At 42.0% G+C, this 72,089-nt stretch overlaps 1 protein-coding gene across 1 annotated transcript; it reads left to right on the top strand.

Moving 5' to 3' along the window:
• Nucleotides 1-25,307: 25,307 nt before the first annotated feature.
• On the top strand, nt 25,308-71,756 carry BVES (blood vessel epicardial substance). The gene is made up of 9 exons (XM_056125222.1): nt 25,308-25,580; nt 30,072-30,310; nt 34,240-34,364; nt 38,873-39,060; nt 39,780-39,888; nt 51,202-51,369; nt 52,360-52,501; nt 68,428-68,601; nt 71,166-71,756. Exons 2-9 carry the CDS (start codon nt 30,085-30,087, stop codon nt 71,288-71,290), a joined length of 1,257 nt encoding a protein of 418 aa, XP_055981197.1. The 5' UTR covers nt 25,308-25,580; nt 30,072-30,084; the 3' UTR covers nt 71,291-71,756.
• The last annotated feature ends 333 nt before the right edge of the window (nt 71,757-72,089 follow it).

The raw sequence follows: 72,089 nt of genomic DNA, 5'->3' as shown, positions 1-72,089 counted from the left end.
GCCGAGATTGAATGAAATGACATTATTAAAGAAACTTCTTTAATTATGTTCTTAAAGTTGAATTTCTAAGAACCTATAAGTCATGTTAGATGAGTATTTATAAATAAATGAAAGGTAGAGAATAATAAAATTCATAATAGTGACAGAAACTAATTTATCTGGAGAATCATATTTCTGTAATATTACTTTTTTTTAGATTTTTATTAGTGAAACACCATGAGGTACAGTTGTAGATTTACAAATTTTTGTGCTTGGGTTTCAGTTATACAATGATTGAATACCCATCCCTCCACCAGTGCCTATTCTCCACCACCACCGTTCCCAATATCCCTCCCACCCCCCAACCCCCATCCCACCCTGCCTCTGTGGCAGGGTATTCCCTTTTGTGCTCTCTCTCCTTTTGGGTGCTGTGGTTTGAAAAAGAGGAATTGAGTGGCAATCATGTTTGGTCTAAAGTCTACTCTCAGCACGCATCTCCCATCCTGGGAGGATCCTCCCAACACCCTTTATTTGGTCCTCCCTTCTCTATCTGAGCTGCCTTTTCCCTAGCATGTGCAGCTGGCCTCCAAGCCATGGAGTAAACCTCCTGGTACTTATCTCTGCTATTCTTGGGTGTTAGTCTCCTATTTTGTTACTTTATGTTCCCCAGATGAATGCAATCTTTCTATGTCTGTCCCTCTCTTTCTGACTCATTTCGCTTAACATGATACTTTCCATGTAGTACCACTTGTATATAAATTTCATGACTTCACCTTTTCTAACAGCTACATAGTACTCCACTGTGTAGATGCACCAAAGTTTCTTTAACTAGTCATCTGTTCTTGGGCATTCAGGTTTTTTCCATATTCTGGCTATTGTAAATAGTGCTGCAATGAACAAACAAGTGCAGACGTCACTTCGATTTTACTTTTTTGCCTCTCTGGGATATATTCCCAGGAGTGGGAATATATATTGCTGGGTCAAATGGGAGCTCAATTTCTAATTTTTTGAGAATAGTCCATACTGTTTTCCAAAAGAGCTGAACTAGTCGGCATTCCCAGCAGCAATGAAACAGGGTCCCTTTCTTGCCACATCCGGGCCAACACAGGTTGCTTTTGTCCTTTTGGATATGGGCCAGTCTCTGTGGTGTGAAATGATATCTCATTGTTGTTTTGATATGCATACTTCCCAAAGCATTGTACAAATTCAATGCAATCCCCATAACAATACCCATGACATTCTTCAAAGAAATGGAGCAAACACTCCTGAAATTCATATGGAAAAATAAGCACCCACAAGTAGCTAAAGCAATTCTTGGGGAAAAGAAAATGGGAGGAATCAACCTCCCTAACTTCAAACTCTACTACAAAGCAGTAATAATTAAAACAGCGTGGTACTGGAACAAAGGCAGAGGTGCAGACCAATGGAATAGGGTTGAATATACTGAAATCTCCCCCTAAGCATATGATCATCTAATTTTTGAAAAGGGAGCAAGAAATGTGAAGTGGATCAAGGAAAGCCTCTTCAACAAATTGTGCTGGCAAAACTGGACAGCTACATGCAAAAAACTGGGCTCAGATCCCTACCTAACACCATGTACAAAAGTAAGATCAAAATGGATTAGAGACCTCAACCTCAGACCGGAATTCATAAGGCACATTGAAGACAAAGTGGGCAAAACCCTCCAGGACATTGAAGCTAATGGTATCTTCAAAGATGTCACACCACTGGCCAAGCAAGTGAAACAGAGATAGACAAATGGGACTATCTTAAACTAAGAAGCTTCTGTGCCTCAAAAGAAACAGTGACCAAAATACAAAGACAGTCTACAGAATGAGAAAGGATATTCGCCCAATACACATCTGACAAGGGGTTGATATCAAGGACATACAAAGTACTGGTTGAACTCAACAAGAAGAAAACATCCAACCCCATCAAAAAATGGGACAATGAAATGAACAGAAACTTTCTCAAAGAAGAAATCCGAATGGCTAAAAGGCACATGAGAAAATGCTCTACATCACTAATCATCAGGGAGATGCAGATCAAAACAACAACGAGATATCATTTCACACCACAGATACTGGCCCACATCCAAAAGAACAAAAGCAACTGGTGTTGGAGCAGATGTGGCGAGAAAGGGACTCTCCTTCATTGTAATATTACTTTTATGTACACATGTATGTATATATGTTCAAGGCAAGTGCTCTATCACTGAGTTACATTCATCAGCCCTTGTAATATCACTTTATTTAAGGTAACATGAAAACCACATGCTAACTTGGTAAGTCTCTAATAATGTAAATACTGGACTGGGAAAATAGCTCCAATTTAAATGAACATTTCTAGGAAGTTGAAAGTTTTCAGTTTGATCCCAGGCACTGCACAGTCCCCCTTAAGCATTGCCCAATATAACCTCAGTTGCCCATGAGTGGCCCTGGACCTCCTGAGCACTGTAAAGATTGACCCTATATGAAACCAAGTACATACTAAATATCAAAACATTTTAATGATCTTATCACATGGTATCTTATAATAAACACTGATAATAATATTTTCTAGTGGACTTTCCCCATACTTGACAATTTTATAGGTTGTAGGGCTTTGTGTGTTCATTAATCATATCAAATCATCTACAATATTTTCTGAATCAGGTTGAAAAGCTGTGTTGCTTATTTATGCTATTTTTGAATTTCATACATCTATATATTCATCACACTTTTATTTAGATCATTTAAAGTGGTAAACTTGAGATAAAACATTAAGAAACATCTAAACCATAATAAGCAGGGTCATGAATAAAAATAGCTTTGTACTCGGGGCTGGAGCGATAGCACAGCGGGTAGGGCATTTGCCTTGCACGCAGCCAACATGGCCGACCCGGGTTTGATTCCCAGCATCCCATATGGTCCCCTGAGCACCGCCAGGAGTAATTCCTGGGTGCATGAGCCAGGAGTAACCCCTGAGCATCGTCGGGTGTGACCCAAAAAGTAAAAAAAAAATAGGTTTGTACATTGTATGCAGACCAAAATGGTGGTCTGCCAAAATTTTCCCTATGCCGAAGAGACTCAATCCCTGTCTTTTTAAAGTTCAATCTGTATTTCTCCTAAGAAAATATATAAGATGTATAAATAGTACTGGGGTTATGGAGCTTGACTTGCATGTGGTCCCCTCAGTTCAGTTCCCATCCTTGATGCCATACATGGTTCCTCAAGCATAGCCAGGAATTATCTCTAAGCACAGAGGTAGAAGTAAGCCCTGCGCTTGTCAGATGTAGAAGAAAGGGGGCAAAAGAGGAAAAACAAGGAAGGAATAGAATGAGGGAGGGAGGGAGGGAGGGAGGGAGGGAGGGAGGGAGGGAGGGAGGGAGGGAGGAAAGAAGAGAGAATGATGAAGGAAGGGAGGGAAGGAACAAAGAATCTTTAGATTTCAAAACAAATATTCTTGTAATCATTTTGCATGGTTCTGATCTATACCAATAATGTTTGATCATGGACTAAAGAAATGTTTCATGTTATTTTCCAGCTTTTATGCCAAGTGATAAAACTGCTGATATGTGGCTCATAAATATTTTATTAGATTTTTATGTGCATTAAGCTAGAGAGATGTCTTATTTTCATGAATTTATTATAATAATTTAAATAGTCATAAAAATAAAAATTTGCATTTAAATAATTCTTTTCTCTTGGGATCTCAATTGTTTTTGCACTTCAATTAATGATGGATGGCAGGTTATTATTCTCAGCTTCATTTTTTTTATTCCATCTTTATAATCCCTGCTTTGTTTTTTTGTTTGTTTTTAGCCCTCTGTCAGTTACCAGACAGACTATTTCAGGACTTCATATTTGCCTCAAGAACAAGCCATTTTTGAGAATAAGTTGAATAATAAAATGATATTGTTCAGTAGAAACTCTATGGTTGAAGTCCAGCTTACACCAAATAAAGATTATATCATTCCAAGGCTTCACTTCCTTCAAAATCTTATCTACATAATCTTATCTACAAAATCTTATCTACATGTGGGCTGGAGAGATAGCACAGCGGTAGGGCGTTCGCCTTACAAGCGGCCAACAAGGCCGACCCAGGTTCGATTCCTCCGCCCCTCTCGGAGAGCCCGGCAAGCTACCGAGAGTATTCGATATGCCAGACACAGTAACAACCAAGTCTCCAATGGAGACGTTACTGGGCCCGCTCGAGCAAATCGACGATCAACGGGAGGGCCTTTACTTTACTTTACATAAAGATATTAATAACAGCCAAAGATTTACCATCATGAACAAGTCTTCCTTTCTAGTAGCAAACTACCTCCCATAAATAAGTTATACACAAATAATACCTAAAATTGTCATTCTCAGTGATTCAAGCATACTATATTTCTTTTGGGGGGTGGCAGTGGTCAGGACTCACTCCTGGCTATTCATTCAGGGATCACTCCTGTAAGTGCTCACGGACTCATATGAGGTGCCAAGGAAACCAGAGGGGCAGTGTGCAAGACAAGCACCCTACCCACTGTACTATCTCTCTAGCCATAAAGATACTGCATTCTTTTCTCTAAAAGCAGAAGTGTGTCCCTATCCAGGTACAGGCCTGGTGGGGGTGGTGTCCGGAGCCACGCAGCTGGGCACAGGCAGAGCCTATTTTCAGGCTCAGATCTCTGAGGGACGGGAACCCAGGCAGGTTGGACCACTAGCAGGCAACTTTCAAGGACTCTCTTAATCTCCCCCTACCGAGGTACAGGCCTGGTGGGGGTGGCTTCAAGAGCTGTGGCCGCACTAGTGGCCATGAGTTATTCTCTCCCTCCATATCCCATAAGAACCATAAATTATCCTCTTAGGTGGAACTTTCACTGGGGCAGCCTGATCACCAAAAACACATTAGGCCAATAATTCATTAGCCCCACCTCAATTAATATTACACCGAAAAAACACAACAGTAACAGTGAGCATGAAAGTTTAAACTGCACAGGTCACAATGTAAAGCAATGTAGAAGTCCACCAAGCTTAGTTAGTGAAGAAGCTAGCCCAGACCACCCAACCAGTAATGAAGTGCCAGTCAACCTCTCTGACAAGGAATTTAGAAGGGAGCTACTGCATAGGGAGCTAAAAGAAACAATGGAACCACTGCCAATAAAATATAAGAGAATTTGAGAGCAGAAATGTGTAAAATGCAAAGAAAATTACAAATAGAGATGACAGTTCTGAAAAACCTGGTAGGTGAATAGAAAAACTCAGTGGAAGGCTTCAGCAACAGAATAATAGCTGCTGAGGACAGAATCAGTGAGCTCAAAGATGAAGTGCAGAGAATCTCCAAACAACAGCAGAAAATGGAAAAGAGCCTCAAAATGAACCAACAAATGTCAAGAGAAAATTGGCATGAAGCCAAGAGGAATAACATAACAATCACTGGAGTCCCAGAGGGACAAGAAGAAAATCCTGACGAAGAAAAAATTATCAGACATCAGCTCTAAGACATTCCCAGAGCTGAGAAGCACATGCGACCAGATTCAGGAGGTTTGAAGGGTATCAGCTAAAATAAACCTAAATAAAAATACTCCAAGACACATCCTGATCAGAATGACAAAAACTATAGAAAAAGACAAAATTCTGAAAGGAGCAAGATCAAAGAAAGAAATTGCCTATAAAGGCGCATCTTTAAGATTTACAGTCGACTTATCTGATGAAACCCTCAGAGCACAAAGACAGTGGTGGGATATAGTGAAAAAACTCGATGAAATAAATGCCTCACCAAAAATATCCAGCTAGACTCTCATTCATATCAGAAGGAACAACACACAATTTCACAGAGAAACAATAACTCATGAACGTCAAAGACTCAAAACCATGGTTACAAGAACAACTAAACAGGCTACTTTAAGACTAGATAAGCCCCTCAAATACACCAAATTTCGGCAGAAAGATGTGACAAAATCCCATAACAATATTCTCTCTCAACATCAGTGGGCTAAACACACCAATTAAAAGACACAGAGTGGCAGGATGGATCAGAAAATTGAACCCAACATTCTGCTGCCTGCAAGAAACACATCTGAACAGTCGAACAAACAGATTCAAAGTCAAATTCTAGAAAACAATTCTACAGGCAAACAGTTTCCTCAAAAAAACTGGGGTGGCCATTCTGGTATCAGACCACATTTGTTTCAGACTGAAGAAGGTCAAAAAAGACAGCGAAGGTCATTTCTTATTGATCAAGGGATCTGTACATCAGGAAGAACTTACACTCCTAAATGTGCATGTACCTAATGAGAGACCAGCAAAATATTTTAAAAAACTACTCATAGACTTGAAGAAAGACATCAATAGCAACACAATACTAGTGGGAGTTTCAACACCACTTTATCACCTCTCGATAGATCAACCAGACTCAAACTTAGCAAGGGCATACTTTATCTGAGTGAAGAAATGGAAGAAAGGGGCTTAGCAGATATATACAGGATACTTCATCCTCAAAAAGTTGAATACACATTCTTCTAAAGTGTGCATGGAACATTCTCCAAGATAGCCCACATGATGGGCCACAAAACATAGCTCCTTAAAATTGTGGCGAATGGGCACTGGTGGAGGGATGGGTATGCAATCATTGTATAACTGAAACCCAAGCAGAAAAATTTGTAAATCTACAACTGTACCTCATGGTGTTTCACTACTACAAATTTTTTTAAAAAGTGGACTGATAAGTGCTCAAGCAAAAAATAAATTAAGAAGATAGAGATTGTATCAACTATCTTCTCAGACCATGTTGCACTGAAAATAGAAGTGAATCACACACAAACAGAAAATCAAATCAAACACCTGGAAATTAAACAGTTCACTAATGAACAGTGAGTGGCTTAGAAAGGAAATCAAAGAGAAAATCAAAAGATTCCCTGAAACAAATGAAAATGAAGACGGAGTTACCAGAACTTATGGAACATGGCAAAAGCCATGTTAAGAGGAAAGTATATAGCTCTACAAGCATTCCTCAGGAAGGAAGAGCAAGCCCACATAAGCAACCTAACCTCACAGCTTAAGAGCTTGGAGAATGAACAACAAAAGGAGCCCGGCTTGTGCAGGAGGAAGGAAATTATAAAATTTAGAGCAGAAATTAACAAGATGGAAGCCCAATAATTGATCCAAAAGATCAATGATACCAAGAGCTGTTTCTTTGAGAAAATAAACAATAAACAATAAAGGATCGCTAAACCTCTAGCAAGACTCACAAAGAAAGGGAGAGAGAAAAACCCTAATAAACTAAATTGGAAATGAAGAGGGAGACATCACAACAAAAACTACAAAAGTTCAAAGGATCCTCAGAGATTACTTTGAGAATCTTTATGCAACAAAACAAGAAAACCTCGAAGAAGTGGATAAATTCCTGGATTCCTACAGCCTCCTGAGGCTGAACCAAGAAGACTTAGAGTATCTGAACAGACCTATCACCATCAAGGAAATTGAAACGGTAATAAAAAGTCTCCCTTTTCAGATGGATTCACCAGTGAATTCTTCCAAATCTTTAAAGGGACTTAATAAAAATTTTAATTACTTAAAAGTAATCCTTTTTTACTTTTCCAGGAACTGGAGAATCAGAAACACTTACAAACAGTTTCTATGAAGGAAATATCACCTTTATACCAAAAGCAGACAAAGATACCACGAAGAAAGAAAATTACAGGCTGATATCCCTGATGAATACAGATGCAAAGATCCTCAACAAAATCCTAGCAAATAGAATCCAATAACTCATCAAAAAGATTGTACACCATGACTAGATGCAGAGAAGCATTTGACAAGATCCAGCACCCATTTATGATAAAAAAACTCTCAGCAAAATGGGCACTGAAGAAACTTTCCTCAATATAGTCAAAGTCATCTACCACAAGCCCACAGCAAGCATCATTCTCAATGGGAAGAAACTAAAAGCCTTTCCTCTAGGATCAGGCACAAAACACTCCTATTCAATATATTACTGGAAAATCTGGTCATAGCAGTTAGGCAAGAAAAAGATATCAAGAACATACAGATAGGAAAGGAAGAGGTCAAGCTATCACTATTTGCAGACAATATGATACTATACTTACAAAATCCTAAAGACTGTACAAAAAAGCTCCTAGAAACAATAGGTTTGTATATAAAGTGGCAGGCTACAAAATCAAAAACCAAAAGTCCATGGTTTTCCTATATACAAACAATGAAAGAGAAGAAAGAGATATTTTAAAAACAATCTCATTCACAATAGTATCTCATAAAATCAAGTACTTAGGAATCAGCTTAATTAAAGAGGTGAAGGACCTATACAAGAAAAATCACAAAACACTACTCCAAGAAATAAAAGAGGACACTAGGAAATGGAGACACATTCCCTGCTCATGTAAAGGGAGAATTAGCATTATCAAAATGGCAATTCTCTCCAAAGCACTATACATATTTAATGCAGTCCCTATCAGGACACCCATGACATTTTCAAAGAAATAGACAAAACACTTCTGAAATTTATATGGAACAATAAGTCCCCACGAATAAATAAAGCAATCCTTGGGAAAAAGAAGATGGGTGATATCAGCTTCCCAACTTCAAACTGTACTACAAAGCAGTAGTAATTAAAACAGCATGGGATTGGACTAAAAGCAGACCCACAGACAATGGAACAGAATATTCCATCACAGACTCTCAAATATATGATCACTTAATCTTTGATAAAGGAGCAAGAATTGTGAAGTGGAGCAAGGAAACCTTTTTCAATAAGTGGTGCTGGGAAAACTGAACAGCTACCTGCAAAAAAATGAACTCTGACCTCTGTATAATGCCAGACACAAAAGTCAGATCAAAATGGAATAAAGACCTCAATATCATACCTGAATCTGTAACATACATGGAGGAAAATGTAGGTAGAACGCTCTATGACACTGAAGTTAAAAGAATCTCTAAGGATGAAACGCACTGCCTAAGCAAGCGGAAACATACATAAACAAATGGGTCTGCTTTAAACTAAGAAGCTTTTGCACCTCAAAAGAAACAGTAACCCCAAAATACAAAGACAGTCTACAGAATGGGAAAGGATATTCGCCAAATACACATCCAATAAGGGGTTGATATCAAGGATATACAAAGTACTGGTTGAACTCCACAAAAAGAAAACATCCAACCCTATCAAAAAATGGGGAGATGAAATGAATAGAAACTTTCACAAAGAAGAAATCCGAATGGATAAAAGGCACATGAGAAAATGCTCCACATCATTAATCATCAGGGAGATGAAGATCAAAACCACAATGAGATATCATTTCACAACACAGAGACTGGCCCATATCCACAAGAACAAAAGCAACCGCAACCGGTGCTGGTGCAAATGTGGAGAGAAAGGGACACTACTTCACTCTTGGTGGGAATGCCAACTGGTTCAGCCCTTTTGGAAAACAGTATGGACTATTCTCAAAAAATTAGAAATTGGGCTCCCATTTGACCCAGCAAGACCACTCCTGGGAATATATCCCAGAGAGGCAAAAAAGTATAGTCAAAGTGACATCTGCAATTGTTTGTTCATTGCAGCACTGTTTACAATAGCCAGAATCTGGAAAAAAACTGAGTGCCCAAGAACAGATGACTGGTTAAAGAAACTTTGGTACATCTACACAATGGAGTACTATGTAGCTGTTAGAAAAGATGAAGTCATGAAATTTACATACAAGTGGTACTACATGGAAAGTATCATGTTAAGTGAAATGAGTCAGAAAGAGAGGGACAGACATAGAAAGATTGCATTCATCTGGGGAACATAAAGCAACAAAATGGGAGATTAACACCCAGGAGTGGCTGAGATTAGTACCAGGAATTTTGCTCCATGACTTGGAGGTCAGCCACACGTGCTAGGGGAAAAGGAAGCTCAGATAGAGAAGAGAGCACCAAATAAAGGGTGTTGTGAGGACCCTCCCAGGGTGGGAGAAGCATGCTAAAAGTAGTCTATAGACCAAACATGATTGCCACTCAATGCCTCTCTTGCAAAACACAGTACCCAAAAGAAGAGAGAGAGAACAAGGGGGAATGCCCTGCCACAGAGGCAGGGTAGGATGGGGGGGATGGGGGGTGGGAGGGATGCTGGGACCTGTGGTGGTGGAGGATGGGCGCTGGTGGAGGGATGGGTACTTGATCATTGTATAACTGAAACCCAAGCACAAAAATTTGTAAGTCTATAACTGTACCTCATGGTGTTTCACTAATAAAAAAAATAAAGAAATAAACTTTGGTACATTTACACAATGGAGTACTTTGTAGCTGCTAGAAAAGATGAAGTCATGAAATTTACATACAAGTGGTACTACATGGAAAGTATCATGTTAAGCGAAATGACTCAGAAAGAAAGGGATAGACATAGAAAGATTGCATTCATCTGGGGAACATAAAGTAACAAAATAGGAGATTAACACCCAAGAATGGCCAAGATTAGTACCAGGAATTTTGCTCCATGGCTTGGAGGCCAGCCACACATGCTAGGGGAAAAGGGAGCTCAGATAGAGAAGGGAGCACCAAATAAAGGTGTTGGGAGGATCCTCCCAGGATGGGAGAAGCATGCTGAAAGTAGACTATAGACCAAACATGATTGTCACCCATTGCCTCTTTTGCAAACCACAACACCCAATAAGAGAGAGAGAACAAAAGGGAATGCCCTGCCACGGAGGCAGAGTGGGATGGGAGGTATGGGGAGTGGGAGGGATACTGGGATCAATGGTGGTGGGAAATGGGCACTGGTGGAGGGATGGGTATTTGATACACCCTCTTACTTCTGGAAGGCTCCAATCTGTTTTCTGTTTCTGTGAACTACAATTTTTAGATTATACGCATAAGTAACATCACATTTTATTTGCCTTTTTGTGGGGAAAGGGGAGAGTGTCTGATTTATTTCACTTAGTATAATGCTCATATTGTTGCAATTAGCAGGATTTTCCTTTTATGACTGAATAATTCTAAAGCATTGAATGCAATATTTTATGTATAAATTAAATTAAATTAAAATTTTAAATTCACTTGATCACTTGACATCCCGTTTCTCATCAATTTGCTCGAGCAAGCGTCAGTAACGTCTCCATTTGTCCCTGTTGCATGCTAGAGTAGCCCAGAGGTATTGGCTCACTCCAGAAATATGAAGAACCTCAAACCGTTCATTCAGGGTCTTGACAAAGAAGTCTGACCATCTCGTAAGTGGGCAGCCATGTAATCTTTTGACATCCCGTGGAATCCAGTCAGTAATGGATAGTCTAATCCAACGGTTGTCCTCAAATCCCATCTGATTTTCGATGCCCTGGCAAATGAGACAGCGTCCCTGATTCTTGATCGTCAATGGAGGTCGGAACTCCGGATTCCTTCTCTCACTTGAGTGAAGCGTGATGCTCCAAGCATAGCTCTTTTGATTCCTCTTTAGGAGACCCGAATAGCTTTTTCATCCTGTTTTCGTAGGGCCTGGGTCTTTGTCCTCTTACCATTTCTTTGACACTCTTGAAGGCATTCCACACTGCGCTCTTCCTCCTGCACAGCTAAGGTGCCAGGTCATTCATCATGTTGAGTTCTTGACCTAGGTACATATAACTACCGCATACGAAGATGTTCGTTCCGTTGAGAGCAAATGGAATGTCAGGGACTAGTCTGTTTTTCATTAACATTGTCTTGGTGAGATTCAGCTGCAGTCCGACCTTTCCACACTTGCGGTTGAAGTCGGCCAGCATTTGTGCCACTTGGCTAATGTTTGCTGTTATTAGAATGAGGTCATCAGTGAAGCAGAAGTGGTATAGTTGCCTACCATCTATCTTCACTCCCATGACATTCTTGAGGGTGGCACTGAAGAGTCAGTGAAATGGTATCGCCCTGTCGAACCCCTCTCTTTACATCGATGATCACTTCCTTGTAGAATGGTGAGATTTTGGTAGTGAATCCGTAATACAGCTCATGGAGGATCCTGATGTATTGAGTTTGAACACCCTGTTTGGCTAGGGCTTCGATGACTGCTTCAGTTTCAACAGAATCAAAGGCTTTCTTTAATTCAATAAACGTTAGACAGAGTGGCATCTTGAACTCCCAAGAAACCTCAATGAGCTTGGTTTTACCATGTGGATATGGTCGATTGTGCTGAGTCCTTTTCGGAACCTGGCTTGCTCGCATGGTTGTCCTTCATCTAGTGTTCTGCCAATCCTATTTAGGATTACTTGAGTGAACAGCTTGTAGACGACGGACAACAAGCAGATCGGGCGATAGTTGCCAATGTCGTGGATGTCTCCTTTCTTGTACAGTAGAATGGTTCTACTGGTTTTCCACTGGGAAGGAAACTTGCATTTAGACAGGTAGCGTGTGAAGAGCTGAGCCAGTGTATTGATGAGTACTGACAGCAGATTCTTCAGGTATTCAGGTCTAACCTTGCCTGGGCCAGGTGTTGTTCACTTCTTTACTGGATGACATGTCGGATTTCGGAAGGGAGAAGTTGAGAACGACATATCCATCCTGCAAAATTTGGTATGTGTGCTGGTGGACATGGCTATCGAAGAGATCTGAGTAGAAGTCATGGATAATCTTCTCCATTGCCCTTCTGGAAGATGTGATAGATTCATCAGGATGTTGGAGAGCAGTCATCTTGGTCTTGTAGTTAGCGAAGTACAGGTGGGCATTGAAAACGTTTTTCCCAGCTTCTGCCATATCTGCCAGCACTGCTGCTTTTCTCTCCTTGAGGTCTTCTTTTATTGTTTCTCTGCACTGCACTGCTTTGCAAGCTTGGACATTGGCTTGCGGTTGCCTGAGGTTTGCGCCAAGCCACATTGGTGAATGAGCTAAGAGTTTTTGAAGACAGACATCTTTTTGTGGCTTTCTCTCTCTCGGCATTTCTCGCACAATCATGATGGTGCTGAACCAGTGGATCGTATTCTTCGTCGATGTCATCAATGACAGCACCTTCCCATGTTGCCGCAATAGTGCCAAAGAGCTCCCAGTTAGTGGTCATTCTGGGAGTTCTCTTCCTAAACTCTGCAACCCTTTCTCCCTGCTTCATGTAGTAGAGTTTTGCACGAAGGAGATGGTGGTCTGATCCCATTTGGAATTTTGGGACAACAGCGACATGGGGCAGACAAAACCAGTGATTGAATATGATGTGGTCAGTTTCATTGTGGAACTGTCCACCGGGAGACTCCCATATCCAACGTTTAGATTCGGCCTTCTGGAACTGTGAGTTACCATGGATGGTCTTGGTCGACATGATGAACTCAGACAATCTCTCACCCTGTTCATTCCATTCTAGGCCATGGGTCCCAATGTGGAGTTCTTCGGCCAATCTTCTCAGTCCTATCTTGGCATTAAAACCACAGACAATGGTCTTGTAGAAGGTGTGGTCTTCTTTATAGAACTTCTTCAGCTCCATGTAGAACTTCTCAATTTTTTCTTCATCATATTTGGATGTTGGTGCATAGACAACAAAGATAGAAACTGCCGGCAGTGAGCAATTACACTATTCAAGTGTAATCATCCAATTAAGGTTGTTAGGCATTTGAATGAATCAATGCTCCTGGCCAAGTTCATGTTGACAAGGACACCGACACCTTGGATGTCTCTTTTGTCGTATGTTCCGAAAACAGTTCTTCTCCAGTGTTGAAAATGACGTGATATGATCGATGCCTTTTTGTCTCCATTAGACAAATGTCATACTTGGTCTTCCGCACTTGCACCATCAGGTCCTCGATGAATGCTTCCAATGCCAGCATACATACGTTGAAAGTACAGACAGTCATTTTAGTCCTTCTTCGTTTTGGCAGTTTAGTTTGGCCCTGAGATTTTATCAGCCTCTCTTTGCTTATATTTCTTAACGCTGCCGTATTTGTGGCTCTTTCAGGGTTAGGGGAATAAGACCCATTGTTTTTACTGTTTTTGGCATATCAAATACGCCACGGATAGCTTGCCAGGCTCTCCTGTGCAGGTGGGATACTCTTGGTAGCTTGCCAGGCTCTCTGAGAGGGATAGAGGCTTATAGGGCGGCCTCTAACCGCCCTTGCAGGTGTTCCCATGGTTCATACCATATTTGAACCCCATCGAACATGTCTCACATGTCTTACCACCTGTCCTAGTCCCAGAGCCTTCGAATTTTTTAATTAAATTAAATTTTTAAAATTAATTTTAAAAAATTAAATTTAAATTAAATTAAAATTTTAAATTAAAAATTTAAATTAAAAATGTGTTTGTATTATAATAGGTTACTTATAATATCTTTGAAATAATTTCCTGAAAGATTAGATAATCCTATTCCAGACATCATTGGTACATTTTGCTTGGGCTGGAGCGGTAGCATAGCAGATAGGGCATTTGCCTTGCAAGCAGCCAACATGGCCGACCCGAGTTTGATTTCTCCGCCCCTCTTGGAGAGCCTGGCAAGCTATCGAGACTATCTCACCCGTACGGCAAAGCCTGGCAAGCTACCTGTGATGTATTCGATATGCCAAACATAGTACCAAGTGTTACAATGGAGACGTTACTGGGCCCGCTCGAGCAAATCGATGAACAACGGGAGGACAGTGACAGTGTCAGTGTTAACAACTGAAATAATTCAAAAACGCAATGTCTCTTTTAAGAAGAAAAGCTCTGTGAGAAAAATTAGAGAAATATCAAAGCTCCAGTTTTTCGGTCTTGTTTTGGAGGCCACCAGCAGTGCTCACCTTGGTGAAGCTTGGACAGCAATGCAGAGCCTGAAGTTTCAATTCTCTGTCTGCCATGCAGCACTGCTCTGTCTGGACTGCTCAGGCACCTCCAGGGCTGCTTTGCTGGAACTCAGGAGGACTCTAACTTTTAGCATTATAGTGACCACAAGAACATTGCTGCGAACCTCAAAAAGGTGAATTACTATAAATAGTAGTTCTGCCAGTTGCCCAGTTTTTAGAGTTTATGCTGATCAAATTTTTATGAATAAATATTTGAAGAAAGTATCGTGTTTCTGCTCACTCAAATCTCAAACCACCGGAAATTTTAGCATGCATCAAAATCTTGCAATTTACAGGTACATCAGAGTCTTGTGTATATTATATTCTGTTTCCCCCCCGTTGATCGTCGATTTGCTCGAGCGGGCCCAGTAACGTCTCCATTGGAGACTTTGTTGTTACTGTGTCTGGCATATCGAATACTCTCGGTAGCTTGCCGGGCTCTCTGAGAGGGGCGGAGGAATCGAACTCGGGTCGGCCATGTTGGCCGCGTGTAAGGCGAACGCCCTACCCGCTGTGCTTAAAACAGGCAAATATAAATGATAGCTACTTCATGTGTTCAATGGATTGTTGAACTATTTCGTCAGGCCAGGGAATTTTGATGATTGAAACTGTAGCAGTTTCTATTGCTTAGGTATCAAGTAGAGAACAAAGAGAGGGGTGCAAGGAATGGATACTTAAGCTCTCAAGAGCTACATGCAGGTGCTTCTAAGTCTCAAAACAATCCTGTTAACTAAGAATTATATTCCTCCATGTTGTGGAGATGGGGACTAGAGGGGGGTTGGATGGGGTGGATATGAATGAGGAATCCTGAGACAACAATGATGGAGAGAAATGCGATGCTGGCGGCGGGGTGGGGGTGGGGGTCAGTGCATGGCACTGGGACACTATATGCAAGAAGACCCATCAGTAACAGTACTGTAAATTCTGTCTTAAATAAGATTATTGACTATAATACAAGTTTAAAAAGATAATTCTATTCCTTATTTTACATACAGGTAACCGAGACTTTGAAAAAGGTTAATGAATCATCTGAATTTATATCTTTACTAGATAGAAAACCATGCTTTAATTCAGCTGCTAATTTCAGAGACCTCATTCTTTCAACTATCTTCAGAATTCAGAATTCAGGACCAACCTCTTTTGAATTTTAGTTATGCGTCTTTTCTTTTTCTTTTTTTGGTTTTGGACCACAGCTGGTAATGCTTGGGTTCATTCCTTGTGGCATCCAGGGACCATATGGTACCAGGGACAGAACCCCCCAAGCTTCTACATGCAAAGTATATGCTCCGCTCTGTTGAGTTATGTCCCCAACCCCTATCTAACTCTTACTTGGTCATAAGTAAAGATGAAATCATGTTATTGCCACTACATGGATAGCTCTAAAAGGGATCAAGCTGAGTGAAGTTAGTTAGAAGGAAATTGACAGATACAGAATAATCTCGCTCGTATACGGATATAAATAAAAACATAGAGAATAATCAATGGCAAAGGCAACCGAACTGGTCTACACAACTGGGCAACAGAACTGGTCTACACAACCATCATGGGGAGACAATGGGTTGGGGAGGGAACATTGAGACAAACACTGTAGGGAAGCAGATCCTGGTAGAGGCTGTGGTTTTGGAATGCTGTTGGCATGAAACCCTATCATTCCAGCAGTATTGGAAATCATGGTGCTTCAAATACATTTTCAGACTATTTTTTTTCTTTTTGGGTCACACCCAGCGATGCACAGGGGTTACTCCTGGCTCTGCGCTCAGGAATCACCCCTGGCGGTGCTCAGGGGACCATTTGGGATGCTGGGAATCAAACCTGGGTTGGCCGCGTGTAAGGCAAACGCCTCACCTGCTGTGCTATTGCTCCAGCCCCTCAGACTATTTTTAAATGCTAATAGATATATTGCACAAAAGTTAAATTCTTTAGGTTGAAGCTTATTGTCCAATAAGTCAAATATAGTCTAACTTTTAAAATGGATTGTCTCACTGATTTCCGTAATTAAAGTATTTAGAAATTTCTTTTAACCATCTTTTGTAGGATATGGGACTTGGGACACATGGTGGTATAAAGTTTTGTTTTGAGATATTGTTTCCTCATTTTTAGTTGGCTAAGGTGGAGAACACCTGTTCTGTACATAAGTTGTTTGGTTATTTTAAACATGCTCATCAATTGAGTCACAATTAAAAAGCAAAATCACACCTCTTAGAATGACTAAAATTAAAAAGAAAAACAAGTGAAAAAACCAAAAGCAAGCAAGAAACTGGAGCAACAGGACCTTTTCATTAGTAAAGGGATGAACAGCCACCTGGAAAACCTTTAGTTGGTTTCTTATAATGCTAACATAATTCTACATACAATCCAGACATTGTATATATTCAAATAAGTTAAAAACATATCCACCACAAACTGTGCACAAATGTTTATAGTAACTTTATCAACAAGTAACCTTCAACAAGTGCCAAGGTGACTGAAAAATGGAGAATAGATAAACTAGCTGTGGAAAGCCAAGCAATATATGATTTTTCAGAGATAGTAGTCAAACAAGCTACAGAGATAAAAAAAAAAAGACCCAGAGGAGCCCTTAATTTATATTGCTGAGTGAAAAAAGTCAGACTGAAGAGTCAGTCTACCACGTGATGCCAACTATATGAGATTTTGAGAAAGACAAAGCTATGAATAAACTTATGAAACCAGTCTGTGGTTGCAAGGGGTTAGTGGGGAGGGGAGAGGCAGACATTTGGAGCTTGGGGGTTTGTTTGGGAGTGAAACAGTGGTTTGATACTGCAATGCAGGACAACATCATTACTGAAGGAAAATTGTTTCCTTTCTGTATTCCATACTGTTGGCACCAAATATTACTTTTTCCTCAAACCAGAACCAGTCAATCCTCCAACTTTCTAGACACTAACTGGGTCTGCTAAATTTCAGTCCTTGAACTTAACTACCCTGAGTTAATTCAGATGCCACAATTTAAGGGTTCGATTCTGCAACACTGCCTTCCACTTTAGAGACACAAACGGGGTGTGTATATTTGAGGGGATCACTTATTCAACTTATTCACACTTCTGGCTTCTCAACCCAAGTGTCCAAGAATAGATGACTGGATAAAGAAACTATGGAATCAGACTGAGAGAAACTATTTGCCCACAACTAATCCAACAAGGATTGCTATCCAAGATATAAGCACTGATAGAACCTTACAAAATAATTTTTAAAACATCCAATAGTGCCAGACCAATAATAGAGAGGGTAGGGCACTCGCCTCGCATGCAGCTGACCTGGATTCAATCCCTGGTGACCCTATACAGTCTCCTGAGTCCCATCATGAGTGATCCTTGTGCACAAAGTCAGGAACAACCCCTGAGCACTGTTGGGTGTGGCCCCAAAACAAAAAATTCAACCCCATAAAAATGGAGAAAAGAGATGAACAGAAACTTCCTCAAAGAAGAAATGTAAATGGCCAAAAGGCACATAAAAATGCTCTACATCACTAATCATCAGGAATATGCAAATAAAAACAAAAATGAGTTATCATCTCACACCACAGAGGCTGAAACACATCAAAAATAGCAAGAGCAACCAGTGTTGCTATGAATAGGGGAATAGGAGAAGGGGAGACACTGCTGGTGGGAATGTCAGCTAGCCCAGCCTTTTTAGAAAGCAATATGGGCATCCTTCAAAAAAATCTACTCATTGAACTTCCCAGCAATTACACTCCTTGGAATGTACCCCATGGGTCCAAAAACACAATCCGCATTCCTATCCTTTATGCAACACTATTCACAATAACCAAAATCTGGAAACAACTCAAGTTGACTGGATAAAGAAGCTATGGTACATATATACAATGGTACTCAACTGTAAGAAAAGATGAAGTTGTAAGACTTGCTAATATTTGGGTGGATCTGGAGAGTATCATGCTGAGTGAAATGAGTCAGAGGGAGAGGGACAAAGAATGATCTCACTCAGATGTGGAATATTTAAATAATAGTAGGGGAGTAACAAATGTCCAAAAGTAATCAAGATGAAGAGCAGGAGAATTGGTCCTTAGTAGGACGCTTGCCACTGTGGAGGGATGAAGGATAGGTTAGGGAATGGACAAAAAAATATTTAAAGTGCCTCCCATATAGGTAGTTGGGGAGGAGGCAAGAGGGAAACTGGGGACATTGGTGCAGGAAAGTGGACACTGGTGAAGGTGTTGGTGTGGAACATAGTATACTTTAAATTCAATCATGAATAACTGTAACTTTCTAAGTCACAGTGATTCAGTTAAAAAAAAACTTAAACCGTGTTATATTACTCAATCATAAGAAAAGACATAATCAGGGGACTGGATTGATAGTACAGCAGGTTAGATGTTTGCCTTGCTGATCCAGTTCTATCCCCAGCACCCCATATGGTCCTTGGAGGCCTCTAATAGTGATCCTCGAGATCAGAGCCAAGAAGCCCTGAGAACAGATGGGTGTGGCCCAAAAACAAACAAAAGACGTAATCATGCAATTTGTTGCTATACAGATGGAACTGGAGAGTATCATGCTGAGTGAATTCAGCCAGAAGAGATGGGCAGCTGATGAATGATCTCTCTCATATGTGGGTTACAAAGAAGCATCACAGGGGAATAACAAAAGACCAAGACAGAATCTAAGAACTGAGTTCGATTCCTCCGCCGCTCTCAGAGAGCCCGGCAAGCTATCGAGAGTATCTCGCCCACACAGCAAAGCCTGGCAAGCTCCAAGCTCCCCGTGGCGTATTCGATATGCCAAACACAATAACAAGTGTCACAATGGAGACATTACTGGGCCCGTTAGAGCAAATTGATGAACAACAGGAGGACTGTGACCCTGACCATGAGCTTACCATAGCAGTGAGCACTGGGGGCAGTGCAGGGAGCGGGGCAGTGATGGGGAACCCTGAGACAACATTGGAGGGAAGCAGACACTCTGGTGGAGGGTGTGGTATTAGAATGTTCTCATGAAACTGATTAACAGTTTTGTAAAATTGTTGATCATGGTGATTAAAATGTAAATAAAACTTTTTAAAGGGAACAAAATATCATGGATTCCCATTACCCACCGCCTCTGCTCTGCTCCTTATCACTGGAAAATTTTGCTCTGATGGCTCACAGAGCTCAAGGAGATGTATTTTCTGCATGTTATTAAGGCTGTAATAGAGGATACGAAATGAAGAGATATACAGGGAAAGACCCAGAAGGTTCTAAGCACAGGAGCTTCTTTATTTTTTTTTATTGAATTACCATGAGAAACAGAGTTATAAAACTGTTCATGGTTGGGTTTCAGTCATACAGTGTTCCAATACCTAACCCTCCACCAGTGTGCATTTCCCACCACCAATGTGCCCAGTTTCCCCCCCACTAGCATCCCCCCAGCCTTTCTCTATGGCAGGCACTTTTCTTCTCTCTCTCTCATTCTCTCTCTCCCCCCCCACCCCCTTTTGGGCATTGTGGTTTGCGATATGGATACTCAGAGGTTATCATGTTTGTTTCTTTACCTCTTTTCAGGATGCAGTTCTTATCCAGAGTGACTATTTCCAACTGTCTTTCTCATAGTGGTCTCTTCTCTATACCAACTGCCTTCTCCCCAGGTACTTGAGGTAGCCTTCCAACCGTGAATCTTGTTTCTACTGACCTTGGGTATTAGCCATATTATAGTTTTTTATATCCCATAAATGAGTCCAATCATTCTATATCTATCCCTCTCCTCTGACTCATTTACTCAGCATGATACTCTCCATGTCACCCATTTATAAGCAAATTTCATAACTTAATTTTTCCTAACAGCTGCACAGTATTCCATTGTGTAGACGTACCATGGTTTCTTTAACCAGTCATCTGTTCTCAGGTACTGTGAATAGTGCTGCAATGAACATAGAAGTGCAGATAGCATTTCAGCTGTGTGTTTTTGGGACCCTGGGGTATATTCCTAGAAGTGGTATTGCTGGGTTGTACGGAAGCTCAATTTCTAGCTTTTTGAGGAATGTCCATATTGTTTTCCCAAAAGGCTGGACCAGTCAGAATTCCCACCAACAATAAATGAGTATCCCCTTTTCCCTGCCAGGATTGTTTGTTCTTGCTCTTTTGGATGTGTGCCAGTCTGTGTGGTGTGAAATGATATCTCATTTGTTGGTTTGATTTGTATCTCCCCAATTATTAGTGATGTAGAGCATTTTTTCCTGTGCCTTTGGCCATTTGTATTTCTTCTTTGAGGAATTTTCAGTTCATTTCTTCTCCCCACTTTTTCTTGTAAAGTTCTATCAGTTCCTTATATATCTTTGACATTAACCCTTTATCAGATGGGTGTTGCATAAATAATTTTTCCCAATCTGTGAGCTGTCTTTGTATCATGGTCACTATTTATTTTGAAGTGCAGAAGCTTCTTAGCTAAGTGTAGTCCCATTTGTTTATCTTTGTTTTCACTTGCTTGGTCATTTATCCTTGAAGATTCCTTTAGTTTCAATGTTATGGAGGATTCTGCCTACATTTTTCTCCGAATTTCATAACTTCATGTTTCCTAACATCCGTATAGTATTTCATTGTGTAGATGTACCATACTTTCTTTAACCAATCATCTGTTCTCAGGCATTTGGTTTTTTTTGAAGACTCTGGCTATTGTGAATAATGCTGCAATGAACATAGAAATGCAAATGTCTTTTCTGCTCTATGTTTTTGCACCCCCCTCCCCGGGTTACAATCCCAGATGTGACATTGCTGGGTTGTATGGGAGCTCAATTTCTAATTCAGGAATGCCTGAATTATTTTCCAAAAAGGTTGGGCCAGTCCGTATTCACACCAACTTGAGAGTCTCTTTCTACCCACCTCCGCATTTGCACCAGCACTGCTTGCTCTTGTTCTTTTTTATATATGCCAGTCTCTGTGGTGTGAGATGATATCTCACTATTGTTTTGATTTGCATCTAAATCAAAAACACACAGCCGACCCGGGTTTGATTACTGGAGCCCCACCAGGAGTGATCCCTGAATGCAGAGCCAGCAGTAAGCCCTGAGCACAGCTAGATGTGGCCCTAATCTTTAAAACATAACCAAAAAGCAACCCCAAATAAAAAATCATTGAACAAAACCAAAATCTCTCAAAAAAACCCTCTTATCTTGACATCAAAAGCATACATTTATATTTAATGTATTACTTATGTGATCTCTAGCTCTATACATTTCAAAAATGATAATCTAGACAAAACAAACTCAGTTTTAGAATATCTGAGATGATTGAATAAAGAAACTATGGTACATCTACACAATGAAATATTACACAGCTACCAGGAAAAATGAAGTCATGAAATTTACTTACAAATGGATATGAATATGGAGAGTATCATGCTGAGTGAAATGAGTCAGAATGAGAGAGATAGATATAGAATGAGACCAGTACCCAAGGGCAGTAGAAAGGAGGGCCACGAGGATTCGTAGAAAACTTGTCATAAGTGGATCTGGAGAACATTTAGGAAAGAGAAGCAGAGAAGGTATCACTATGACAATGATAGTTGAAAATGATAACTCTGTACAAGAACTGAGTGCTAAAAGTAAGTAAAGGGATATACATGGGGGCTAGAGTGATAGAACAGCGGGTAGGGTGTTTGCCTTGCATGCAGCTGACCCGGGTTCTATTCCCAGCATCCCATATGATCCCCCGAGAACCGCCAGGAGTAATTCCTGAGTGCATGAGCCAGGAGTAAACCCTGTGCATTTCCAGGTGTGACCCAAAAATAGCAAAATAAAAATTAAAAAAAGGGGATATACTTGATAAACTTTCAGCACCTGTATTGCAAACCATAATGTCCAGGAGAACAGAGAGAGAGAGACAGAGAGAGACAGAGGGAGGGAGGGAGGGAGAGAGAGAAAGAGAGAGAGAGTGAGAGAGATGCTTCCATAGAGGCAGGCTTGGGCAGGGAGGGAAACTGGGGACACTGATGGTGAGAAAATGTACACTGGTGAAGGGATGAATGTTGGAATGTTGTATGACTGAAATCCAATCATGAGCAACTTTTTAACTGTGTATCTCATGGTGATTCAATTAAAAACAATTCCATTTTTTTCATAAAAGCATGCATTTTTCGACATAACCTGATTTCTCATGGCATTCTATCTAGCTGATAAGAAAGGACTGTCCAGGAACAACTGATGCCATAGTCAAATCTCTCAAATCTGACCCACCAAACTGAAAAAGCCAGAATTTGCTATCTCCTAAGAGTTTTTAACTTACTATAAAACAATATCTACTCAATGCAGAAAATTTAGCAGAAGAGGTAGGAGAAGGAGCAGAAGGAACCAAGGATAGAGAGGGAAGAAACGAAGAGAGGGAGGGAGTGACAAAAGGAGGAAAAAGAGAAACACCATTTACTCCCCTCACCACTGTGTCACCTGTGGTCATTATGCTGGTTAGAACATTTCACACACTTCCAGATCTTGCCTTGTCCTATTTAACAAGTTTCCTCAAAACCCTTGTAGCTACAAGGCAGAAAGTGGCAGGACCTGTGTAGCTAGCAGGGGAGTCTATTAGCTCTGGAATGGATGATTACATCCTGGTTCAGCTTCCCATTGGTGGTGTGACTCTGAAACAGTTATTCTACCTCTCTCTTACTTCAGTTTACTCTCAATAACTGGAGATAAATGTTATTACTTCTTAAATAGTTATTACTTCTTAAATAAATGCTATTACTTCTTAAATGTTATTACTTCTTAAATAGTTTATTTTGAGCATTCAATGACACATCTAAGCACCTTATATCTGTGCGCGTCAGAAGCTGTGCTACATATTAAAGGTTAGCAAATATTTTTCAGAAAAGAGTCAGGGAAAAAACAGTCCAGGCTTTATGGGGACATATGATTTCTCCTAAGACCACCCAATGTTCCTTCTATAGCTCAAAAACACCCATAAATGAATGAGTGGGGCTGAATTCCAATCACGCTTTATGAACACTATGTTTGAATTTCATTTAATTTTTCACATCATATATTTCACACCATGAAATATTCTTCATCTGGCTTTTGTATATCAAACAGTGTAAAAATCATTTTAGCTTTAGGCTGTATAAAGTGGGTAGTACCTCTCATGTCTTAGAGAGAAATGGTACTGTGGCTAGTACTTACCTTATACACAGCAGACCCAGGTTCAATCCCTGGCACTTCATATGGTCCCCAGAGCCCATCATGAATGATTCCTGAGCACAGACAAGGAGTAGGCCCTGAGCACTCACCCCAGCAACGGCTCAAAAACAACAAAAACTGGATAATGATCATAGTTTACCAATTTCTGTTCTGTCCAATGAGCAGACATTACTGTGACTAGTATATTCCTGTACATTAATTTCTAATGACTACTGAGAAAATTGGATGCCCTATAATTAACTTGGTGCCCTTTTCAGTGTTCATTATTATAAGCCACTTTCCAAAGAAGATGTATACAAAGTCTTTGTGGACATTTAGTATTATATCTGCATCTTAGAATGTATTGAGAAGCAATGACCAAAATAGTTGGAAAGCACTGGGGAAAAAAACCCCCAAAAATTAGCTTTGAAAATTAATTTTTGTAGTGTTGTAACGATTCCAGTTAGCAAAGCTTAAAAGTGTAACATTTTATGTACCAAGTACCATTCTAAGTATTTATATTTTAAAGATAAAATATTTCTTCTTTAAAATAGTCCTATGAAGTACAAGTGCTATGATTTTTTTTAATCCTCCTTTCCGCCACGCCCCCATCACCACCCCCGTGTTATAAAAAGGAAAAGCGCACAAGAAAATCAAAGGAACTGACCCAAGGTCACACAGCTAACTGGAAGCAAGAGGCAGGATTCAAACTCAGTCGGTTTCTCAAACACTCTGCAAATGGGGAAAGAGATTCTCCCCGGTTCTCCCTTTATAAGGTACCTGTGGCCTTTTTTATTTGTAGATCATTTGACTCACACGAACGAACCGGCGCGAGTTCTTGCCCACCATTGGTCACTCCAGATGAAAACTGCTGCCTGTCCATCCAAACCATCCTCTTCTGCCCCCCACACGACAATTCTTCATTACTTTCCCCTGCGTTTCTTACCCAAAGAGCTGACCCTGACACACAGTCAAGACTGGCGGATCTTATTTCCCACCGTGTGGTCTCCAGGCCACCCAGCTGACTTGGCGCATCCGGGCGGAGCATCGCTGGTGGTGGAGGCCCCCCCGGGGATGGATGCACGTTTCGGAGAAGAACCTGCGGGGTTGTGTCAAAGACAGCAGCAGCGGGGCTGGCGGGCCGGGTCCTGTCCGTGGGGACCAAACCTCCGAGACTCGGCCGCCGGGTTGAAGACTCAGGGGAATCCCTCTCCTTGGTGGGGAGTCCCAAGAAAGGAGTTGTGTGAGTGGATCGCTGGACTTTGACGGGGGGAGGAAACGACGCTTCTAGTTCGCACTTCTGCTCCGCCTTGGTCTCGCTCCCTGCTGGGACACTCTCCCCCAGAGGAGGCCGAGGGGCGCCCACCGACTGCCCGTCCCAGGTGCCGCCCGGCACCCCCCAGCTGATGCCCAAACAAGGGCAGAATCCAGAGGCGGACGAGGGGCCGCGGGGCTTGGAAAGCGCGCCGCGGGGTGGACGAGGAGGAGCCGGCCGGGGAGTCCTGGCCACGGCCCCGGGCTCCGCCCGCCGGGGGGCGCGTGCGCGATGCGCCCCACTCCGGGCCGCCGCCGCCGCCGCCGCTGCTGCGATGCCTATTTTAGTCAAAGCCGCTGCGGGCTCCGGGACCCGGCACCAGCCCCGGCGACTCGAGCCCCCGCGGGCCCGCCGAGTGGGGTGCCCGTCGCGCCGTCGAGTCCGCGTCCTCTGAGCGCAAGCCGCTGCCACCCCAAACTTTGGCCCGGCGGCCCGGGCTCGGTGCCTGGGACAAGCCAGGTAAGGATTTTGGAGGCGCCACCCCGAGCCGCGGGCTGCACCCCTCCCGTCTCCTCCCCTCGCGCGCGGCTATTTGCAGCCTCGAGCTCTCTCGGGCTAAATCGGGAAGCCCAAGTTGGATCCCAGCTCCACTCGGAACAACTTTGCGGGCTCCGGAGTCGGCCGCCCGGCGCCCCTGCTGCAGCTGCGCCTTCGCTCGGGCCTCGCCCTCACCAAGGGGGGTCCCCTGTCCTTGGAAGCCGCCCTCCTCCCTGGGTCTGAGCTGGCAGACCCTCTGGTATGGGCCGCCACAATTCGGGCAAGGCAGCGCCAGCGGCGTCGTTCCTCCCCCCTCCCCATCACCACCACCCCGTCCCCCACCCACCCCCACCTCCCCGGGAGCCCGGCCCCGAACGGGTGTCCTTTCCCGCGCTCTGCCTCCGAGAAGCCCTTGATGAGCTCCTCCGGCTCTTCCCTCCCCGCGGGGCTCCTGGAGTGTCCAGTATCCCTCCCCCCAAAACAGAACCCGCGACGGTGCCTCCTCGCCCCCCACCTTGGAGGGCTGAGCGCAGTCGGGTGCACCGTGTCACCCTCCTGCTCCTAGCCCAGGGAGTGTGAGACGGAGCGGTGCTGCGCTCGCGGCTCACCCTTCTGGGTCTAGAACCGTGGACAAGGACACTCCCCGAAGGAGCCAGGTGAGCGGAGCCCCCGGGGAGCGCGGATGACGGGGACCCTACCATCCTCGCCCCCTACCCGAGAGCCCTAATTTTCTTGGGCGTTGGGAAATGAGTTGCAAACCAGTTAAGTCCCAGAAGCTCCCTGCTGTGAAACAAAAATAAGTGGGAAATGACTCTTAGTATCTTAATAATTTTTTGTCATTCCCACGATGTGCAAAGATTCCGGTAGAATTGCGGAGAAAATTCGAGTCCCTTCTTTGTTGGCTGTTGTTATTCTATTTTCGTTGGTGTCCTTTGGGAGTGCTCCTGTTAGTTTCGGGGTTTGGCTGGTTAGACCTCTTACCAAACACCTAAGACGGGAATTTACCCGAACAAGTGATTTAAGGAATTCGGCTCCAAGTAATAGGAGAAGGATAATTTATCTTGATTTAGTCCAATTTAGTCCTTATGTTTACCAATTTACCAGTCTAACTTTACCCCTAAACAAATTATTTCTAAAGAATAGTGCGGTGTAAACCACTTGAATCTGTTTACTCGTGTCAGAGGAAGCTGTAGTCGGTCAAGTCTGATCTATAATTATAAATAAAAGGCAATCAGCATCTCAGAATAGATATAAATATATAGACATATAATAAAGTTCATTCAATACATTATAATAAGAACTATGTCACTTAATATCGGTCTTCCTGTGGAAATAATGAGATTAATTCTGATTTGGCCACTTAGAGCAAACTTTGTATAAATGTACCTTTAAATAATGGTGCCCCCCCCATTATAGTAGATTTATATTTTTATTGACTCACTCAGACATTTGGAAGGCAGTTAGAGTTGTATGTGCTCTTTTGCTTTTGTAACATTCATTACCTTCATTACCTGTGTCAATTATTACTCTTACACTAATGAACCACTTCAGGATTATATAAAGAAGTCCTTAATGGACTTGATTAGTTTATTGATTGCTTATGAATGTGTGTATAATTTTTATCATTTTAAGAGATGTGGCATTCTTCCCCATTTATTTATTAATATCATTTTGAATGCCCAGCCTGTATCAATTATTCAAACACCTACACCCTTTATATTTGTATGTTGAAGACAGTGGAAAAGTACAGTTGCTTGTGTGATCTTATTTGGGAAGAAAAACCTGTTTCTAAATTAAATTTAAAGGAATGTTGGGTTTCCATTTGAAATTTTTTTCCTGAAACAGAATAGTTTGCATATTCCTAAAAGCTATGACCTATCTTTTGTCAAGGGTCCAATGTGATAATTGTTGTTATGGTGGTGATGGGCTTGATTGTGATGCTTGCACATTAAATCGTGGTTTCACCTAGGGCCACTTCTCAGATTTCAGTCTCACACCCTCAAGTCAGACTGGCCTGAGAGTGTTACTCCTTTAGTAAGGCTTGCACACATGCCTGCCAGTGGTTGCACCCTTTCCTTATAAGCGCTCACCCAGAGTCGCTTGGTGTCCACATATATACCCACAAGGGATCACACTCCCTGCTCATGGTGTTCAAACATCTTTTTAATTCTCCTGCTGGCCAAAGGCTGCCCTTCTTTAGTTGTGGAGGCTCACACACTTGACCTGGTCCTGCCAGAAATGGCTGGCAGTACTGGAAGATGGGAGGTGTGAGGGAACTTCCCAGTCAGCAAGGCTGTGGGGCTTGAACTGTAGAGCCCAGTTTGAGAGATTGATCGCGCAGTGGTTTGGGAGCAGTCAGATACTGGTTCCATCTTTGGCACCATATGACCTCGGAACATCACCTGGTGTAGCCCTGATGGACCTGCATCACAGAGTGTGGCCTTGGGAACCCCCCACTGCCTCCCTGACCCCTTTCATCAAAAAACAAGACACAGCTACAGTGCTGAGAAGATTCAGTGCAGCACTGTGAAGTGGAGACCAGGGACTGACTTGGGGCCAATGATCTCAGCCACAGAACTCATTCTCTAGCCTCTGTTTTGGGTTTCTTTTGCTCTTTCTCTTTTGGGGGAGGGTTGTTTACAGTTTGGGGGTCATACCTGGCTGTGCTCAGGGCTTATTCCTGGCCCTGTGCTCAGGATCACTCCAGGAGATGCTTAGGGGACCATATGCATGAAACCCTGGTACGTGTCTGCAAGGCAAGTTTACCCGCTGTGAGCTTTACCCACTGTACTACCTGCCTGACCCAGTTTGGGGTTTCTTGTAAGTACCAGATACCAAGAAATATCTTGGTAATATGGTCAGTCCTAAACACTTTATGTTAAGGTTCATGTAAGCACAGGTAAAATATGTATTCTCAGGAATATGTTTGCTATGGATTTTAATATTGAATATTGAATATATATATATGTCAAGGTATCTATGACATATATAAATAAACTAGAATTTTACTACATCTTAATTTGTGAGATGATACCCACTAGCTTTTTATTAATGAGGAAGAAAGTAGTGATTTAAATTGGACAATAAAAGAAGGTATAAATGTCATCTTTGTATACGTATAAATTATAACATGTGTATATTGTGTGCATAAATGATCATGCAGAATGTCTATATGTATGATGTGATTTAATGACAGTATAAAATGAAGCTTTCAAATAATTCTAAGCTTTCAAATAGTAAATATAAAAGGGTATTTTAAAAACACTATTTAAAAAAATTTTTTCTAGTTATTTTTCCCATGTTCTGATTGAATGCATTAGTGGGACTATGATAGATGACTGTATGAAAATGTAATTACTGTTTTATGAATACTGGTGTTTGTTTTTTAGGATAATTAATTCCCCCCATTTCTCTTCCCCACCACATATGTATACATACAGACATATGTATCTGCATGCACATATGTCCATGTGGCATTGTGCTACATGTCTTGTGTATTTAGTTTGGATCATAAAGGCAAATGAGGGCCAGGGGTGTGGCTCGAGTGATAGAACACATGCCTTAAATGTGTGAGATCTTGGCTTCAATACCCAGTACCACACAATCCCTGAGCAAAACCCAATGTATATTTGCAATAGCAGTCACAACAAAATAAAGACAAAGGAGGTATTTTATCGATACTTTTCATTTTTATATTCACTTAGCATTTTCTTACATTATCATGGAATTTTAGGGGATTAGTTTCATACCTCTGTCTCTGCTGCTGTTTCCGCTCCCAGAGTTCCAAACCCATCACACCATCCAAAGAGCCTGTGTTCATTTCTCCCCGCCTCTTCCCTCTGCTAACAGCCAGATTCCACTCGATCTAGGACTTAGTTTTCTTGTTTCTTGCCAGTTCATTTGCTTTAGTTATTCATATTCCACACACAAGTGTCTCCATCCATCTTTTACTTCCTTATTTATCATTATCATTTCATAAGGACATGGATCCATTTAATATGTAACCCAGCTGATTTTTTTTTAATCACCGTGAGATACAGTTACAAAGCTTTCATGTTTGAGTTTCAGTCATACAATGATCAAACACCCACCCCTCCACCAGTGCACATTTCCCACCACTGATGTCCCCAGTCTCCCCACTGCCAGTCCTACCGCTCCCCCTGCCTCTAGGGCAGACATTTTACCCCATTCTCTCTCTACTTTTGGGCATTATGGTTTGCAATACAGATACTGAGAGGCTATCACATTTGGTCCTTTATCTACTTTCAGCACACATCTCCCATCCCAAACTACCCTTCCAACAATGATTGACTTATGATCTCTTCTCTATTCCAGCTGCCTTCTCCCCCACTGTCCAGGTTCAAAGCATCCAAGAAGTTGACTTACAACATTTAGTTTGCAGGAAAAATATGGTGTGACACTTCTAGAGATGTAAGATATTACTGTTTTTTTAATTGTCTTTTATTTTTATAGGAAAAATATCAAGATGAATTATACTGAATCCAGCCCGTTGGTAGAATCAACTGCAATAGATTTTACACCTGACTTATTAAATATTCTACCTGTGCCTTCCAATGAGACAACTTGTGAAAACTGGAGAGAGATACATCATCTAGTTTTTCATGTAGCAAATATTTTTTTTGCAGTTGGGTTGGTTATTCCAACTACTATTCACCTTCATATGATCCTTCTTAGGGGGATGTTCACTATAGGTAAGTCGTCTTCCTGAGATTCGATGCACTTCTCTGTAACAGATATCAAATGGACTTTCTGAAATTCTTATCAGGTCTGTAGCATACCAGAAAACATTTAAGTCTTTGTTACAAAATTAGGAGTATTTCAGATTACTTGGAGCATAGGCCCTCATGTGTTCTATCTCTCCTTTACTTATCAGAGATTTAAAAAAGTTTTATTTGTTGTTTAGATTTTCTAGATATCAAAAGTCCTATTAGCATTTAACATTACGAACTCTGAAGTAGAACAAATATCTCCTTTCATCACTTGCTAATAGTGGAATGGGGCCTGTAACTTAATACTCTATACCTCAGTTTCCCCATGTGTCAGATAAGGTTAAAATAATTCCACCCTTTAATGTTGGGACCAGAGAAATGGCTCCCTGGGCCATATGTGTCAGAAGGCCCTAGTGTCAGTGGATGGTACCAAGTGGATGCCAGGAGTAGTCATTAGCAGAGGGTCAAGAATAGACCCCAAGCTCTGCCTGGCAAGAAGATCCCCATGCCCCCATAAACAACAAAATAATCACTGTCACTGTCCTCCCATTGTTCATCAATTTGCTCAAGCGGGCCCAGTAACGTCTCCATTGTGACAATTGTTACTGTGTTTGGCATATGGAATACACCGTGGGGAGCTTGCCAGGCTTTACCAAGCAGGTGAGATATTCTCGGTAGCTTGCCAGGCTCTCCAAGAGGGGCGGAGGAATCGAACTCGGGTTGGCCATGTTGGCCGCTTGTAAGGCAAACGCCCTACCCACTGTGCTATCACTCCAGCCCCTTCTAATGTATTTGAAGAGTGAAGTTAGTGTACATTTATATCTGATATATATATATATATATATATATATATATATATATACACACACACACACACAAATAGCTATCCACCTATATAACTTTGACTAATAGTGCCTGGAACATAGTTAGTCTCTATAGACTTTATTATTATTCAAAAGGCATTTTTTTCCTTGCTGGGGTCCATAAGAAAGCAACTGGGAACAAAACTGGAACAAAAGCAATTTCCCAAACATATTAGCCAATAAAAATTTTCTTTTTTTTTTTGTTTTACTAACTCTGATGAAGCAGGTAAAACGGATCCACAAAAAAATGCTTAAACAATTGAATTTGTTTTTGCCAAGATTCCTGAAAAATTTTTCTTTTTAAAAATAATTATTTAGAGAATATTGGTTTACATGATTGCATTTGTTTTAGGGTACAATGATAGCACACCACCCTTATCAACAAAGTACCAATATTCCTTCATCACAGTCCAATGGACCCACTCTCCCCTTTCATGCAAACAAATTACTCTCTACAAGCTTATTTCCCTGATGATTCATTGCCTCGGGTGCATTTCTGAGCACCTGTAATGTGTCACACAGATCAAAGGCAACCGTCCCCATCCTTGAGAAGGACTCATCTGTGGAGATTGGAATGAAATAGATGGGCTGTCCCCTGTGCTGAGCTAAATTCTGGGTGCAGGTGTGCTCCAAATCAGGGAGAACGGGAGAGGCTGGGCTCTGCAGGAGGGTGCCCCTGAGGCACCTTGACATTGGAACTGGGCTTGCAAGGCGACAGGCATTTCTCTGAGACTGAGTGTGTGATCTCCAATAGAAGGCCCAGAGGACAGGGAAATTCAGCCTCTTGAGGGAGAATGAAGAGCACTTCATTTTAATGAGCTTTAATAATGTTACAGACATGAAAATAATAAGTGGAAATGGCTAGAGAGACTGAGGAGTGACTAGAAGTCACCTTGTGGGTGTAATTCTGGTCGTCACCTCTTGGGGAGATGGAAATGAAAAATAAAGGCAGACCCTACTGCTCAGATGTGAATCTTAATACTAATTTAATCTTTAGGATGTAGAAAGGGCTGAAGGGATCATGGAGTTCTATACTTTTTTAAAGAAATGGAGGCCTAGAAAGGTTAAAGGATTTATCCAGAATGAAGTCAGAGTAACGTGTGTCAAAAAGCCCAACTATGAATAACTTTGTAATTCACGGTCCTTTAATAAAATAAAACTTTGAAAAAACAAACAAACAAAATGAAGGCAGAGAAAAAGTGGCCAAAACAGGACATAATTCAGGTCCTACAGTCTCCCACTCAGCCTCCAGTCTCCATTAAGTAATTATAGTTTTAATTTCTTCAGTACCAGTTTGAATTTCTTGTCTGCATAATATTACTTAAAGAACATTCAAGTACTAGGGATGTGGCCCAGTGATAAACCACTTGTCCAACATGTGTGGGGTCTTGGGTTCAATTCCCAATGCTGAAAAAGAGAAATAAATAGAAAAAGGGGAAAAAGAGAAATATATTTCTATGTTTACATTTTAGCTATTTTTCAAGTATTCAAATCATTCAAACAAAATAGAAAATTGTAAATAAATAACTTTTAAGAGGCTACCTTTAAAAGTGATGTATTTGCATCATATTGATACTTTAATTTTAAAATTACAAATGTATAGTATCTCTCCCACTATAAAAGTGATCAAAATAAACTGTTTTGATGGTTACACTCAGCTGTGGTCAGAGGTTATTCCCAGAGCAGTATGAGGGAACACTCTTTTCTACATCCTAAAGATTAGGAAATCATGAGATTCTGGGGATCAAACACAGGGCTTCCATATGCAAAGCATTTCTCTTGTCCTATGAGTCATTTTCTGGGCCCAAATTGAGGATATTTTTCTGAAAGTAAGTCAGTAAGAAAAGAGAGAAATTTTCATAGAAGAGGGATGTAATCAAATGAGAGTTTAGATGATAAAGATTTTTCTAAGAATTTCAGTTTCACTAATAGCCATGGAAATACAAAGGAAATATTTTCCTTACTATCAAATTGTTTCTAATTTTATTATATCAACAACTTGATACAGCATCCCCAGTTATTGGGATTCCAAATTTGTATAAACTTTTGGGAAAACAGCTCTTCAATATCATCAAAAGCTAATTATAGTTCATCTGTTTGATTTACTGTCAGGTAATCTAACTAACAGCACCCAAACAGATCAATAATTATGTTTAAAGATGTTCTTGCTGCTGGTCAAAAGTCACACTCTAAAAATCTCATCTGTCTCCCAGTAATGAGATGACTAAATTAGGCTCCATTCAGTTATAGTCATAAAAACTATGAAAAATCACGGAATATGAGTAGACTTTTTAATTGTGTACAGTACAGAATAGAAAACATAGTTTTGCCATCAGATCAAAATACATAAAGACTTTAAGGAACTTTTAGTAGTAGTTTTCTTTACTAGAATTATAGGTTTTCTTCTTAAAAAAAACTTTGGGGGGCCAGAGAGATAGTAGGTAAGGCATTTGCCTTGCATTTAGCTGACTCCATTTGATCCCTGGCACTATATATAGTCTCTAATCCCTGCCCCAGAGCATTGCCAATAGTGATCCCTGAGCACAGAGCTAGGAATAAGCCTGTAGCACAGTTGGGCACGACACCAATTATCCTCACCCCCAACAAGGAAAGAAAGGAAAGATATTTGAGGGTTCCTGGGATATGGTGTTAGTCATAGCACTCATGCCCAACACATGCATGACCTGAGCTGGTTATCAGGCACTCCAGCACCACCAGTGGCCCTGGTAGCCCTCAGCACCTGTGGGCCCAAGTGCCATTGAGTCTAAACATTGTCAGGAGTAGCCCCAGGCCCCTCCATCTCAGCACTGTTGAGTGGGTCCCTATAAAATTTTCTTTATACATTATAATTTTTCTGCAACAAAACTTTCTTTTCCTTCTTTTTAGTAATCAGGAAAAAAATTAAAGGAAATTCAACCTGATATCTAGTTGAGGCACTTCTTAAATGTGTTCATTTTATTTTATTTACAAAAGATAACACATGTGTTCATCTTGTGCTGTGCTGAGGCTCGAGTAGACATCTAACATGTTCATTTTGTTATTCAACAGGATGTACCCTTTATATCATCTGGGCTACTCTCTACCGATGTGCCTTGGATATAATGATCTGGAACTCCGTGTTCTTGGGTGTCAATATTTTACATCTTTCATATCTTGTGTACAAGAAAAGACCGGTAATTGCTAAAAATTAATTTATATGGGAGAACTATTAAAGCTGAAATCCTCTGGAAAACGCTTTTAGACTTGAGAATCTGCATCTAACATCTTTAGTGCCTTAGATATTATTTCCATCAAGCTTAGACCTTTGGTTATATAGGCCTGAAGGTAAAACATTTGAGTGCCTTAGAATATGATTTACAAATGAGTTTTTAAAAAAAAACTTTTAAATTATTAAAGCAATTTACAAAGAGAGAACATGAACACAATATTCTCTCTTTAGTCATAAAATGTCATTATTTCTTTTGGGCATTGATATTCAAATGTCATTTGGGAATCACTTAGCCTAGTCATAAAACTTAAGTGCTCATAGGCAGCTTCCATGAAGAACATACTGATTTCAAAATACTTCATGCTTTTTTTTTTTGCAGGAGTACTGCTATTTATTCAGCCACTGATTAGCTGATTGAATTGGGCATGAACTTCACCTTAATTTTTTTAATATAATTTTTTTTCTTTTTATATTTATTTATTGAATCACTGTGGGAAAAGTTACTAAGTTTTCAGGTTTAAGTCTCGGTCATACAATGATCAAACACCTTTCCCTTCACCAGTACTCATTTTTCACCACCAAGAACCCCAGTATACCCCCCTCCCACCCCTCCAAATGCCTGTGAGGCAGATGATTTCTACTTAACTCTTCTCTACATTGATTACACTCATTATTTCAACAAAATATGCACCATTATTGTTTAGAGAATTTCCCCCTAAACAATCAGAATTGCTGAAAAGGCATTGTGAAATATTTTGTTTTCTATAGCTGGTTATGAGAATCATATAATGTCACGTGGCCACGATTTTGGATTTCTGCAAAGAGCCAGATATTATGAGATTAGTTTCTATGTGTCCGGTGTTATGGCCGTGCCGGAGAGCCACTCGTGGGGGGTAATTCATGACCTCGGTAGGGCGTGAAGGACGTGCCAGTACCCCCCCCCTTCCCATGAGACTGCAGTTGCCCCCACCTCCAGCTCATACCTGGCTTTCTTATTAGCTCTGAGGCGGTGGCCACCTTGCTGCCAGGGGGGAAAAAGGCGGAAGGGAGCAACACCCTTTCCCTCCCGGGGAGGCATGGCGCTGTAGTTTAACGCATGATCCATTCACTTTTCTTCTGCAAGCTGCTGGGCTCTGGACTAAGTCCTTTTGCCTCTTGAGCCATGGCCATACCAGAGAGCCACTTGTGGGGGGCAACTCATGACCTCAGTAGGGCGTGAAGGATGTGCCGGTACCACCCCCCCTTTCCATGAGACTGCAGTTGCCCCTTCACCTCCGGGTCGTACCTGGCTTTTCTATAAGCTCTGAGGCGGCAGCCACCTTGCTGCCAGGGGGGAAAAAGGCGGAAGGGAGCAACACCCTTTCCCTCCCGAGGAGGCATGGCGCTGTAGTTTAACGCATGGTCCATTCACTTTTCTTCTGCAAGCTGCTGGGCGCTGGACTAAGTCCTTTTGCCTCTGGAGCCATGGCCGTGCCAGAGAGCCGTTTGATGGGGGCAACTCATGACCTCGGTAGGTCGTGAAGGACGAGCTGGTACCGCCCTCTTTCCACTTCATGCTTTTTAAGAATGTAATTATAGTATATTTATGAGAATGTTCATTTAAGGACAGCTAGACTTTTGGTGAGTTGTTAATAAAACATCAGAATTTCACTTTCTCTTTTTGTCTCTGTTACCTTGTGTTCCTTGGTCATACCAAGCGGAAACAGATGTCAGTAAAATAAGAACATAGCTACACTCCTGAAAATCATACACATTTACTATCCAAAGCATATATGAGTAGTCAGTAAAGTTAAACACCTAATGCCTACCTAAATAATTAGAAAGTGAGATAATTCAGGGCTGGAGCGATAGTACAGTGGGTAGGGCATTTGCCTTGCATGTAGCAGACTGGGTTCAACTCCCAGCATCCCATGTGGTTCCCTGAGCACAGCCAGGAGTAAATTAAGTGCAAAGCCAGGAGTAACCCCTGTGCATTGCCGGGTGTGACCCAAAAAGAAAAAAAAAAGGTGAGCTAATTCATAGGAAACTGGAGTTTGAATGATTCCAATGATCTACTACTTGCCCCTGATGCTACTAGTGCCTCCTAGAGATATTGTCACTCTCTTTGGGACAAACATTATACTTCTCATTGGAACCCAAGCTCTTTTGCTTGGGGTTTTTTTGCCTGTTTTCTCCAGTTTTCTTTTGCTTGGGTTTTTTTTGCCTGTTTTCTCCAGTTTTCTTTTGTAAAAAAATAAAAATTTCAGTGACTCCTTAAGCAACTGTTTTTTGGTTGTTGTTGTTTTTCTCAGTGCCCTGGTATGTGCCCTGCAGCTATGTGTTACCTGAGAGTTTAGTCCATAAGTCTTCACTTTAGGGTCACTGCTGACACTACAGGTTCTCTTTGGACTTCCTCCTCATGACAGAGAGAAAGAGGGAAGAGAACAGAAGAGAAAACTTAAGTGTTTCGTAAAACTTCTCAGAAAGGACCTATGTTCTTTCTCCTCGCATGCTCACTGACCAAAGCAAGTGACATGGCCAAACCTGATAAGTGAGATGGGTCAGTATATTCAATCCTCCTACAGGTGGTGAGAGTAGCAAGTAGTTGGGAATAATAACCTTCACCACATTTACCATTATGTTCCTTGTCGTTTCACACAGAAACCAAGCCAGCACATAATAGGTGTTCCAACAACAAGAAGAAGTGGGTAGATGCTTTTAAAGAGAAGTATGAGGTCTTCTCTTCGTAAGGAATTGGGACTTAAACTGAGACTTACAGGCTGAGCAGATTATGAGTATGAGTCAATAGATTTTTTTCAGCTCATAAATTCATTACTGTGCTAGTATATATACTGGATGTAGGACATAATTGTGAATAAATTATTGTAAACACTCATTACTCGAGCTCTGGAGTGGAGGAGGTAGATGATAGTAATCATGAGGATTACTTTTTCTGAGTATCAGAACTTATTGGAACCCCAAGTTCTGAACATAAGGCGCAGAAACTGATGGTGTTAGAGTGCCAAATAAGTTAATCACTTAGTATTACTGCTTTTTTTTTGAACTATCAGCCTACTTCTTTGAAACATATAAAGGCTGCTTCTTCTTTGAAATGGAACCACAGGAAAAGTAAGAGCATTGCAAATTTTGTATCTGAGCAACTTTCAGAACCTGGGTCTAGAAGCTTCAAAGGGGAGCTGCCACTGGTATTATTTGTATGAATGATCATTTAAGCCAAAATTCATTCACATGCAGGACAGTTTGCCATTCACACAGTTAACTGAGGCTTTCAGAGATTTGGGGTTGACCCAGAGATAAGGCACATACTGGGTTTTGGAGAGTCTGACAACAAAGAGAATTGCTCCATTTTGCTTTTCTCCTTCTTCCACTACCAAATTTATTAGTCAGTGGGTTCTCCATTCTGTGAAGTTTCTTTTATCTTAAGATGCTGCTGCTGTACTAGCACACTGTTACACCCTTCACTTAGCTTGGAAATAAATAAGTGATAGCTGTAGATTTTCTTGGTGCATTATGTAAGAGTTACCTGGAGATAAAAATGCTTAATGTGTATATTTTCACAAATTAATTTTATTCTTATTTCTATTTAAAATATTACCTAAAATATTTTAAAGTAATGATGGAGAATATTTAAAAGAAGGGCAAGTATAATGAGTAAAGCACTGCACTTGCACACGATCAACCCAAGTACTATTTCTTGTACCGTATATGGTCCCCTCTACACTGTCAGGACTGTCTCTGAGCACTGAGCCAGGAGCAATCCCTGAACACCACTAGGTATGGCCCAAAACCAGAAACAAACAAACAAAAAATCTAAAACGTAGTATATAGAAACATTACAAGAGGTCCTTTAAAGGAAAAGAGAAACTTCCCCCCATGTGGCATTGAATATGGCACTCACTAATGGTGCATATGGTTGTCCTCTTCTAGAGAAAGAAAGGTTAAAAACATATAGCAGTTAATTATCACAAATTGACATTCATTGATTTTTTTCCTGATAATTCTATTTGCCATTCCTTTATATATTTGAAACAAGTAATATGGAATAAATTTGTTATATTCCTGCTAAGAGAACAATTTTTTTTTACATAAAAGATAGTATAAATTTTTTTTCTAAAGAACAAAATTTTATTTTCTCCTAAAAATGGAAAGGTGTAATTATTTATAGAAAATGCTAAGATTGGGAATGCAAGTGTTATGATAAAATTCAAAAGCCTCATAGTTGTTTCACAGAAGAGATGTGATCAGTAGCATAAAGCTTCCCCATATGCTCTCAGAGTTCAGTTTCACTGAGAAGAATTTGTTTTACAACTAAGCTTCCATCACCATTTAACTCTTGGTGCTAGATTCTCAAATACAAATACAGTCAGGAATGTATTTCAGACTTGCTTGTTCTTGGTGTGATATTTACAGCACAAAAGCCAATGTTTTGGTTCCGCTGCATGGGTGCAGCATCTAGTCATTGCTGCATTTCAGGTAAAGATTGAAAAGGAACTCAGTGGCATCTACCGGCGATTGTTTGAACCACTCCGTGTACCTCCAGATTTGTTCAGAAGATTAACCGGACAGTTTTGCATGATACAAACCTTGAAGAAGGGCCAGACTTATGCTGTAGAGGATCAGACTTCAGTTGATGAGCGTCTGAGTATTCTCCTGAAGGGAAAGTAAGAGCTTTCTGGAAACTGCAATTCCCTGTTTGCCTTGAATCTTTTCATGATCTCTTCATAGGAACTGGACTTAAAGAGAATGTTGTTGACTAATGCAGGAAGTGGTTACAGGGTTTGATAATGAATTTTCATCTGGCAAATGCTTTTTGAAATGCTATGGAGCTGCGTATTAAGCTTATGTAGAATTTCCTTTTCTGAATCTTGTTGCTAGGATTTTCAGTTGTTTGACCTCTTTTTATCTTTTATTTAAAGTTAATGAGACAAAATTGCAATAGATTTAATAGTAGTTATGATGATTATGTCAGTTTTAGAGGTGATTTGCTTTTTTCAAAGATCACAAAAATACAACTAACAGAACTTAAGTATCCTGGTGAGAGGACCACTATACATTATTCTGGCATAATCATTCATATTCCTCCTTTCCCTCTCAAGAGTGCTCAAGCTTGAATGATAAATTATACAGTTCCTGGAGTTATAAATAACCATTGGAAGTCATATGTGTGATTCAGTTCTTGAATCTAACTCTTATTTTTGTTGCTGAAATTTATTGGGAAATAAATACTTATGCTTCAGGAAGTGCTTTCAATTATGTCAGTCCACTATAGAGCCTTAAAAACTTTAATAGAAATGCAATCCCATAAAATTACGAAGAATTTAAGAATGTTCTGTTACTTCTGAAATTCTTTGTATACATTAACATTGATTTCTCTTATCAGAATGAAGGTCTCCTACCGAGGACATTTTCTGCATAACATTTACCCCTGTGCCTTTATAGATTCTCCTGAATTTAGAGCAACTCAGATGCACAAAGGTGAAAAATTCCAGGTATATTTTAGCATGCATTTTTAAAAACATTTGTAACTGACTGCGTTTCTGCGATGTATGGTACTGTTATTGGTTGTTTACCATGCACATAATTCCAGTACCACACTAATCCAATGTGCTTTACCTCAGTGTACTCACCTTCCTACCCTAAGGATCCCTCCCTTTCAACCTTCCATCTCCTCAGTCAGTTCAATTGTGTGGATTAATTCTCCCACTTTATTGCCTTTGACCCTTTGTTGCTACTTTGCTGTGTATTTTTCAGCCCTACATATGAGAGATCATTCTGTATCTGTCCCTTTCCACCTGACTGACTTCACTCAGCATGCTATCCTCTAGTTCTCTCCATGTTGTAACAAATTTAGTATGCATGATTTTTAAGATTGAAACTAGCTTGTTTTTCATTCAAACCCTGATGAATATTAATAGAGGAAGAGAACCATAGCTCAACAGAATGAGTATATGTGGAGCATGGTCCTCTGAGCTCCATCAGGACTAACCCCCAGGCACAGAACCAGGAGTAGCCCCTGAGCACTTCTGAGTATGGCCCCAAAACAAATAAACAAGTGAAATAATATTAATAGAGAGGTAGCTGTGATGCATTGAAAAAAGAGATTACCATAGGATCTATAAAATATGAGCCCATTTTTATTTTTATTTTTTTCTTTTTGGGGGGTCACACCCGGCGATGCACAGGGGTTACTCCTGGCTCTGCACTCAGGAATTACCCTTGGCGGTGCTCAGGGAACCATATGGGATACTGGGAATTGAACCCGGATAGGCCGCGTGCAAGGCAAACACCCTACCCGCTGTGCTATTGCTCCAGCCCCCAAGTATGATCCCATTTTTAAAAAACTAAAATATTGCCTATATTTATACTAAAAGAGGTAATTTGGCCTAAATGTTAACATTGCTATTTCTGTATTATCAGTTTGAGTGCTTTTCAAATTTTTCCTATTTGAGTTTTTATAGTTTTTTTTCTCCATAGAAACCATATAGTGCTTTATCATAAAAAGGAAGGAAAATGTCAATTGCATGCAATCAATACTCCTAAAAACATGTGATTGTTTATCTTTATTGGGGAAAGACAAAATAGTCCTTCACGATCACGACCATCCTGTTATTCGTCGATTGCCTCGAGCAGGCCCCAGTAACGTCTCCTTCGTCCTAGCCCTGAGATTTTAAAAAGTGCCATATTCAAGGCTCTTTCAGAGTTAGGAGAATGAGACCCATCATTGTTACTGGCATTTAGCATATTGGGTACGCCACGGGGAGTTTGCCAGACTCCGCCATGTGGGCAGGTTATATTTGGTAGCCTGCCAGTTTGTCCAAAGTAGAAATGAGATAATAAGATGTCCGGGAGCTGGGTTTTATAGTCTCTGAGTCTTGGCCGTTGATGGGATTACACGGCACCCGGGGCCAGTTGGTGGGTGTGATCCCCACCTACTGAAATTTGGAGGATCTGGGTGGTGGATGTTCAGCCCCGATCCAAGTAGGCCTGGAGATCTCAGCCCCGGGACCTGCGTGCCTTTGTTCCTCTGCCAGTACCTTCATGTGTGTGGAGAGTGGTCTCAGCATGGTGGTGGCTGGTTCTGGAGGTCTTCGGCTGCTGGAGCCCTGGTCGAGGCAAGGAGGAAAACTCAACCCGCTCGCCTTCAAGGGGCCCCAGTGAAGACAGCCAGGCGCGGGGGCAGGAGATTCTGTGATGTTCTCTTCCAGGAGCTGGGTTTTATAGTCTCTGAGTCTTGGCTGTTGATGGGATTACACGGCGCCTAGTCTTTACTAGGGAATTTGTTTGTTCATCCTTTTGTAAATAAAAACAGAAAACTTCATTTAACAGTAAAGAATGAAGTACCCCACAATTATAATTTGAACAGCAATTTTTAAAAATCTGTTTTAAAATGCTTAGTTTGGTGGTATGTCATTTTAATTCTTTCTATAAATTCCAAGCTATTTTTATTGCCTCCATTATTGGTAATAAACTAACCTAGAAAATGCTATTCCTTTAGTCTATAAATACATTATGATAAGCAATAATAAGGAACTAATCTGAGAATAGGTTTGCTTATATCAACAAAATAACTGTTCAGGTATAAAATGAACTGGATGAGGATGGGGTGGGGATGTTACACTCGAAAAAGGAAAAGTTAGTGTTTCTTGATGACAAAATCTTTTTTTTTTCTCTTTTGAGCCACTGTTTGAAAGGCTAAACAATTTGGGTTGCTTCCTGGAGATAAAAAGGAGAAATCAGGGTCTGGAGCAATAGCACAGCAGGTAGCGCATTTGCCTTGCACACGGCCAATACGAGTTCGATTCCCAGCACCCCATATGGTCCCCTGAGTACCACCAGGAGTAATTTCTGAGTGCATGAGCCAGGAGTAACCCCTGTGCATCACCTGGTGTGATTCAAAAAGCAGAAAGGAAAAAAAAAAAGGAGAAATCAGGGCTGGATCAATAGTACCGCGGCTAGGGCATTTGCCTTGCACACGGCCAACCTGAGTTCAATCCCAACCATCCCATATGATCCCCGAGTACCACCAAGAGTAATTACTAAGCGCAGAACCAGGCGTAACACCTTAACATTGCCTAATGTGACCCAAAAAGAAAAAAAAAAGGAGAAATCACATATGTCTTGTTTACATGAGCTTATTTGCAGTGGTTTTAGCTCTCCCCTGCAACCATCTCGGGGCTTCAGTTAGCATACAACATGGTCAGGTTATCTACATATTCTAGGTCTCAGATCAGTTTGATCATTCGGTGCAATGTTGTTCCCAAGCCAGCTGAGCTGAAGATGCAGAAGAAAGCTAACACAATATCCTAGGTCCTCAACTCTATACTCTGCACTTAAGTTCGTGAGGATCAACTGCACTATGAAGTTGATGTTCTTAATCCTCCACCACCACCTTCTCACTCCTGCAGGAGAACTTTCATGTCTCTGTCCTTCCTGCCTCTGAGCTTCTTATAGTTTGTTCTTCCAAAGCCCAACATGCACCCATTCCATCCATTTCTCCATGCTTTATTCCTAAAATGTTTATTTGTAAGAGTATAAACGTTTCTGTGGATCAGGATTGGGACACACTGTTAATACCCAACTCCTGAAGGACCGGTATCTCTCCAGCACAGCACACAGGAGCCCTTCTCCCCTTTTCTACCCCCTTGGTAACCTCAGGTCTATGGTCAATCTCTGGGTTAGGTCTTTTGTTTGTTAGTTTGTTTTCTCGGTGCTGGAGACTGAGTCCAGGTCTCAGACATGCCAGGATGCATTTTACGTCTGAGCTGCATCCGCAGCCCCTAAGGATTAGTTTTTACTGGCTGATATTTCACCTTTTGCTTTGTTTCTTTCTATACCACATGGGAGTGAGATCATCTGGTATTTATCTTTCTTCTTCTGACCTATTTTGCTTAAGGCAACACAACCTGGTTCCATACACATTGCAGAAAAATACAAGACTTCATTTTTCTTATAGCTAAATAGTATTCCATTGTGTATATATGCCATAATTTCTTTACCCACTCATTGGTTATTGGGATCTTGGATTGTTTCCAGATCTTTACTACTGTAAATAATGCTGCAGTTAACATAGTGTGCAGAAAACATTTAGAATTCATGTTTTTGTGTTCTTGGGATAAAGCATAAGTGCCACTTCAGAACATTATAGTGTTTAAAACATTTTTTTTAAGTCTTCATACTGTTTTCCATAGAGGCTGAAATACCTTCCTTCCCATTGGCAGTGCATGTTTACCGCTTCCCTCTGCATTTGTTGCTTCTGGCCTTCCTGACATAGGCCATTCTCACTCTGGTGAGGTTGCATTGTCATTTTTATTCATATTTCCACAATAATTGGTGATGCTGAACATTTTTTTAAATGTGCCTATTGGTCATCTGTATGTTTTTGGAGAAGTGTCTCTCCATCTTTCCCCTTTTTTTCCCAGTGTCTTTAACATACTTGCAACATTGTACAACTTTCATCACAATCTAACTTTAAGATTTTTTCATTACACCCGAAAGAAATTCTCTATTCATTAGGTATGCCTCATTTTTGGTGGGGTTATTTACTTTTGTGTTATTGACCTTTTGGTGAAGGGTTTATTTTGGGGCCACATCCTGGGTGCTGATGACTTACTCCTAGCTCTGTACTCAGGTATCACTCCTGATGCTATTCAGGAGACCATATGGGATGTCAGGGATTGAATCCATTTTAGTCAAGTGCAAGACAAGTGTCCTACCTGCTGTACTATTCTCTGTCCCCTTTGTTGTTGACTTTTGTGTCTGCTTATGTATCTTAGATATTATCCTCAAAGATATAATATCTGATACCTAAGATACTAGTCAGATATATGGTGTGGGACTTTTTTTTCCAGTTCAGTAAGAACTATTATTTTTTTAGTAATAGTTTCTTTTGAAGTACATTTTCTTACTAGTTTGATGTAATACCATTTGTTTATTTTTGCTTCTGTTTTTCTTGCCAATGAATCAGTTTCTCTTTATAGTAGCAATTGGTTTTACACAGCAACTCATTCTCTTAACATAATTCTCAAAAGTCTGAAGCTTAACAAGCAGCTGCAGATGGAATCTTCCCTTTCTGGAAACAATTGTTTTTGTTGAATATAATACCTTTCCTACTAGACTTCGGGTTATAATTGCTTAAAATCAAGACTTAAAAGATAGAATTTGGGGGCCAGAGAGATAGCAAAGTATGAAGGATGCTTGCTTTGCTTGTGGACAACCCACATTCAATTTCTGGCATTCCATGTGGACCCCTGAGCATTGCAGAAGTGATCCCTGAGTGCAGACCAGAGTAACACCTGAGCATCACCAGGTGTGGCCCCAAAACAAACAAAAAAAAGAAAAACAGAATTTCTCCGCTACTGAGGGTTCTTTCTAGTCTTGAGGACTAGGAATTGGATTTGGTAGTTGAAATCTGTTCCTGATCATTGCTATGAAGATTCAAAAAAAAAAAAAGACCAAAATCAAGATCAAGATACTAGGTGACAAATACTCTTTGAGCATTTCTCTGCATAGTCCACTGATGTTTCCTGATTGATTCATTTTTTTAAAGTCCTCTCTCACTTTCCATCCTGTGTCCCCCACCTTTGGAGCAGACTCCATTAGAGCAAGTCCTGGGGAAAGACTGTGTTTTGATTGTTCTCAAAATATTCCTAGTGGCAGATACTCATGAACCAAAATAGCTGTTGCTGCATTTGTGTAGGAGTGTATGGCCTCGTACTGAAGCAAGTTCCCAAATGAAAAACATCATATGCTCCCCGGACCAGCTCCTCACTCCTGCACCACCGTAGGAGATGCTTGAAGTTGTCAGCGGTCATACTTTCCCACCCACTGTGTTTTGCCTGCTCATCTCAGTTATCTTTAACTTTGAACAGTTAGAAATGTTCTGATAAGGGACTGCTTCCTTGAAAGTTTATTTCTTTAAATTCATTCCTCTAGTAGGGGTAGTAGAGTGTAATGAATAGGGTGGAAGGAGAAAAGAAAGGCAGGTGGACTTGGGCCCGTCCTTTGCCAGGACATTGTGAATGTAGCTCAGGCCCTGCTGAGAAAACGGAGTCTGAACTCAGAGATACCCCTGGGTACCAACATAACAAAGTTGCTACTTAAAGCCCAGTGTCTTTTTGTAGTTTAGGAGCCGTGCCCAGTAGACCATGCAGTGCCAGGGATTGAACCCGGGCTGCCACATGCAGACCATGTCCTCCAGCCCTTTCAGCCATTTCCTGGACCCAAGAATCTTGAGCTCCATTATTACAGAAGGTAGACAGCCTGTTATCTTTGGCTTCTTCTTTGAGCTGCTGTCTTTATATCAAACGAACTTTACCACCACTTAGATGTTTTTTCTTTTGTATTTTATCTCCTGCTGTTTCCTTCCCTGGCTCAAAGCTTTTCCCATGCAGTGAAGCCTGAGATTTCAAAGTTTTACTGACAATAAGGGATGAAGACTGTCTTGGAGACAAGTGCCTGTGAAATAAATGAAAATTCAGTTTTAACTGGCATTTGAATAATACCTTATCTTAGTATTATGTAAATCTTTTGGTTAAGCTGTGAGCAATTTAATCTGCCAGTTTTGACTCTGCTGTATTTCAGTACTTATGAGAACTCCATCAGTGTTGGTTGAACAGACTACTTCTAGGACATTTTCATATTCCTGCCGTGTGAAGCATATGATGCATGAAAAAAATGGTAAATTGCCCTGAGGACCACAGCCAGTAATAATGTCAGAGTGCTGGTGCTAATTCTCTGTCACATCCAGCAATTCCCTCAGAATCCTTGGTGCTTGGGTAATGCCTTCTCATAGGTGAGGGTGCAGATTTGGTTTGATTTAGAATTTAAAATAAGGAACTCAGCCAGTACTTTCTGGATGATCACAGCAAACCCTCTTGCAATAGTTCCTTCTAACTTTCTATCCTATAGAAATTCCTTCTGTCTTCTGTTACCAGGTTTTCTTTCATTTCTTCAGTAGAATTATTTGCAGGGACTCAAGCATGACACTGCTGAAGTACCCTGATAATAGTAGCAAATTCATTTTATGGAAGCTTTCAAATTTCCCATATTGCTTTATAAAAATATCTCACTAAAAATGCATTTGACAAAACTGAAGATACAGCTCAGTGGCAGTGCACTTGCCTTACTTATGGGATACCGTGGGTTTGATTTCTGGCACCACCAAAAGAAAATAAGTTTTACTTCACAGTTGTGACAGGAAATCATTGACTAAAATTATCTGTTCAGGGCTGGAGCGATAGTGCAGTGGGTAGGATGTTTGCTTTGCTCACGACAGAACCAGGTTCAGTCCCTGGAGCTCCATATGGTCCCCTGAGCCCTGCCAACAGTGATCTCTGAGTGCAGAGCTAGGAGTACGCGCTGAGCACCGCTGGATCTGGCTCAAAAGCAAACAGAAAGACAAAAGATAAAAAAACTGTTTGGCAGAAATGAAGTATTGGTTTTCAAGCGAATGACCTTTGGCAGTATGCCAACTGCCTGCTCTCTACTAAACGCCTTTTCCTATAAAATTTTAAGTATTTGTAAGTGGGTATAGCTTATTAGGTAAAGGTAAAGGTAAAGGCCCTCCCATTGATCGTCGATTTGCTCGAGCGGGCCCAGTAACGTCTCCATTGGAGACTTTGTTGTTACTGTGTCTGGCATATCGAATACTCTCGGTAGCTTGCCGGGCTCTCCGAGAGGGGCGGAGGAATCGAACTCGGGTCGGCCATGTTGGCCGCTTGTAAGGCAAACGCCCTACCGCTGTGCTATCGCTCCAGCCCTTGCAGGCTGGTCCGCGACTGCGTCCTGGCGTGAGACTCTGCCCACAGCAGCGGCGTTGCCGGGAGCTCGGGGGACGATGCAGTCGGGTTTGGACGTGCGTGCTTGGCCTGTTTCCCCAGAACAGGTCGAGAGGGTTCCGGCCGATGACCTGTCCACTTGGCTTGATACCGCCCAGCACCTTTGCAAGCGGTTTAGAGTACTGAGCTGTGCTGTTTTTGAGTATTTAAATTAAATTTTTAAAAAAATGCTGCTTCATTAACATGTCAGCAAATCCCTGCCTGGCATAGTGCCCCCTGGGAATGTGCACTTTGGCCTGGAAACGGATAAACAGAGGGAGGGCACTGCTTGGCCGCTCGTGGGCCATGTGGGCCTTTGCAGACATCTGGCTGGGAATCGGGGACATCGTGGGAACTGGCGTTCCTGAGATGCACCGAAAATGTACCCGGCCCCGGTGAATCCTTTACTCCGTGACCCGAGCTGCCCGATGCCCTTTGGGTGGGGGGTTGGGGGAAGTGGAGATTGAGGCTTGTTCGCTGTTGTCAGAAGACGCCCGTCCTGGCCGGGAACCGGGGCCTGGCTGGGGTGAAGCTGGAGCAGGGTCTGGGAGCAGATGTGGAGACCCCAGCTGGGGGGAACCCTCCGGGCTGAGCTCTGGGAGACCAGGGAGGGGCTGGGCTGCAGAGGCGGGGGCTGTAAGCTTGCGTGTCGCCCGGGTAGTGCCTCTCAACTGTCCATTCTCTGGGGAGCGAGAGCTTCAGCCATAGCTTATTATAAGCTATTATTAAGGATACTGAATATAGTTTAATAGATTGCTATTAAATTTAAATATTGTTTAAACAAGTGTAAAGTATTTTTCACCCCTCAGCAAGAAATATATTTGCCAAGTAAACTATGTTACCCTGGTAAAAACATCATCACTTAAACTAGGGGTATGTAGGGGTGAAATACAGGCTGTGCATGTCTAGGGATCTGGGTTTGATTCCCCAATACCAGGGGTGAGGTGGGAGAGATAATAAAAAGTAGAATTTCCTAGTGGAAACTTAATATTATTGCAATGGCTGAAGAGAAGTTGGGCACATCATACATCATCTAGATATAATGTATTATTTGTTTCTTTCCTTTTAGATGATTTCTTTCAACTGTTTGTTGTTGTTGTTGTTGTTGTTTGTTTGTTTGCTTTTGCAGAGAAAAGAACAGGACTACTCCTGACTCTTTGCTGAAGGGCATTCCTGGTCGTGCTTAGGGTACCATCTGTGTTATTGGGGATCAAGCTGGGGTCCTTGCTATCTCTCTGTCCCCTCATTTTATCTTTTTTTGTTTGTTTCTTTGGTTTGCTTTGTTTTTGTCCTTTGGGGTCAAATCCAGTGATGCTCAGGGTGGTTCTGCACTCAGGAATTACTCCTGGTGGTGCTCAGGAAGCCATATGGAATGCCAGGGATTGAACCCAGGATGACCGCGTGCAAGGCAAACGCCCTCCCCACTGTCCTATTGCTCCAGCACTCAATTTATCTTTTAACTTCTCTGCCACATATAAATTATATTTTCCAATGCCAGGGTCAACTTATTTACAAAATAAAGATTAGAATATTTCAGTCTTTGATATAATAAATGAGCACAAATTCTTGTTTTTCTAAGAAGGCTGGCCCATGTGTTCAAATAGCCAAACCATCTAATTTAATAAAGATCAAATTTCAATGATGAACATAAGCTAAGAATCTGGTTCTCCACTCTGGATAGATATGAATATACCTGGTTCTCCAAGAGGGGCTTAATTTGGGGATTATCAAAGGCGAGAGAACTCCTTTAGGACCATTGACTCTGAGACCCAGGACTGACTTTATGTCCGTTTAACAAGCCTTCATTAACTGCCTACATGAAGAGTCCTAGGGTTTTATGTCTAAGATATAAAACTATTTTTTGTCTTTAATTAGTGTCCCTACAATATAAATATGCATTGAACATACTTAAACCTGAAGATGCACCATCTCTGCCATTAGAATGTTCTAGAGAAATGTGTTCATAGAGAAGTGATTGCAGGGCCACGGGAAGCTCTAAAGAAGAACTAAGAGCAATGGAAGGGGACTGTGTGGGAAGGTTTCCTGATGCTGGGAGAGAGTGAGCCCTTGCTCTGGAGAAAGGATTCATAGGAGGAACATGTGATCCCAGTGTAGTACTGACAGTGGTCTTCTGTGTCACAGTGCTAGGGGAAAGTTCTCACTGAGTTCACTGCCTGAGCTGGATCATCTGGCAGGCTTGGATTTGAAAGGTGAACCCAAAGAAATACATGTGAGTTGGAGAGATAAGGTGCTTGCCTTGCATGTGACCAACCTTGGGTTCTGACCCCAACATCACCTATGGACCCCTGAGCATGGCCATGAGTGACCCCTGAGCAGAATCAGCAGTAAGCTCTGAGCAATGTCAGGTGTGACAGTTTCTACAAAATAAGTGAACAACCAAATACGTGTGGCTGAAGGACACTTATCCTTCATGTTTGTTGGTGAGAGCGAGGCCCTTTAATCCTCCATGTTAATCCATGCACATTTTGTTTAAAATTTTATTTTATTTTTATAAAATTGTTCACAGTAATTTATTCTATTCAATATTCCAACACCAGTCCCACCACCACTACACCTTCCTCCATCATTATATCCAATTTCTCAACCACCACCCAAGCCTGCCCAAATACCAGGCCCTAAATAATTTATTTTATATCGCTTGTTATGAATAATCTGCTAAAAGCTATCAAAACAATTTCCTCAGGTGAAAGTTTATGAAGATTGTTGTATCTCACCCTGGAGCCATTAAGCCCTTGTGTACAAGATTCCTAATATGTTGTTACTAGTTGAGCCTTGTATACTAATGTATATATATATATATATATATATATTTAATCAAGATTAGTTGTCATCTACACCCCATCCAATGTGGTGTGCTACTCCTGGTACAGCAAGTGGTATATAGAGTATGACATGTTGCATTTGTGGCTGCATGCTCCAAGAATTCTAAAATTTTAAATAGGGTGATACAAGTGGAGTTAAATTTTTTTAACTGGATGGTGACTTTGGGGTCTGAGACATTACTGCAGTTTGTTGATATCTTCTGAGATTTATGAGTATCTGGATCATGGCCAGTTAATGAGCTTACATGGCACGAGAGACATATAAGCCCTGGTGTAAGAGATTACTAACATTATTGGGCATGACTGCCAGCTCCCACAAGATCACAGAGATGGGGAAGGTCACCCATCCCTGATTCCGTGAGAGCCTGGAGATTTCAGTCACAAAACCCGCTTACCTGAATTTTTCAACAGAACCACTCATGGATGAGGCTTGTCCAAAGCCTGTAATTCATACACTTTCTCTAGTTATGTTGCAGATGTATTGAGCACAGCATCTCTCATGTATAACTTGCTTCCTGTGTCACCTCCTTGGCTAGGAGCAAAAGTCTTAACTCTGTCGTAGTCAGCAGCAGAAAGAAATGTTTAGTTTTAAATCATACATCCAATGAAAACATGTCTAGTACACTCTTAGCAGTGCTGGTGACACACTGTCTCCTTCTGTCAGCAGATGTTGCAAAACTGAAGACAAGAACTCAGAAATTTGCTCTTAATCTGCAGATTACTTGTTTTTGAAATTATTTTTATGTGTACTTATAGATATTTCATTTATCTTAATGATGATTTTAGTAATAACTAAGGCATTTGAAGGTCAGAGAAATAATACCATAGGTAAAAACTTGCACCCCCAACTCCCAGTTCCATATATATATATATATATATGTTCCCCTCAGCCCACAAGGAATCAAGAATGATCTCTGAGCAGAGCCAAGAGTAAGCCCTGTGTACAACTGGACATTGCCCCAAAATAAATAAAAATTTAAAAGTAATAATTATTGCACCTAAAATTTAATTTAATGACATTATTGGACATTATTGCTGTAATAATTACTCTTGAAAATATTCTACGCTTTCCTTCTTCCAAACTATAATGGTCCTTATTCATATCATTGGATGTACTGTTTCTTTCTGTTTGTTTCTTGGACAGGTCACCATTATAGCTGATGATAACTGCAGATTTTTATGCTGGTCAAGAGAAAGATTAACTTACTTTCTGGAATCAGAGCCTTTCTTATATGAAATATTTAGGTATCTCATAGGAAAAGACATTACAAATAAGCTCTACTCATTGAATGATCCCACCTTAAATGATAAAGTAAGTGTTCTTCTGAGTGTGTCTGTTTTGTTCAGTAAGCATGTATAATGAGGTATGCCTCCTTTATGCAGTATATGTTTTCCTGAATTGTCATCAATTAGTCATGTGTTAAGTGAAGTAATTTAGAGTCCTTACAAGGAAATCATTTCTCAAGGGGGAGGAATTACATTGTAATTATAGTTGCCATTACCTAGAGGCAGCTGTAAGTGCCAGGGTTCTGTTTGAAGTGACAAAGTACTATCCTCTTCACAGAGTCGTATAAGTCTCCTGGGAGGATGGCAAGGGAGTGGGAGTGGGGAGTGGAGTGGACCAGGAAAGGTCAGGCAGTGGAAGACTGCATGCAGCCTGGGAACCACAGACCCCAGGGAATAGAAAGTTAACCTCAGGGCCCTGATGTCTTCCATTGTTGCATGTCCTCATGCTCAGGTGCCCCCATTCCACACCGCCCCCCACCCACACCCACACCCTGCCCCATAGGTGACCAGAGAAGCAGAGATGGACACTTGCAGCAGTTTAATAGGATCCTCAGTGCTGTGTAGATTTTCACAATTTGCTATTTGACTTCCATTTTCCCACTTTGCTTAGAAGGAACTCAAAATGATTACAGAAGAGAACTTGCCAAATGTTGTTTCAGTGATCTGTACTGTACTCCAGGGTCTGTGAGTAGTGGGGTGAGCATCCCTGACACTTCAACAGTGGTGCGTTCCACTGGTGACTCACACTTCAGTGTGGCTTAATTAACACAAGTGACAGCCTCAGTGTACTAAAGTCACCTTGTCTAGGTTGCTGATCACATGCATTTGCTGTTCATTGTTTTTCAAGTGAATAAATAAACTCTCATGCATATTAAATTGTTAATTATGTATTTGTAATTGTAGTAAAACCTACATTAATTGGGCACTTCCTGTACACCAGGCAGTCTGTTTATTTCAAGGGGAAAAAATACTGATGACTAGGATCTCAAAAAATCTTAAAAACTTTGCTTTTTAGAAAGTCAAAAAATTGGAACCCAAGATGAGTCTTTCCACGCAGATCTCCATGCTGGAGATGAGGAACAGCTTGATCAGCTGCAGTGACAGTGATGACGGCTTGCACCACTTCCTTCGAGGCACCCCCAGCATGTCCTCTCTTCGTAAGTTACCTCAAAATTGATCAGACCCTGTTGATTCTACAGGATGTCACTGCCAGTGACAAATGACATCTCGACAGAAATAACTTTCCAAATAACTAATCGACAATGTCAGTGTGACAATAAATATAATTTAAAATGTCTGTAGCCTTTTATTTATATATTACACCAGCTAAAATCTAAGTTCGGATGCATAGGTTACTCCAGAAGTTGTTCACTTATTTTGCCCAGTATTTTTCTTAATACTGTTTGACCAGAAGCTGGATGGATAATATAGGGGTTAAGGTATTTAAATTGCAAGTTGCCAGTCTCAGTTTGATTCACATAGGTCCCTTAAGTCTGTCAGGAATGATCTCTAAGTACAGAGCCAGGAGTAAACCCTGAGCAAAGTGAGATGAAGCATTCCCTGCCCCCAAATCATAATAGAAGAATCTTGAAAAATTCATGTGAGATAGCAAAATATCAAATTTCTCCACTGTACCCACTGTATAAACTAAAAAACTATTAATATTTCCAGTTCTATGTAATTTCAAAATAACTTCAAGGTACACATTCCACAATGCTAAATGCTTATGCAAATAGTCTTATAGCTTTGATGCTTTAGATCAGAGGTGTTTGACAGGTGCTGGTCTGCAGATAGAGGAAGGATGGAAACAGGCTGCAGAGATGGGACAGTGGACAATGTGCTTGTCTTGCATGCAGCTGATCTGGGTTCATCCCTGGCACAACATATGTTCCCCTAAACCCTGCCAAAAGTGATTCCTGAATGCAAAGTTAGAAGTAAGTCCTTAACATGGCTGGGTGTTGCCCAAAAATCAAGGGGGGTGGGGTGGGGTATAGAAAGGCTGAAGACTCCTGGCAACTGCAGTGGTGGGGAGGTTGAGTGGTGGACAGTGGTAGAGTGGCTGCTGTCCATGGAGACAGATGCCGGTCTGCAGGTGTAAAAAAGTTGAACAATACTGCATTTATCTAATGGAATTTATCTAAGTGGAATCAGGATCTTAAATGTTGCAGTCAGGAGGCTCTGGGATTTATGCAGCCTTATAACTGGTGTAAAACTCCAAAACAAAGCATAGGCAGATAAATGCATTGTGGACCTGAAGCATATTTCAGGAGCAACAGAAATGAGGAGTTGGAAATGCTTTTATTTTTCTTCGAGGGAATTCTCTTAAAGTATGAATTTGACCAAGCTGCACTTATGTAGTTGTCCAAAGCACAGTCTGTTTTGCTGAGTCCATTGGGTGGTCAGTAAATATTTTCAAATGGGCTATGTTCATGTACTGTGTTTACTGTGCGAAGAAAGGTCAGCAGAGAAGGGATTACCATTAAATATTGTGTGTATATTATTTTCCTTATAGAATGGCTTTTTGGGAAGTAGGTTTTGGATTTTTTTGTAGTTAAGTGGTTGTGGCTTAGAACAAGAACATGCAGTATGTAGATGAGTTCCATTTTCTTGAATCATTTTTGTTTTCCTATATGTTTTATTTTTTAAATTAAATATGATTCTTTTGTGAGTAAATATAACATTTTAGGAAAACGCTTACATAGAGTTGACTGTTACTTGTCTGTTTTAGGTCACAAGCATACAATACTGTTAACATTCATGGTTTTGATGTGCATGGTCACCACACCTCACTGCCACCAAAATTTTCAGGACCCTCCACCACTGCCCTTATGTGATTTCATCACCCTCACCCTCTCCCCACCTTACTTGGTATTGTCAGGTTTATGTCCAGGGCCAAGGGTGTGTCATGGATCAGTACTATCTATTCCCTTGTTTGTCTATCTGCATTGTAGAGATGAGTAAGATCATCAGTATTTGTCCTTTCTCTGACTTATTTCTCTTCATATGGTACCCTCCAGTTCTATCCAAGTTGTAGTGGACTGCAAGATTTCATCTTTCCTCTCAGCTGCATAGTATTCTGTTGTGCATATAAACACAACTCCTTTATCCATTTATCTGCCATTGGACATTTGTGTTCTTTCCATATCTTGGCCATCTTACTAAGTGTTGCAGTGAATATAGGTATGCAAATTCTTTTTAAAGTTTTGTTCTTGTGTTTGGGGAGTAAGGGGTGGAGATGCCAGAAATCACAGGGTCATAAGGGAATTCTGTTCTTTATTTTTTGTTTTGTTTTGTTTTGAGTCACACCTGGCAGTGTTCGGCTACTACTCCTGGCTCTGTGCTCAGGGATCAACCCTGGCACGGTTCGGCAGACCATATATGGTGCTGGGAATTGAAACCCACGTCAGTCACATGCAGGGCAAATGTCCTACCCACTATACAAATTGCTATAGCTTATTCTTAACTTTTTATGAGTAATCTCCATACTGTTTTCCCTTGAAACTGACCCAGACCACATTCCCTTCATCCATGAGCGAGGGTTCCTTTTCACCACATCTCTGCCAAGACTGGTTGTTTCCAGTCTTTTTGATATATGACAAGGCTTCTTAAACTTTTTGCATTTGTGACCCCTATCTGTCTGAAACTTTTTTGCTTGTGTGTGTGTATGTGTGTGTGTGTGTGTGTGTGTGTCGGGGGGGGCATACCCTGTGAGGCTCTGGGGTAATTCCAGGTTCTCCACTTAGGACTTACTCCTGGCAGTGCTCAGAGGACCGTATGGGATTCCAGGGATCGATCCCAGGTCAGCTGCATACAAGGCAAGTGTCCTGTACCATTTTTCTAGCCCAAGAAATTTTTATCTGATCCCATCGGATATATAAAACAGGTCAAACATTTGCAGATAATAAAACTATTATTTTTAAACAAAGTTTTAAGATTTTCCTAACCTTCTCCGTTCAGTTACATGACCCTCCATTTAGGCTGGCAACTACTGTTTAAGATGCTAGGAGTCACATTTGTTTGTGCTTGCCTTCAGAAACCTCTGTTTGCAGGCACTGAGAGACCTGATCGCACATGTTGGGCATAGACTTAGGTTTCTGCTCCGATAATGATTAGCTGTATTTCTTGGCATGGATCACGGGAATTTTTTTTATCTGACATGAGCCATCAGATGTCAGCACAGGCCAGCATCTATCATATCCTCTTCAGTTTTCTTTCCTCTTCCTTCTAGTGAATTGTGAATTAATCCAAAGAGGCATTCCCAGTTGTGGGTCACTGAAACATCTGTGTTGGAAGTCTGTTGCTCGTGATTGCAGGATTGCATTTTTATGTCTTAAGTTCCCTGGTCTAGCTGCACTGGGCTGGGCTAAGGATACATAAAACTTGCTTAAGATGGGACCAAGCCACAGTGCAGAAGGTAGGGCTTTTGCTTGTACGTGGTCCATTCACAGGTTCAATCCCCAGGTCTCCTGAGCTCACCAGGAGTGGTTCCTAAGGATAGAGCCAGGAGTAACCACTGAGCATCACTGGGTATGGCCCCAAAACATATGAACAAAAACACTTGCTTATGATAATGATTTTATCTTCAGGATTATTAGGCAGAATATTACAAATCAGTACAAAGGTGTACTATATGTTTTTGAGGGTGTGTATATATGATTTGTGCAACAAATTTATGTCAGTGCCTGCTTCCCCTGATGAAGCCTCAGTCTGAGTTTTTTTTTTTAATTTTGTTACTGTAGTTAGTGCTTGACCATAATAGCTCAGATCTTAATCATGGCTTGTTTCATTCACCCCAGCGTATAATTCGTTAAAAATGGAACAGTTCTTCTTTCTTTTCTTTAGGTTTTACCTCTGAACCACTAAAGGTTGTTTTTGTTAAAATTTCCTTTGCCTGTCATTCACATCCCCCATATTACAAATTACAGCCCTGCTAAAATAGAGCCTGGCAAATCCATTCCTAAGGACCGCAAGGCTGAAATAATAACATTTGTCCCTGTTTGAGTGTGTGGCTGAACGTAGTAAATGTGAGGACCCTCCAACAAGGGCCCAAGCTGTTATTATTCTGGGCTTTCTGGGGCGCAGATGGAGGCAGCCGCAGCCATACTCCTGACAAACTCTCATCTTCATTGGCGCCCATGGAGAGAAGGGCGCCCACAGTCATCCTTAGAGAAGCTGTTGTTTTTGCAGGCACTCAATCTGCATCATCACCTGGAATTCCCACTGCAGTCCCTTACGGAGAGGTAGCCGAGCTTTTGTTAGATGAGGCAGCAGTCACCGAGTCTGATCCTCAGGCACCATCCTCTGAAACATCAAGGACAGGTTCTGCTCTTCATGCCTGGCACCGAGGGGGGAAGCTGCTGTCCCAGGCGCCACGTTCTCATGGCAGAGGGAAAATGGTGGTGTCAGGCACCATTGAAAACACATAGCGCTGCCACGTAGAAGAAGTTGGGCCACGCACACTCAGGTTTCCCAGGCCAGAGAGCAGTGGGCTCTGGCCAATGCAGGATTCACCTGATAGAGAGTAGGGATGCTGCTTTGCCCGTTGTTCCTGTTCATCCAGAAGGGATACTGGATAAAAACCTCAGTGTCCTGTCTGATTCCATAGCCCGTGCTGGGAGATCACATTGTCTCTGTGTGTTTGGAGTTTGTTGTTGTTGTTGTCTGTGTCTGGAGGGGATGTTTCAGAGGGAAGCATACCTCAGGTGCTCAGGAGCTACCCCTGGACTGTGCTCAGGAGTAACCCTTTTTTAAAATTATTTTTTAATTGAATCACAGTGAAATAGAGCATTACAAAATTGTTTATGATTGTGTTTCATTCATACCATTATATGACTGAATGTTCCAATACCCATCCCTCCACCAGTGTAATTTTCCAGCACCAGTGTCCCCAGTTTCCCTGCCAGCCCTTCAAGTCACCCCCCCCACCTCAGCCTGCCTCTATATGGCAAGCACCTCTCTTCTCTCTTTCTCTTTCTCTCATTTTAGGCATTATTGTTTGTGATACAGATGCTGAAAGGTTATCATGTATATCCCTTTACCTGTTTTCAACACTCAGTTCTTGTCCAGAGTAATCATTCCAACTAGTATTGTCATAATAGGCCCTCCTCTATCTTAACTACCCACCACCTCCCACACTATTGACTAACCACTGACCAGTCCTCCTGGCCCATTTACCCTGGCCTTGGATATTAGTTTCATATTGTTTTTATGGCCCACAAATGAATGCAATAATTCTATATCTGTCCCTCTCCTTCTGACTCATTTCACTCGGCATAATACTCTCCAGATGTATTCATTTATAAGCAAATTCCATGACCTCATTTTTACTAACAGTTGTGTAGTATTCCATTGTGCAGATGTATCATAATTTCTTTATCCATACGTCTGTTCTCAAGCACTCAGGTTGTTTCCAGATTCTGGCTATTGTGAATAGTGCTGCAGTGAACATAGAAGTGCAGGTGGTGTTTCTGCTGTGTGTTTTTTGGACCCCCAGGGCATATTTCCAGAAGTGGTATTGCGGGGTCAAATGGGAGCTCATTTTCTAGTTTTTTGAGGAATGTCCATATTGTTTTCCAAAAAGGCTGGGCCAGTCAGCATTCCCACCAGCAATGAATGAGGGTCCCTGTCTTAGGAGTGACCATTGATGGTATTCAAGGACCACATGTGGTGCCAAAATCAAACCAGGAGCAGGGGCCAGAGCAATAGAACAGTAGGGAGGGCATTTTCCTTGCATGCACCTGACCTGGGTTCGATCCCTGGCATCCATATGGTCCCCCAAGAACCACCAGAAGTAATTCCTGAGTCCAGAGCCAGGAGTAACCCCTGAGCATCACCAAGTGTGATCCAAAAAAGCCAAAAGAAAAAAAAATATCAAACCAGGATTTACAGTATGTAAATCAAGTACCTTACCCACTGCAAGGTCTCTCCAGTCTGTGTTTTCAAAAGGAAAAAAAAAGGGCTGGCATGACAATAGTACAATGGGTGAGGCTCTTGCCTTGCTTGCAATTGACCTGAGTTTGATCCCTAGTATCCATACGATACCCTGAGGGAACACCACTAGTGGTCCCTGAGTGCAGAGTCAGGACCGGGTATGGCCCAAAAAACATAGCAACACCTCCAAACCCCTTCAAAAAAAAAGAAGGAAAAAAAAGAACACGTTGTCCATTGCTGTATATTTTATAGGTCCCTTTCACACCCGTTCTTCATTTGCCCACACCTGCCATTGGCAGCTGTTCCCCTCTGCCCTGTCCACATGAACCCATGGGCACTCAGTAAGCAGGTAGTAGCTGTCCGGAGCCTTTTTCCAACCCAGCCATTTTCTCCAGAGAGACTCTCCATTTATTACAATCAAGTGCTGCAAATAGTTTGCCAGAGATTGATTCATTTCCAGTTCAATGAAAAAATCTACTCTGTGTAGAAGTTTTCCATGGGAACACTTAAAATTAACCAACGTTATGTTTTTCAATGTTTTGCTTTTGGTTCACTTCCACTTTGCCTCATGTATGGTTAGCCCTTGAACAATGCATGGATTAAGGGCAGCCTCTTAGCCAAAATCCTTATATGATTTATGGAGCCTCGGACCCCTCTATATGCGCAGGTCCCAGATCCTAGGATTCAGTTCACTGCCTCCTATGTGAACTGATGAATGGTAAAGGAAAAAAATGGTAGTTGGTAAAACCCATGGATGGTTAAAAAAAAAAAAACAACTTTCTATAAATGTTCCTGTTTTGTTCAAAAGTCAACTATAATTATAAAATTGTTATCAATGATGCCCTGTAAAAATTAAATGTGTACATTATTTCACACAATTCCATCTAGTAATGAATCAGTTAAATTTCAACATGAAAATGCATGGGTCCTGTGGTCAGAAAGATAGAAAAGTGGCAAGGGTACTTGCCTAGCACATGGCCAATCTATGTTCAATTCCTGGCACCACAGATGGTCCCCCAAGAATCACTAAGATTGATCCCTAATTGCATTACCAGGAGTTAGCCCTGAGCACAGCCTAGTCTAGTGCGGCACCCAAACAACCCCTCCAAATACATATTGATGTTTCTCCTAATTATTGAAATCAGCATGTATCATGTGTGTATCCATCATCTCTTTTGTTTGTTTGGTTTTTGTTAGTTGGTCTGGGAGCCACACCAGGAGGTGCTCAGGGCTTACTTCCAGTGTGTTCTGCTCAGGAGTTGCTCCTGGTGGTGCTCCGTGAGCCTCAGCAGGAGAAGCGTGAGCACTAGCCCTGGAGACACTGCCTGATCTCTCTACATTTTTTTTTTTTTTTTGCTTTTTGAGTCACACCTGGCGATGTACAGGGGTTACAGGGGTTATTCCTGTACATCGCCGGGTGTGACCCAAAAAAGCAAATTTCTGCACTCAGGAATTACTACTGGCAGTGCTTGGGGGACCATATGGGATGTTGGGAATCAAACCCGGCTCAGCCGCGTGCAAGACAAACTTCCTACCCGCTGTGCTATTGCTCCAGCCCCTCTACAGTTTCTTTTAATCTCTAAGCTCCCTTTCCATCTCCTTCTGTGTGACTCTCTATCTGCCCTTCTGTATTTTTGTTTGAGAGACTTTTTATTGGTCCCATAAAACATTTATTCTTAAATGCAAATGTGTGTACGAATCACTTGGTGATCACATTAAAGATTGTAGTATTGCAGACTGGGCTGGAAGCCAGGACTCCGCAAACTTAACAAAGACCTAGGTGACATGAATGTTGCTGGTCCCTGAGCTACTCTTTGAGTAGCAGGACTGTAGAATTCCCTACCTTCCAGGATTTTGTTGATTGCATCCCTACAATAATAAACATTTAAAAAAATATTTTCTATCTACTGATAGGAAGGTGGAAAGATTTGCGTAGATTCTGGTGAAGACTCAATTTTCAAAATCTCTAGTTTGAGATAAAATCTCAGTTTGAGATATAATGCCACAAACATTTCATAATATTACACAGCCTGTAAGCAAACATGCTGTTGACAAAAGGGTGAGGGGGGACCAAGGAGATAGCACAGCAGATAAGCCACTCGCCTTGTATACGGCTAACCCAGGTTTTATCCCCAGAACCCCTTACAGCTCTTGGAGACCACCAGGAGTATCTGTAAGCACAGGTCCCTGAGTAAGCCCCAACACCACCAGGTGTGACTCCAAGACAAAAAATAAAAAAGGGAAAGGAAAATGTTACATGAACTATTTCAATAACATTGCTGCAGATCCCATTTCTTTTATTGGTTCTATTTTTACACATGTCCCCTGATGCTGAACCCAGAGCAGGACGTCTGCTCTTTAGCACATAGATGATCGGTATTTCATTTCGATGATTGTTTGAAGGGAAGAAAATGAACTAATGAGATAGCCTGAGGAAAAAAACAGCCTCTGTTTAGTCAAGTAGCTTATCATCCAATTAATTGAACTCTTTTCACTTTTTTGTTGCTTCATTTACTTGAACTGCATGTTTGGACCTGTGGTGATGAGACAGGAGGACAGGAAGGGACGAGATGATGAGAAGTGTTTAATACCCACTTAGGAATACAAGCCTTGGCCAGGGATGCTCTCCATGGCCCCTTGCCCTCACTCACCTCCCTTTCTCGCTCTCCTTCCTTATGAGGCTTAGATCCCTAACTGTGATGAACACACACCTCGCTTGTACTTGCTTGTTCCATCTCTGATCAGTGTTGCTTAACACAGGCATTACCATGGCAACAGAAAGACGTGCTCTGTTTTTTGAAAGTTATAGAACTTTGGTTGGGGGTGCGGAGATGGCTGAATGGACTGAAACACCTGCTTTGCCTGAGAGAGCCTGGAGTTCTTTCCCCTGCACCACAGGGCTGATGAAGCATCTCCTGGGGAATAGCACCAAAGCAGGCTGTACCGTCTGTGCCAACAGTGCCCTCCTCACTAAGAAAAAAATAATAAAAGAATGAATGGAACTTGCATAACTTAAGTTAACTGGATTGGAGTTAAGCAACTTATTTGTCTTTAAGATCCTGAGGCAATGTTGGAACTCCTCTTCAAAAATTTTTGTTAGTGTACTTTTACAGAAATTATAATTTAATGTTATAATGTTTTTAAGGTACCATGAAATATTTAGAGGTATTTTTTGCTGAGAAAAAAATTTTTGAAACAGTTTTTGTTATTAATTTCAAAATTTTGCTCTGGACAATCTGTTCATTTCATATGACCCAGTTGTACAAATTTGCTTTAAAACAAGTTGGCTTGAATCATATCAGATATGGAGTTGGGCTTTGCAAGTTAGTATTCTTGTATTGCAAAGACCAACAACCTGTCTGACATGAGTTACTCTCAATCTATCAGTACATCATCAGTGTACTTGCCTGGGAGGGTAGAAAATGCCAATAGAGCGTTCCTAGTGTCCAGGCTGATTTCATGAAATCATTCTCTTGGCTCAATTTATATTTCATTCCCCTCTGAACAGATATTGACTTAAAAACAATGAACTACATAAAATATATGGAGAGATAGAAAAGAGATGTGAGCAGGACACAGGAAATAAGTATTAACTCTAAAACCTACCACAATGGATGGTTAAAGAAAGCCCTCTGGGGAGACTCAATATTCTCCTCAAACCTATTTGACTATTTCTGAAACAAAGAATTGTTAAATTGGTTATGAATTCTTGCTTTGCTTTTTAACTTTAACTTTTTATTTCATTAAAACACTATGATTTACAAAGCTATTACTAGTTGAGTTTTAGATTTACAATATTGCAGCACTGATCCCCCCATCAGTGTCAGCTTCCTTCCACCAATATTCCCAGGTTGCCTCCCATATCCGACCCCCCTCCAGCTGCCCTCTTGACTGGCACCTTCCTCAGTTCAGTTATTGAAGTTTGGGTCTCTTGGTTTCAGTGTTGTTTTTGTTTTTTGTTTTGTTTTGTTTTTTTGATTTTTGGGTCACGCCCAGCGATGCTCAGGGGTTACTCCTGGCTCTGCACTCAGGAATTACTCCTGGCGGTGCTCAGGGGACCATATGGGATGCTGGGATTCGAACCTGGGTTGGCTGCGTGCAAGGCAAACGCCCTACCCGCTGTGCTATCGCTCCAGCCCAGTTTCAGTGTTGTTGACTCTGTGGTTTGGATATTTGGCTCTGTCGGTCTCCAAGTGCTGCGTGGTCCTCTGAGCACTGCCAGGTATGAGCCCCGAGCATTGACTGAGCTGGGAGTAGCCCCTGAGCACTGTTGGGTGTGACCCCTGAACAAACAAAAACTCATCCCACCATTCACTGCCAATTTCCAACCTTGATTTATTCCATGAAATGTTTTCAGTGCTTTACTTTGGGCCTTCTTGAGCACTGTATCTTTCTTCAGTCTCCCCTAACTTCGTCCTACTCTTCTAGGAGAAAGTCTCATTTCAACTTCTAGTTGGTGAAGTTTGTTCTGATCTAAACTGTGCCTTTCACACTGCTTTTTTTGTTATTTTACTATTTTCAGTTGCCTATTTTTTTTCATATCTTGCTACTTTTGAGTTTTATTTATCTATTTTTTGGCTTTTTGGGTCACACCCAGCAATGCTCAGGGGTTACTCCTGGCTATACACTCAGGAATTATTTCTGGCAGTGCTTAAGGGACCGTATGGGATGCCAGGAATTAAACTTGAGTCGGCTGCGTGCAAGGCAAACGCCCTACCCACTGTACTACCGCTCCGGCCCTACTTTGGGCTTTTAGATCCCAGTCTTTAAGTACATCTATTAAATACCCCGATTCTTCAGATCTGTTTCCCAGAGCCCCCTGGACCCCTATCTCACCCAGAACTGTGGTTTCTTGGACGTGACTGCACAGCTGCCATCTGAAACTGCCTTTCCTGCTGCTTGCCCCTCCAGCCCTGGGGACAGGAAGGGGCCTCAGAACTGCACATGTGCTCTGCCGCTCACACCTGTGACCCAGGGCCGTGACCACCCATCTAAGTATCAGGATTTGATCTGAGAAGGACCTCCTCACCCAGAGCAAACCTCCCGGGCCACCTCACCTCCTTCCCACTTCCCTTCGGACTCTGGACCCCCCACTGCCCTTCCCTCCTTTTCGGCATTATTGCTGTTCAGAAAGCTTCCACCCAGACTCAGATTTCCTCAATTAAAGAAAAGAATACGTATGATATAAATAGGCCCAGTCAGGAAAGGGATGATAATCCTTTCTAGCAAAGAAGCCATTAAATCCTTCCTCAGCTCCATTCAGCAACAACTGTATAATCTAATTAAAATTCAAAACTCCTGTAAGGTTTTTAATTATGTGCTAAAGCAGTTGGCCAGATGGTTAAACATAATAAAACTAAGAACACTTTGACAGGGCTGGGGGGAGAAAATTACATTGAAGTGAACAGAGTGAAGGAAAGTATCTTCCAACATCATAGGATATTATATTGAATACTGAACAAAAGTGAACTTTTGTTTGCTTTAGGGGTCCATGAGAGCTTAAAGGGCAGAAACACGCACCTTGTGGGTGCAGTAGGTCCAGAGTTGCATCCCCAGCATCCCTTCACCACTCCCAAGCACTGCTGGGTTGGTCCTGATGCACAGAGCAACACGTGAGGAAGCTGCAGGTCAGCATGAGCATATGGGATGTGTTATTGCATGGAGGGACCCCTACATACACACAGCTCTGTGTATGCTTCCCCGACAAATATTTTTCTTTTTCATGGTGATGATGGTTTGGACTGCACCCATGGGTGCTCAGGGCTATTCCTAGCCCTGTGCTCATGAGTGACCCCTAGCGGTGTTCAAGGGGGACCCTATGTAGTGCTTGGAATTCAAACTGAGTTCCGGTTTCTGAGTCTGTGGCTTTTTTCTGGTTTTAATGGGGACACCTGTTGGTGTTTGTTTGTTTGTTTGTTTTTAATAGGCTGCACCTGCTGGGGCTCAGGGTTCGCTCCTGGCTCTGAGCTCAGATCACCCTGGGGTGGGGGTGGGGGGGAATTCAGGAGTTTATATGGGCTCTTGGAGATCAAACTCAAGTAGGCCATGTGTAGGGCAAGCACCCTACCCTGAATTTCTATTGCTTGGACCCTGAGTTTGTGGGTTTCTTTTTTCTCTTTTACTCTCAAACTTGCAGTCCCAGGCTATACACAGGCACACATACACACACACTCACACATGCACGCGCATACACACACACACACACACACACACACACACACACACACCAGTAACTCCAGGCATTACTGCTGAACTTTTTATTTATTTATATATACTTTTTTGCTTTTTGGGTCACACCCAGTGATTCTCAGGGGTTACTCCTGGCTCTGCACTCAGGAATCACTCCTGACGGTGCTCAGGGGACCTTATGGGATGCTGCAAATTGAGCCCAGGTCAGTTGCATGCAAGGCAAATGTCCACCTGTTGTACTATCACTCCAGCCCCTACTGCTGAACCTTTCACAGTCAGTTTGGGTTGCTGTTCAGTCTGAAAACTTTGTGTTTATTTTATATACTTTTATAATCATCTCTGTTCATTGGCAGAGAAGCCTAGCAAATAGGAAGATAGTTATAGCTAATAGATAAAATACATGACTAATGATCTCTTCTTGAATACAACACATACCAAAGGGTATAGTTAAACACTTTGGTCTGTCAACAATAGAAGCAGTTAATCAAGGACAAGAATCCATTTTCCAGGGGCCAGAGAATAGTAGGGGCCAAAGGTAAAGCACTTGCCTTGCACACACCTGGCAAAGTTTCAGTCCCAGCACCTCATATGGTCCCCCAAGGCCTGCCGGGAGTGATCCCTTAGTGCAGAGCCAAGAGCCAGTCCTGAGCACTGCCGGGTATGTCCTAAACACAAAGAAAAAGAAGAAATATATTTTCTGGAAAACTTAGAGCTGAGAAATGATTTACTATTTTGGAGTCTGGAAATCAAAAAGTGAAGCATGACACCGAGGCCATGCGTGAACCTCCTAGTAATGTCCTTGAGGGGAAAAAGCAATTTGGAAAAGCACTTACCTAGAGATAAACTCAATTTCTTCTTTCCTTGGGTTTTCAGGTATTGGGTATTGGACCTTCTAGGCACATTTCTCATGATGCATCAGAATGAAAAAATAATCAAAAACCAGGAAATGTAAAGAAAACATTTATTAACTTGTGAAATGTAAGATAGTTCCCTCGAAGCAGAATCTTCTCTTTCTCTTTATTCACACTCCAGGTTTGTAGAAAGGTTTTTGTTTTCAGCCCACACCTGGGGTTCTTGAGGGCTGTTCCAAGTTCATTGCTCAGGAGTCACTCCTGGTGGTCCTTAGGGCATCATGTGGTGCTGGGATGGAACCCCGGGCTCCAGCATACAAAGCAAGCACTGCAGCCCTTTGAACTATCTCCCCAGTCCTCTTTTCCCCCTACACCCCAATTTGAGTTTGGATCCATTCATCAATGAACTGATCATTTCTAGCAGCATAGTGAAGGGAGCTGAGATGGTCCCCAGGAGGACACCTCTGAGTCCCACCTCGGAAGCTGGACCACACTAGCTCTGGGGCTCATTAGGCATCGTGTCTCGGTCAGCCCACATCTCCCCACTGTGGCAGTGGCAGAATGGTTCAACGGGCCCTGCTAACTGAGGGTGGAACAAAAAGGCACTTTCTGTGACTCTGATGTCTTTTCAAGTGCTGTGCAGTCAGCTGGGCCTGGGAAACTTCTGGCAGTTACAAGCGGAGTGAGTTCCCATGCACAGCACACCTGTGGAGGGCACAGAGCCACCAGGGGCCCCCGTTGCAGGCACTGAACGGAGGGGCCGGGGAGGGGACCTGACGGTTCCCATTCAGCCACAAAACCCAAAAGGAAAGTCAATCTCGTATTCTTCATAGGAAAAAAAAAGGAGTCTGTCCTGACCGTTAGAGCCACCTGGTTTCGCCTCCCTTGGAAGTGATTTCTTTCCGTTGCCAAAAATTCTGGGTTGTAGGAAAGATGCTCATGGACAGAAGCCACTGCCCTCGGCTCTCCCAGGCTGCCCTTGCCTCAGCTGCTGAGGAGAAGGAGAAGTTACAGGGCAGATGTGATGAGGATGCGCTGCTCTAAAGGGTGTGTCAAAGTTCCCAGAATCAGATACCAGAGGTGACGTCCAACTCATTTTCATTTTCCCAACACCTTCACCCTGCCTCTAGCAGCTTGTCCATTGGCAGATGCAGGAAGGCTTCCTAAGGGCACTGTCAGGCCTTGCTGGTGTTTGCTTGAGAGGTTGCGCTCGCCACTGCCTCACACGAGGACGCTACACACCAACTGTGGCCCTCAGAGACCATGACATGGGAGAGAGAGAGAGAGAGAGAGAGAGAGAGAGAGAGAGAGAGAGTAGGGCGTCTGCTCCCAGAAGGCTTCTCCCGTCAGGTGACCAGCCTGCTCCTGAGGGAAGCTGGTGGGGTGGTAAGGGAGGCCTGAACCCTCAGAAATGAAAGGCCATGCCCATGTTTCTCCCACATCTTGAGGATCAGCTCAGAGTTCAGAGAAGGAGTTTCCTTGTGAGGCACTTCTGAGGGGCGAAGGAGAGGTAGCAGCAATCCTTGCTTTCCAACGGGTCCTGGCAGAAGGCGTGAGGGCTGGGATTGTTTGTGAGACACCAAAATTCCTCACAGAGGGAAGGGAAGGAAGAGGACCTATGAGGAGGCCTTGGGAGTCCACCCTGAGGGGTGAAAAGGAACTTGGTGCTTGGGAGGGGAATGCAGAGGTCTTTCCAGCTGGAGAGAAATAGAGAAGAGGGAAAAGATGGGATGGTTTGAGGAGAACAGAAGGGGAAGGAGCCTGGATGGTACAAATCATGGGTGGTTCTCGCCATTCTGCTGATGGTGTTTGTTTTTTTTTTTTGTTTTGGGGGCCATACCCAGTGGTGCTCAGGCATCACACCTGCCTCTGTCCTCAGAAGCCATTCCTGGCAAGGTTCAGGGGACCATATGTGGTTCCGAGGATTGAATTTGAGTTGGCCATGTGCAAGACAAGCGCCTTAATTCCTCTATTCTGTCTCAGGCTTCAGTCTCTTGTCTTACTGTTGTGTATAAGCACCTGGTTCTCCTCAAGTCCTGGAAAATAGAGTGGGGACAGAAGTTCTTTCTCAGAGAAGCTGGAGGTTATTGGACAGTTGGTGCAAGGTTATTTCTGGCCATGTTGGCGCCAGTCCTCACCTCTCCGTGGAAACCAAATGATCAGGAGGTGGTTGATTGTTGAGAAAATTGGATTAGCACAATAGAGTTGTCAATGTCGAGAACTGTGGTTAGCTAGCCATGCTTGGATAGATAGACTTAAACTCTTGAAATCAGTTGGTCCCACTCCCCCTGTTGAAATATAAACGGCTTGTGTTTCTGTTTTGCACATTTCATCTGGACGCTTCATGGTACTGATTTGGTTGAATGCTCTCAGACAGGCCTTCTGTTTGCTAAGGTTTATCTGATTGCAGATACTCTGCCTAGGTTAATATTTCATGAGACTCAATCATGACTTGAGGCAAGATGTGGTAGAACCTGTTGCTATTTATAAGGAAACCAAAACTGGCGATGCTGTGCTCGGGACAGTTTGGAAAATGGAGAAACCCAAATCTCTCCTGGGTCAGTGTGAGAACCCGAGAGTGCAGTGATGCTTTGGCCCTGTGACGTGGGAATGACCCGGGCCGCCCCAACAGGGCTGCATTCAGCAGTGTTCATGGAACTGTCTGCAGTGCCAGGGACCAAACTGGGGTCTGTCACAAGCAAAGCAGGTGCCTCACCCCTTGTACTATCTCTCCAACTGATTTAAGAATTTAAATGAGGGGACTGGAGCAATAGTACAGCAGGTAGGGCATTTGCCTTGCATGCAGTCAACCCGAGTTCGATTCCCAGCATCCCATATGGTCCCCCGAGCACCGCCAGGAGTAATTCCTGAGTGCAAAGCCAGGAGTAACCCATGTGCATTGCTAGGTGTGACCCCCCCAAAACAATTTAAACCAGAGGGAGGGATTACAGCATAAAGAAGCAAATGGAGTCTTGTGTTTGCTGTGTTTGATGTTTCCTGTAGGTAAAGCGATTGAAAGAAAGTAAGATACCCCTTGCCTGCAAGACTCTACCAGGCTGTTTTCTGGGACATAAATGTGTACTTGGATCTTTTCTTTTTTTTTTTTTAAATAGGGGCCACCTCCAGCAGTGCTCAGCCTGGTGATGCAAATATGATGCTTTGGTGCTCGGACCCAATGACACAGAATTCGGGGGCCACCAGGCCTACACCCGGTGGTGCATGGGGAGCCAAGCAGTGCTGGGGATCAAACCCGGGGCCTTGCACATGTCAGGAATGTGCCCTACCACGTGAGCTATCTTCTCAACCTCTAACAAAAGCTTCTTTTCTTTCTTGATGTTTTCATTGCAGGTGTGTGTGGGGGGGGGGGGTCACACCCAGAGGTACGAGGGGCTGCTCCGTGCAGTGCTTGGGGTACCATGCCGTGCCAGGGATCAAACTGAATTGGATCAGGTGCAGTTTTCAACAGCTTATATCAGTGTTTATCTTTCAAGAAACTGAGGATTTCGATGGACTGTTCATGTGTAAACATGAATACTGCTTTATGCCAGACACATTAACTACACTGAAGTCCACCCTGCATAGTCATGGCCTTAGTGAGGGGTATTCCCCAAAGAAATCTGGTATTTAATTATGGAGGCCACCATGGGCGTGGGTCTGTGCCCAATATCCTAAATTAAGCACATTCATCCTCCTTGTAGCCGGAGGAGCAGGTTCTGTGAGTAGCTTCTTTCTGCAGGTAAACTGAGGCCTCACAAGATTCTGTAGCAGAGGCCAGGGTTCCAGTGATGACACAGCAGAGTAGATCTGAGCCTAACATGTTTCCTGAGTCTCTGCCCTTGATCACGGTGGCTGCTGCCTCCCCTCCCTATGCCCGGGGACCTTCTGCTGATCTCGACCCCCAGCTCACCTCTGGAGGTGCTGGCTGCTGGCAGCTGTTGACTTTGACCCAGTGAAGCAGCGTCTTATAGTTGGTTTGCTTTGGTCTACCGGGATCCCTCTGTTCCCTTATGCTGATTAGCCAGTATGTTGACCCTGGAGCTACTAGTTGCAGATTAGGGATACCAACCTCTCCCGCCCAATTTCAGGTTGAAAATTTTACTCTTCAATAACTCAACTATATATCACCTGCCTTTGGCTGGAAGTTTTTTTTTTTTTTGCAGATTTTTAAAATATTTATTTATTTGGAAGTTAACATGTGAATAGGAAACGGAAAAAAAGAAGCAAAGAACAGTCATACACAACTACACTCAGTTATATCTGACATGTCCTTCTAGGTCCTGTTTACCTACACAACTAAACATTCATTACGTTATTAAGATCATATGTTTATGTATCATGCTTCTTTTTATGCCATGAATATTTACCATTTCAAAGTCCCAAAGCTATAGAGTATTGGGTAAACAAAAATACACAGCACCAACTGGAAGGAAAAAGTTGAATCCAGTCTTTCTTGGCAATGAAAATTTCTTAAAAGACAAAAACGGCAGCAAGGCCTCTAGATAAAGATTTTGGCATAGTTACAATTAAAATACTGCATTCCCTGTAATGTTCAAGTGAAAATGAGAGAAAACAACCCAGTAACAAAGTATAAGCTTTCTTAAGAGAATTGTCCAATCATTCCAGTAAAATATTAGTAAGGAATTGGCTGGAAGTCTTACCAGTCATAAAAATGGTCAATCCACACATATTTTGCTATGTATTGTTCACTATATTCTTGCAATAGAGTAAGAGGAAATAAAATGTTATGAAGAAAAGCACCAGGAAGAGAAAGTACACTCGTTGTAGTATGTATTGATTCTGTCCGTTTACATCATCCATGTACAAGAAGATCTGGGTCTAAGTGGGTCCCTGAAGTTCAAAATCATGGCTGCTCAAGGGTCAACCATATTTAGCACATTGACCACAGCTTGTATTAGTTAAACCACTTCCAACTGTGAGCCACTGATGGTATATACTGGAGTCAACGTGGAGTCAGATTTCACCCACTACCTTCCTGCTCAGGCTTTCCACCAGCCTGAGCTCAGCATCTTCTGACTGAGCACCCTGGGCCCTCCTAGATGACAGCCAGCACAGGGCAGAGGTGTGTGTGGGTGGAGGCGGTTTGTCCCCCACCAGAGAAAACTCAGACCTGGAATGGAAGAACCTTGGGAAAGGGGCTTGGTGCTGATGCCATCATATCAGTCCCTCATTGGGCCCCATAAAGGTAATAATTTCTACCTCATGTTAGACATTTCTCCTTTCATCAAGCATGGTGTCCATTACAGGGCAGACACTCAGTAAATCTTTTTCGGATGCATGAGTGAGGGATTGAATGAACCAGTAATTGCTTGGTTCCTTGGGTTAAATTGCACTCTAACAGCCCAGGGGTGCACATGCCCTTGCTCTGCCTTCTTTGAGCCTAGGCTCGCTTGCTCGCTCTCTCTCTCTCTCTCTCTCTTTCTCTCTCCCTCCCTCCCTCCCCTCTCCCTCCCTCTCTCCTCCCTCTCTTCCCCCCCACCCCATGTCAACCAAGGAAGGAATTATTGAACAAATAATGGCAAAAACTGTCCTTTTAAGTGATGCCACTGGAGTTGCAGGTTGCAGGGCAAAGCTGTTCACTTAGGAATTGGGCTTCCATCCCATTTTTGAAACTTTGGATCACCAGGAATGATAGTAATGTCAGAACATGCATTCTAACCTCACACAAACAGTAAGGCAACACACTGGGACCTTCATGTGTTTATATCAGTCAAACACATGTAAGAAGAACCTTTATCCCTTTCCCCCATACTTTCTAATTCTGGGTTGAAAATGCCATGTTTGGGACCACCATGGGCACCAGTCAGCAGTTGTCCTCTGTGTCTTCTGACAGATGTGTCCTCCCCACACCAGCCCGTGTCTGCCAAGATGAAGCCAATAGAAGAAGGGGTGGAAGATGATGATGAAGTCTTTGAACCTGTGACTCCAAATACATTTAAAATCCATCAGTTGCCTTGATCAGAAAAGGAATCGAGTTACGGAGATGGACACCGAATGAAGACATCTTGAAACAGACTGCCACTTTTTCATGATTGTTGGGCTATTTTTTTAGTATGCTCAGACTGGACGCATTTGAGGACAGAAAAGTGAGGAAGCTGTAAAAATGGGAACGTTACTTTAGCTCTCCTAGGAATTGGCCAGTGTGTTAAGTGATTGTTTTACTGAGCCTTCTGACTACACCTACTTCTATTTTGATATCTATGGGGTCACAGTATTTTCTAGCTATATTATCATTTTTAAGTTAAAAAAAAATTAAAATCTTAGTTCAGGAGTCGGATAGTACAGCAAGTGGGGAAGGCACTTGCTTTGCATGCAGCTGACCTGGTTCAATCCCCAGCACCACATATGGTCCCCTAAGCACCAGCAGCAATGATCCCTGAGCACAGAACCAGGAGCAAACCCTAAGCACCAACAGGTGTGGCCGCAAATACACCCCACCCCAAATTTAATTATCTGTCACTGAAAAATGCTTGTACCTATTTTTGAAAGTTGTTCATGTTCTTCACAATTTCTCCACCATGGCAGTGGGGTCATCAGACAATGTTTTGCCGTACATTTCCCATTCAGAATTGATGGATACTGAGGTCCCATGAAAGCATAGTCTTGAGATTTTTATTAATCGACTTTGGGAAATTTTCAAAAGAATGATGGGATCTGACTAATTTTTTCTCACACACACACACACACACACACACACTAGCTTATTTGGTCTTTGGGTAGAAAGTTTGATAATAAATTAAACTGACCCAGCCTCTGC

The sequence above is a fragment of the Sorex fumeus genome, unplaced genomic scaffold (assembly GCF_029834395.1).
Source record: "Sorex fumeus unplaced genomic scaffold, SorFum_2.1 ptg000054l, whole genome shotgun sequence".
Classification (NCBI taxonomy): domain Eukaryota; kingdom Metazoa; phylum Chordata; class Mammalia; order Eulipotyphla; family Soricidae; genus Sorex; species Sorex fumeus.
Note: the sequence above shows the minus strand (reverse complement) of the source record. Positions and strands in the feature narration are given on the sequence as shown.

Coding starts and splice junctions, on each gene's coding strand:
- BVES (XM_056125222.1), top strand. CDS start 30,085: ATGAATTATACTGAATCCAGCCCGTTGGTAGAATCAACTGCAATAGAT. Junction 39,889..51,201: donor ACAAAGGTGAAAAATTCCAG/GTATATTTTAGC, acceptor TTTCTTGGACAG/GTCACCATTATAGCTGATGA. Junction 68,602..71,165: donor TCAGGAATGTGCCCTACCAC/GTGAGCTATCTT, acceptor GTCTTCTGACAG/ATGTGTCCTCCCCACACCAG.